The sequence below is a fragment of the Pecten maximus genome, chromosome 11 (genome assembly GCF_902652985.1).
Source record: "Pecten maximus chromosome 11, xPecMax1.1, whole genome shotgun sequence".
In the NCBI taxonomy this organism is placed as follows: domain Eukaryota; kingdom Metazoa; phylum Mollusca; class Bivalvia; order Pectinida; family Pectinidae; genus Pecten; species Pecten maximus.
Genome location: NC_047025.1, coordinates 19,427,502 through 19,499,590, shown reverse-complemented (window position 1 = coordinate 19,499,590; position 72,089 = coordinate 19,427,502). Strand labels below are relative to the sequence as shown.

The 72,089-nt window shown below is 36.0% G+C and overlaps 5 protein-coding genes across 6 annotated transcripts; 4 read left to right on the top strand and 1 right to left on the bottom strand.

Moving 5' to 3' along the window:
- Nucleotides 1-23: 23 nt before the first annotated feature.
- Nucleotides 24-11,054, top strand: LOC117337658. Of its 2 annotated transcripts, none has more exons than XM_033898747.1 (10): nucleotides 24-148; nucleotides 2,912-3,000; nucleotides 3,266-4,430; nucleotides 4,827-5,132; nucleotides 5,294-5,497; nucleotides 5,878-6,252; nucleotides 6,476-6,766; nucleotides 6,919-7,055; nucleotides 7,309-7,581; nucleotides 7,873-8,099. In XM_033898747.1, the coding sequence occupies exons 1-9, from the start codon at nucleotides 97-99 to the stop codon at nucleotides 7,408-7,410; spliced, it is 2,721 nt and encodes a 906-aa protein (XP_033754638.1). In that variant the 5' UTR covers nucleotides 24-96; the 3' UTR covers nucleotides 7,411-7,581; nucleotides 7,873-8,099. The 2 variants fall into 2 exon arrangements, with proteins under 2 accessions (XP_033754638.1, XP_033754639.1); XM_033898748.1 differs by lacking the exons at nucleotides 24-148; nucleotides 2,912-3,000; nucleotides 3,266-4,430; ... (1 more) ...; nucleotides 5,294-5,497; nucleotides 5,878-6,252 and adding exons at nucleotides 8,248-8,418; nucleotides 8,881-9,099; nucleotides 9,320-9,454; ... (1 more) ...; nucleotides 10,222-10,485; nucleotides 10,805-11,054 and having other exon boundaries at nucleotides 6,750-6,766; nucleotides 7,873-8,115.
- A 7,013-nt stretch (nucleotides 11,055-18,067) lies between these two features.
- LOC117337656 (prefoldin subunit 4-like) lies at nucleotides 18,068-21,332 on the top strand. The gene is made up of 4 exons (XM_033898746.1): nucleotides 18,068-18,127; nucleotides 19,119-19,223; nucleotides 19,484-19,554; nucleotides 20,861-21,332. Exons 1-4 carry the CDS (start codon nucleotides 18,104-18,106, stop codon nucleotides 21,063-21,065), a joined length of 405 nt encoding a protein of 134 aa, XP_033754637.1. The 5' UTR covers nucleotides 18,068-18,103; the 3' UTR covers nucleotides 21,066-21,332.
- Nucleotides 21,333-26,796: 5,464 nt separating this feature from the next.
- LOC117337655 lies at nucleotides 26,797-34,958 on the bottom strand. Its single transcript, XM_033898745.1, is given in 4 exon segments — nucleotides 26,797-28,620; nucleotides 28,622-30,033; nucleotides 31,395-31,486; nucleotides 34,874-34,958. Coding segments are annotated over 3 exon segments (2,238 nt in total). The 5' UTR covers nucleotides 31,474-31,486; nucleotides 34,874-34,958; the 3' UTR covers nucleotides 26,797-27,873.
- Nucleotides 34,959-42,319: 7,361 nt separating this feature from the next.
- On the top strand, nucleotides 42,320-49,263 carry LOC117337276 (ubiquitin-conjugating enzyme E2 C-like). Its single transcript, XM_033898170.1, has 5 exons — nucleotides 42,320-42,521; nucleotides 45,177-45,204; nucleotides 45,440-45,526; nucleotides 45,851-46,055; nucleotides 48,307-49,263. The coding sequence occupies exons 1-5, from the start codon at nucleotides 42,415-42,417 to the stop codon at nucleotides 48,423-48,425; spliced, it is 546 nt and encodes a 181-aa protein (XP_033754061.1). The 5' UTR covers nucleotides 42,320-42,414; the 3' UTR covers nucleotides 48,426-49,263.
- Nucleotides 49,264-50,207: 944 nt separating this feature from the next.
- On the top strand, nucleotides 50,208-62,895 carry LOC117337275 (mitochondrial calcium uniporter regulator 1-like). Its single transcript, XM_033898169.1, has 7 exons — nucleotides 50,208-50,397; nucleotides 53,517-53,642; nucleotides 53,929-54,032; nucleotides 54,469-54,570; nucleotides 57,345-57,458; nucleotides 58,261-58,375; nucleotides 59,357-62,895. The coding sequence occupies exons 1-7, from the start codon at nucleotides 50,238-50,240 to the stop codon at nucleotides 59,410-59,412; spliced, it is 777 nt and encodes a 258-aa protein (XP_033754060.1). The 5' UTR covers nucleotides 50,208-50,237; the 3' UTR covers nucleotides 59,413-62,895.
- Nucleotides 62,896-72,089: the final 9,194 nt, after the last annotated feature.

The window sequence follows — 72,089 nt, the reverse complement described above, 5'->3', positions numbered from 1 at the left end:
TAGCAACGCTAATAGTTTAGCAACTGACACTGTGAACATTGCCGGACTTTTTAAGGAGGGAGATTTTAAATTGATTTCTTACTTTAATTTCGAAAAATGCGACAATACAAGCCAACACCATTTCTTTATACAAGAACAGCCAACACGGGTAAGTAAAGAATCACATATATTTTAAGATATTTGTATCTTTTTTTAGTTTGACAAACTCGGACTTAACTGAATCTCTAGTTCTGGGAAGGGGACTTAACTTTTTTGAAAACGAGTTTTGTTCAGAAGGATTAAGTCAAAGTGATATATATAATTTGCGTATATGTGAAAAAGACACAGCATAAGTTTAATAATTCTTTAGTCATAGTTTTAACCTCCTTAATTGATATAAGACATAGTCATTTAGGTCCATGGATTGAGTGGTTTTCGACGACGGATGGTAGATGAAGTTGATTGTATCGATCTGATTTTTACATAGCCTACCTTCTTCTTTATGCCGATATTGGATAATTTAAGTGATGCGTTTTTCTTAAATGTAAATAAAGAATTATCATAAAATCAATTACATCTATGCACTACATGTGGTTTGCGACTATGGCTAATATTGTAACCCCTCAAGTTGAATAAAGTTGAATACATAACAGTTGTGTTTATTCAGGTAAAAGACATACTGTATATTAGAGTACATAATTGTAACAAAATTGAACTTTACATTCAAAGGAATCTAAGTATTTAGAAAAGGTCCAAAGAATTTTTTTGGAAGATTTTTATGTTTAAAAGCCAAAATATATAATATATATAACGATGTGAGATGTGTGTAAACTTTTAATTAAGCAAATCTCGAATGTCTACCAAAATACTTAGACACTGTTTTCCTTTTTAAATGTGTCCATTAGTCTCTTCGACTGCTCTTATCTGATAAATTCTGTATCTTATCATGTACCTAGTCGACATCTAAGGAAGAGTGCAAAATCGTTATTTTCCAATTAGCAGACTAAATGTTCGTAAATGCAGCCTTCTTATGGGAAGCAAACATATTTTAATATCATGGACACTTACAATGTAGATATTATGTGTCATTCTCTTTGTTTATTATTATTGTAATAATCATAAATCTACATGTTGTTATCAATTCTATTATCGGACCTTGGGGTCTGTACAATTGAAAGGAAATTGAAATAAAATCAAATTGAAATCTTTAAATACTAGATCGACAGCGTCGGCGATCAGGCATGCTTAGACAAAGAATACATTGTATTTGTAAGACAATATGGCAATTTACCACGAAACTGATATTTAACAGCACAAGAATGATCGGATTAGACAGAAGACACTAAAAGCACATATAGGAAGACATGCAATAATTGTCACTGAACAAATAATATTCTGTATATGTTTGAAAATATAAGATTCAGTATATATATTATTGTATTTAAGTTATGTCACCCGGTTCCATGCATACTTATTTGAAATTACAACGAACTGGAGATACAGAAACAGAATCTTTATTTAAAAGTCGAGCATGTTTTACATGTAACATAAGCTATGATTGAAGAGCTTGTATTCGACATAGCATAATATCACATAAAAACAACATAAATATTTTTTTTTTAAACATGAAACGCATAAAACCTCAAGGCCATGCAAAGCAGGTATGGCATAACAAAAAATCTCTAGACATGAAGAATATCACAGTTACTTATACATAACAGTCATATAATACGGATAGATACATACAGATAAGCCATAAAGCCAGGAAATCAAGCACTAGGTCTAATAGCTGCACAAGCTGAACAGTTACATATTGGTCCAACAATACCTGAAATCAAACAAGTGATGTAGATATGATGGGGATTTCTTGTACATAATGTTTAAAGCCTCTTAGGTGATAATTTTAATTCTATTAATATGTAAAATCCTCTAGAATAAATCTCAAACCCCTTTCTTGGATTTTTTCGATCTTCTTAGCAAAAATGCCATATAATAGAACAGTAGTTAAAGATAGACGAAATGAAACTTTTTAAAATGATTAGTCTACCCTGTTCAGTTAAGAACCTTCCTATTCTGTTTAAGCCAACTAATTGTCTAGAGGCATTTTTTAAATATTTTGGAGACACGATAATCAAACGTCAGTAAAAAAAAAGTCTATATCTGTTCCTAAAAGAGTAACATTATCCACACACTTAATTTTTGTATTACTGACATTGAAAGTCTGAATTTGATCATTTGCCTCTTTTCCTATTCAAATAGCTTGAAATTTGTCGGGTTTTGCTTTCATAGAATTGTGAAGGACACCTGCTTATCGAGCGAGAACTTTTTCTTATTGATGGGTGTTACTCGAGCCCTCTTCAAACTATGAGGAAAATCAGAAACATCCATATTATAATTCTATCGGATGCGAGAGGGAATCTGCACTTGACTTCAGGAGTCTTGCAGAGATACCGTCATCATCGGTAGTCTTCCTAGTTTGAAGTTTATTGAGTTTAAAATTACTCAGAGTCAACATGTTTAAAGTCAAAAGAACTAGCTGAAATGTTTTCTTTGATATTAATAACACTGCGGTGCCATCCTAAATCAGCTGTATTATCTGAATCTATTTCTTTTGGAACATTTACAAAAAAAATCATTAGAAATTTCACAGACCCTCTGATCAGAGAATTTTTTTGTCTTTTCCACAAAGTAGAATATCGCTATCATTTGTGTTACTTTTCATAGAAAATGTCTGTTAGTTCAATATATTTATTTTGAGACTGTTTATATCCAGATAGGAAATCACAATATTTTGAAAGTTTTTCATTTTCACATGTCTCAGTACTATGTTAGCATGTGTATAAATCAATGTGTCTAAAACAATGTAGGATTAATGGAAGTTGTGATAGCGGTGAATGTGGTGATAGCGATTGATGTGGTTTTTTATTTACAGATAATCACGAAGCGAATTCAAATTATGAAGATAGTAATCTTCTAGACTTAGAGGTCGAAGTGCTCAAACAGCGTATTGACGGCAATATAGTAAGTACAATTGTCAACATTCAGTTAAGATACTGTAAAAGAACGATTCGGGGAACTGCTCACTGGTCCTCGATACATCCATAGTCCTACTGAGAGATTCTTTAAATGTATATAAGGTAAACATCGGTAATAGGTTACATTTCTTAAAGTTTCTAATTATTTATCTAAATAATCCAGTTTCATACCATCCAAAAGTACGATTAACTATTAATTATATGAGCGACTGTTATCAAACGGAATTCACAACTGTTTTGTTTTAACGCAGAAACGTCACATGGACATACGATCTGAAATCAGAATGGAGGTTGACAAACTAAGACAAGAAAACATGGATCTTGCTGCAATGCTCCATCGAACTGACGAGATATTTTATTTACACCAGGATTTCTTTGAGGAAGTCAACAGACTGAGGTCAATGAATGTGAGACTGAAAGCCATGATGTGTCTACAAGATGTGAAATCAATAGAAGCATTCGGCCCTACGAAATCACGTAGAGGATACCAAAGCAATGTCCAACAGCCCACGAACCCCAACTGTCCAGCTTCTTCACACAGCACTGAGCGAGATACCCGCGCAGAAACCTCTGATAAATCTAGCGATTTGTTCGACAGAATCGATAAACTTGAAGCAGAAATGAGGACTTTTCTAGGCGAAACCCCTTCACATAAGAAAATAGAAATATGTCAACGGAAGCATGTTACAGATATTGATATGCAATGTTCAGCGGATAGAATAACAAGAAATATCCGTGATCATTCTTTGGATGACAATCTAATTTTTATTCGAAGAAGAGACACCAAATCTGATCAAACAAACGGCTGTGATGCAAGCACAAGTACAGAAATGCAACTTGAGGCTGAAAATTACGGGCATGTAGATGAGCCCCGAACAAGGTCTACCTTTTGGACAAAAGACCGAGATTTACATTCTCACGAAACGTATACCAGTATGACCATCCTCAGATCAAAAGCAGAAAGTGCCTCATCAGACGACAGAGATGTCAATATGAATTCTTCCCGATCAGATGACAGAAGTATATTACTCAATAACAGTAATGCGATAACTAAAAGCTGTTCCAGATCTCAGGACGAAAACGTCATTTCCGAAGACAGGGATATCAACATGAACTCTCACAGATCAAATGACGAGTGGGTTCTACCTGACCATACCATCATCAACTCGTCAAACAACTCGGAATGTTTGCTACTTATGGTACACCCAAAAAGGTCTCAGTCCGGGACGATAGTCGGGTTTGAAGTCGCTGAAAATTTTGAAGGAACTTCCATCGACAAAGACAAACCAGTGCAACATGAAGTAAAACGTACACATTGTGAACCCACACAGCCAGTGTTTCAGAAAGGAGTAACGTCCGACCTAGTTCCTAGTTATGTGGATATACCCGTCTCTATTGAAGACTTAGAAATTCGCGGTAAGTTTATTAAGTACTTTCTTTTAATGTAAGTAACGATTTCGCCATATAAAATGGTCTTACCGCCTTTCCAATTAGGAGGCATAACTTTCGAATTGATAAATTTTGCATTAAAATCTGACTCCAAAATAAACCATCATTTTCCCCATTGAGACAGAAGACGCTCATCCTCTTTCAGAACAGTTCTCGTATTCTCATTGTAAGTTTTCAGTCTTTATTATGTTCCTTTATTTACACAATCATTTTCTACAATCTACAAGTGTAGTAGAGCCTCGTTACAAAGACCACTTTACTTCCGATACTTTCATACGCTGAATCCTATTTTATAGAAAACGGATGCTTTTATCAATATAATCAACATAAATCCTATAAGCAATGTAACACATATTCTTACAGATATCTTCAAAAATGCTTCAAATGAATCCGACAGCGATCACTCCACAACATCATCTGAAAGGCCACTGAAACTCTCCACACCTTTTACAGTGGTATCGACAAGGCATGTCAGGCCAAGAGATGTACCGCGGTTAAACCTTGGCGATCTGGTGTCCGAATCGGATATCAATATTGTCAGAGTGACGCAGGATACGGTCGATGATCTTCTGTATGATGAGGAGGATCGGTACTCCATTGTTTCCTTTATTGATATCAGTGATGGTAGTGGGCGTCAACGTTTGGGAAAAGAAGACATGTCTGTCACAGGTTGGATAAAATTTCAATTTTGTAGTCATATAATTTAATTGTGTTTTCATCAAGAGCCTTAGTATAAAACACCTCACCCCTTTTTCAGATCGATGTTCATTTATCAATTTAGATTTGTCATAATTTATGAATAAAATCCTCTTCCTTGTGACATTTTGCAGATCTTCAAATAAATCAGTTTGGGAGATATTACAACGAGGAAAGTCATTTCATAAATGATGTAACCAATGTCACTGGAGAGTCATGTTTCATGGACGATCACCATACACGCTCTGACAACCCAAAGAATTTCAGCAACAGAAGATCGAACTTGAGCAATATGATAAAGAAACTTTGTGCTAATAAAGAAATGTCTTACATGCAAGGTAATATACAGCTTTTTTTCCCTTTTCTATAATGAAATAAAAAAAAAATTATCCAATAATAATTACAAGCAAGGTAATGGAGCAAGGTAATGGAGCTGCTTTATCTTTTCAGTAATCAAATACTAATTTCATACTATTTTATGTAATAATTTTCAATTATGGAGTAATTTTTTAATGTTTTTTTTAATCTAAAATTACATGCAAAGTAATATAGCCTTTTTGTCTTTTTGATATTGAAACTTTCACGGTAGTATTTTAAGGATTTTACAAAAGACGCACCATGAAGGTAATAAATAGAATGATCTTAAAACAGTATGATTTCATGCATTATATATACCTTTCGATATTTATTACTATGGCTACAATATTGTATATTGCAGAGTTCTTTTCTGACGTATCGGCAGACAATAAAACAGTATGCCCTGAAGCAGATGTACGGACTAGTGAATCGATTAGAGAGGAAAGTACACAAACAATCATTGGTGAAAACACCACGTGGAATAACACATTCAACGGAAATAGCAAGCTTTCTGCACCAACCTTCCAAACTGAACTGGAGGAAGAGACACCTTGGGTGAACTTAAATGATGTGAATAGATCAAGTGTCGATATTAGTGAGGACTCTGTATCAGTGATACCTACTGACAGCGATGAAGACAGATATGTCCATTACATGGAGTTATGCAACACTACTATGCATCTGACTGGAATAATCCAAGACATGTGTGCCAACAGGACTAGCCTAACCCAACAAGGTAAACATTCTTCTAAGCCTTCATTATGCCTTGTTTTTAAGTCACAGTGCTTCCAGTACTTCATTAAAATAAGACCCCCTAGATACCAATACTTCAGGCCATCAATTTGTATGATGCAGTTCAATTAATTGTTGACTGTCTTGTACTTAGGTTAGTCCCACTTCGTATCGAAAGGTGCTAATGCTTGTGGTCCTTTTGTACGAAGTTTTTTTTAAATTTACAGAATTCTTGCAACATACGAATCCAACTGAAAAACCGTGTCCACCAGAAATTTGGGACGGAAAAGACTATGTGATTGAGAACAACATCATGAGAATTCCTGTCAAGTCTGAATCAACCAACCCGCATGCGAAACCAGATTGCTTAACCAAACATTGTTTGACCGGCCTGTCATCACCATCTTACACAGATATTGTCAAATTAGTAAAGGAAAACTTTCCCTGGACATTTCCTCGAGCTGAAGAGAAAAACAACAATGGAATAAAAGAATCAGAAGACAAAGAATGTGTTAAAGGTAGAGTTTGGATCGTTTGACAAGATAGTCGTTCTCGTATCAAGTACTTGTGCATGAATCTCCTTTTTGTGCAATACACAATATACCGCCATTTCAGCTAATGTTCATAATTACATAACATATCGATAGTTCTGATTGAATGTCTTTTGTAGATTATAACAGCACGTTAAACGTCACAATACCATGTTGTACGATGGACAGTGTCAGATCGGACGTATCGTGTATAGATCTGAGCTGTGAGGAGGAAACACCAAACCTTGGATCTACCAGGAAGGAACCTGATGTAAGGGTAAATATTTATCCATGTGTCTGGCATACCATAAACCATTTACGATTCAGTCCGACAATCGGAATTCCTAACAAAATATATCCAATTGGCGTATTTTTCGCAATCGGTTCATTGCTCAAATAGTACATAAATATATTTTTGAAAGATAAGTAAACTGTAATACATTATGCATTAATCTTCCAAATACAACACATACAATAAATGTAAACAATGTCATTATATTGATGGATTTACTATTGGTATTTCATTACAGCTTGCTTTATCTGCCGCGAATCTCCAACAGATGGTATGGCGGAATGTGTTACAGACAGATCAGACGTTTCGGGTGATACCATATACACTGATCGATACGTAGTTCCTGGCGAGTTAGCGTTGTCTTGCCAAAAACGACAGCTGTTATCTACTTCGTTGTCTAAATCACATGAAGATGTGGTCAGACTCCTTAACTGGACCAATGTTTCACATACCAAAGCTCACTGGGAGGATCCAGAACACGAGGCCATTCTTAAGGAAACTTCTGAGCGAGGTAAGTATTTGTATAATTATTAAGAACTCGCATCTGAAAAATCTTCATTTTTCATTTCCACTTTCAATATCATTAATTGTGATCGTAATAAAATGTTCTCTTATAGTACAATTTGTCTGCTAGATTTATCTATCATTAGATTGGCATTAGATATAAAAATTAAATTGTATTTTTTTCAAAATTACATTGATTAAAATAACATCAACTGAATGTGTTTTCTACAAAGATTTCAGGTAAATGCGTGTAGCAAGGTTTCAAGTATTTACAATAAAATTCATCTTTTCTTTGTAGAAATCCTGAATTCACCTGATAGTTTTGTCGGGGATTTCGCTTATAAACAAAAGTGGAAACCGTGTTTTACGAGCGAAAACATCCCGAAGGCCAATGAAGAAACGAACCCCACTCTAACCTCCGATTACACCAACATGGGCAGTGCCAGATCCGGGTATGACGTGGAAGCTGAAATTTCCTGTATCGATTTGAGCGAAGAAACGACAACCACGAGTTCTGTCCAAAATTGTCACACAGTGAAAGGTACATTATCACATACTGTAAGCGAGATACCATTTCTTCAGAATTATTCAAATACCGCTACAACGCCTCAAATGACATACCTTATTCATGACCAAAAAAAAATCTTATTCTTATATGCAAACCATTTTCCAGAATTTCTGCGTTATGACGGAGATAAGTTGGATACACGGGAAGTGTTCTATAGAGACTTGAGTCCTTGTTGGTCTACCTCGGCAACATCGTATGACGAGACAACTTACTCCGCCGATACTGAGGAAACAGATAATTTATATGTCACTGCCAGTGAAGACGATTCTGAACTCCGTAAGTTATGTCATTAAAAAAGTATGTTCTTTCGTGCTTATACTGCGTTCAATATGCACGTACCTCGCAAAAACAGGAAGACAGATATAAAATGCTTACTGTAGATGTACATTACAAGTGGTTTCTTTTTCACCAACCTAGTTCTCATTTTGAGAATGTGATATTTATAACCTGGATTTAATTTGGATCATCGGTGAAAAAGAAGACGCTTACATATTCGGAACACTTGGGCTTATTATCTACATTTTTAAGGGTGTCCATGTAAATCTATCGTGTGCAGTCGTTATATTTTATAGCCCGGACACTAACATGTGAATCAATTAATATACACTATTACGTTATGTGAGTGTTCTAGCTTTTGTAGTAAACAAATAAAACACGTTGAAAAAAGAATCATCTTGAAGACCATGTCGTTTGAAAAGAAGATACCCGTATCAGTATGTGTTTTTTCATCCGTTGTAGGTGGTTTAGCCTCTCCGGTTAGCTTGGCTGGATATGCCAGAAGGGATCAAATTTGGGAGGAGGATTTCGTTATAAATTACATGACCAGGGCTACAAAGGAGAAGATAGATAAAGAGTATACGAAACTTTTAATTACTCAGGCTAACGAAGACATCGACAAAATACATGAAATTCGGATCCCTGTCCTACTTGAAGAGGAATGTCTGCTTGAATCAAACGGTATAGCTTCTTAATTGAAAAAATATTTTGAAAACTTACAAGTGTATTTAGACGTTCCTCGATAATCTTATACATCGGGGTGTGACACCAAATGTCTTTTATCAGTCTTAACCGAAACAAATTGTCAGATATATCAATGTGTCTTCAGTCCTCCTTATTCCATTGACAAAGTGCCGAAGCCTTGTCCATCAACCAATGATATTATCATTTTCTATCACAGACTCTCTGATCGATGAACCGAAGACTAGGGTGATCACTGAGGCCATGGACAGCGCGAGATCGGATGTGTCCTGTATCGAGTTGAGCAAAGAAGAACCCACCTTACGTGACATTGGTGAAGGGCATGTTGTCAAAGGTAGCCACTACTCTACTCGCCATGTTTTGGTCCTAATGGCCTTTTTCAGTGTTGATTGGCCGTTAGGAATGTACTAATTATACTATCCGCTGCATGATAGGACAATAATTCAATTTGTAAAGTTCATTCAGTTTATTTTCTTGCTTTGCCAGGGATATCAGTTGAAACTTCAATGTCGTTCATTGTGCTATGACTACTTAACGTTGACATGTAAATATAATAGCAATATCTATATTTTTAAAACTTGATGTTTAGCTTAGAACATTTTATATGTTTGAAGCTTGGAGTCAATCGACCAAACCAGCAAACCGCTTGTTTTAGTACTAATAAATGATCTTGTTTATAGAGTTTCTGGTACGCGATGAAGACAACCAGGGAATTTCTAACGTCGTCAGTGATACAGAGGAGTCTGATCAGTGGGCGGTACCAACCAAACACGTGACATTCGAGCTAGCAGAGTCAGGATCATCATCTGCTGATGATCAGGTCATACTTTCGGACATAGAGAACGACGATGATAGGAGCGACATTACTGGAAACGATGTGACATCCGTACAAGGTATTCATTTGTTTAAGACTAGTATGATCACTTTAACACAATAAATTGATAAAAGTGTGAATAAAAAAAAAAGTGGAAATAATTGACCGAAGATTCAATAGATATTGTACTCATAAAAAAAAAACATAAAAAAAAACGGGTAATGTAATGTAGACTATCTGTATACCGATGAGAATAAGTATTCATTGGAGAAGTGTTTACAATTCAGCTTTTTCAGATGGCGATGATTCATGTGTGTTTGACGTGGACGATCAGGATGTATGTTTGAAGAAGCAGGATGAGACTGGACAAAGTGATCCTCGTCCACCGGACGTCCAAGTGGCCTCGAACACCACTCCTGTCCTCCCATTTGATGACACAAATCTAAATCTCGATTTCGTCCCCCGTATGTCTAAGCTCAAGAAACAAGGACCCAGGATGGGCTTCAAGTTTCTACGTCGACTGAATTTGAAACTGGCGAAAGTGAAACAAGGTAAAATAAACTGCTTTAATGTTATTATTATTCCTCTGGTGGTTTGAGGAGGGGGGGGGGGGGGGGGGGGGGGGGGGGGGGGGGGGGTGCAAAAAGACTATTTTTGTTTCCACGTAACTGTCTCATTGTCGTGCCAAACACACACATTACACAATATCATGACATAGTCAAATTGGTATCATATCACAGAGTGTGCCCAGCTAAATCAATGCGTTACACCATATATATATATATATACATGTATATAACTACAACGTATCTCTGTTCTAAACAACTTCCATTAATTACACTACGTGATCATTGACTTACTCCGTTTCAGATTTGATGACGTCAAGCAGGTTATCAAAGTGGCTAATGCCATAGGATGCAAATCAACGCAGTTCATCGTAGTGGTGATGGTGGTGGTGGTGGTGGTGGTGGTGGTGCAGGTGATAATGGTCAAAACATACGAGGCAGCATTAACATCTGTTGGAGGATTGGAGAAATGTCGGTGTCATAAATAATCTCGTGATTTTTGTGATATAGTTGTAATTGTGAATTGTATAATTGTTGATAAAACGAATGGTCCTATTTTTTTTTTTTTTTTTTTTTTTACAAGCGAGTAGTAACTTTATTCCCTTCAAGGCAATACATTGATAGAAATATATAGATAGATATATAACTTAGCAATATATATGTACGTGTATATGAACATCATTTCAACCTAATTATTTCATGAGAGGATATATCGTTCTGCAGAATGCATATTTGTGAGTTATTACTGCTGTATATTACGTAAAATCATGTATATATATTTTTTTTTTTTTAAGGTACAAGAAATTTTAATGCCCCAGAACATTTAAAAATTTGGACTGCTGCCAGGGTTGAGGCCCTGGATTCAGTATCCTGACAAATATATCCTCATACAAGAGGGCTCTCATTCATCACCTTACATTCATTTACACATTTCATTCCTTTATTTTCTTTCATTGTATTACATACATTCATATACTGGATTCATTACTTCCTAAATAATTTCACTCACCATATATACATATTTAATTATTACGTCACTCACTTGATTGCATCTCGCACATTGATTTCGCACATACATACATACATACATACATACATACAAATACATACAAATGGTCCTATATTTGAAATATGAAAGTGAAAGATAGTACCATATTTTGTAATAGCGCCATGTACCACTTAAAATTATTTTTTTTAATGAGTTCTAATTCTAATTTAAAAACAATATAATCATGTATATAAGCAGTACGTCAATTGGAGACAGTTCTTGGTTGATTTTCCTGTTGAAATAAAGTTTTTAAACTGAAAACATGTCTTTGCGTTGTTTATAAACAAGAACTTCACGTTCATCCTGACCAGAATTCAGTATTCGTGCGCTTAAAAGGATTATCGATAATCTATCTAGATACTGTATGTATTGTCGGAAGACGCACAATTTAGATAATTAATGAAAGACTGGTAACTACTATCAATATTAATACTAAATGTTTACCTGATAATGATATGGCAATATATAATATACTGTAGTAATGTCTATAATACAGCTGATAAATACCGCCAAAAAAAATCTAGAAACATGTATATGTATGCTGTTAGCAAACAATAATACATGTATATAGATTTTTAACAACAACAAAATTCCACACAAGGTCTTTGACTCAGGATTTTAAACGATCAACATTATATCAAACAAAAGGTAGCTTCTTTTCATTCGCATTCACAATACATGTATATACGTAAAAAATCAGCTTCATTTAATTGTAGTTGCTTCCGTCCCTCGTTGACTAGCAGCTGCAGGTTGGTATCATGTACCAGGGTTTTAATGCAGATCATTGAGAAACGCTTACACTTCCGAAACACATGGTCTTGTTTTTGTACTTTTTCAATGGTCTTTGCATATATATTGTTCATATATTGTCCTCGTTATTATCAAATTTTAGTTCGAATTACATTGTATACGGATTTTGCTTACATGTCGGGAATTCATTTTCACGGCCCGATATAACAGCATTGGAATACATTCGCCATTGGTGCGTGCCATTTCTAGAAACACGGCTTTCTAACAAGTATGAAGAACTATTCGGTCAAGGAGAGAAAAAAGGATCTCATGAATATTTTGATTTATTTTTTAAAATGTATTTTATTTGTTAAAACACAAATGGGATTAGACACAAGTATAAAACTTATAATCCGTCTTTTCCCGTAAAACATAAATGATGAAAATCGTGAATAAATTTAAGCAATATCTTGACGATTGTTTTTCCAGTTCTAGAAAAAGTATGAAGATTAATTACAAAATTTCTTTACAATTTCTAAATGAATTCCGTCCGAAAATACAATTTACAATGGAAAAAAGAAAGATCAGACTACCATTTTTAGACATACAGCTATTCAATGAAAATGGAGAACTTTGTACAGATATCTATTATAACTGCACTGACACGAACCAGTACTAGTATTTGAATTTCAATTTTTCAAATTCGAGGCACACAAGGGAAATTATACCGCTTTGCCTAGCCCGTCGAATATGCACAATTATAGAAAAGGAAGATCAAAGAAGACTTGAGGAACTAAAACAGTTTTTGATAGTGTGAAGGTATGAGGGTTTTATCGGGTTCCTTCCGTCATCCAAATTGCCAAGACCCAACACATTGTCAGAGTTTCAATACTTTATTTGGTATTGCGGAGTTTCTGGGGTGGAATAAATCCCCCTGCATGTGGTGCTGGGGGACCCAGTATAAAATATATAGTAATTATGTATCATGGACCCTTCAGATGTGGTTTGAGAAGTGCCGGGAGAGAGCAGAAAGGAAAGAAAAAAGGAAAGAGCGCGGGAAAACAAAGTGAGTCCCACGAGCTGTCCGTGGTCAGTCATGATTAGTCAAGTACAGTCAACACATGATGGACAAACACAATACACCACGTCACACACGTATACAAAGGTAAAAACGAAGGTACATCAGGTGATCACAAATACACCGAAACGGATCACGGATTGGTTTACGGATCGGATCGCGGATTCACCGAATACGTATATGCTACACACATCCCTCTGTTGAGAGATATGTTGCCCTCAACAGTGGCGTAGGAAGCGGGGGGGCAGGGGGGGCAATTGCCCCCCCACTTTTTACAGTGGGGGGGCAAACATATCTTTTTGCCCCCCCACTTTTTGACATCCAAAATCTAAAAAAGGAGAAAAACACGAATTTATATATTCATTTCGATAAATATCTGTATATTTTCGAACCGATAATGTTTTCTTGAAGGCAACGATAAAAACTTTATCTTGTACATCCGGAACATTCCGACTTTTATACTAGTATATCAATCCTCAGACCTGTGTGTCGGTCGTCTGCACTAGCCTGGTAAGTCAATATTTATATCTTAATACAAAATTTTGCTTAACTTCATCACATAGATTCAATAAGTTGATGATAATTTGTGAAGTTAATTGAGTTCATAATGAGAACAAGACAGAAACACAACATGAATAAGGATGCGCGGTTTTAACGTGAATCGAGTGATACTAATTACCAATAGGTACGAGGAAATACAAAAAAAAATCGGCTTGCGCCTATGGCGCTCGCTTTATCACTAAATTACTGCCCCCCCCCCCCCCCCCCCCCCTTTCGATTGCAGATCCACAGGGGGGCTTCGCCACCCTGGTACCCGCTTGGCGGCCCCCAGACCTCTCACAAAAAGGGGGGAAAATCGGCTCGCGCCTACGGCGCTCGCATGATCACTTAATTACTGGACCCCCCATTTCGAAAACTCCTGGATCCGCGCCTGATCCCGAATTATTGGAAATGTGCTATATTTCATTTTCCGCGGAGGGCTTAGACCCCCTTGAACCCCCTATCAGGGCGCTGCCCTGGACCCGCTGGGCGGCCCCTCAGACCCCTCGTAAAAAAAAAAAAAAATCGGCTCGCGCCTATGGCGCTCGCATTATTACTAAATTACTGAACCCCCCGCCCTTTCGAAAATCCTGGCCGGGCCTGGTGATTCATGTTTTGCCATAAATAATATATCCTGATTTGCGTGAATAACTTATTTTGTACTACATAAATTATCAAAATTATCATGGGATGTTGAAATGATAATTATTGGCTAATTTTGCGGAGATGGCATACGATTTGTTTAGTGCGTAAAATTTAAGGTTAAAAAAAATTTTGCCCCCCCACTTTTTGACAACTTCCTACGCCACTGCTCAACATGTTAAGCATAACAGGCTAAATGTAAACCTAAAAATGAAGATTGAACCCAAAAAAACTAACTTAACAAACCTATTGGGTACATATAAGAAAATTACTCTACAACTAATTTGATAACGGCAGCCAGGAGCGTTTCCGCACCAGGGACAAACAACCCCTCTGGGGCGAGGGATCTTAGGTAGTCAGCCTTTAGTTTCCAATTTCCCTCCGTTGCCATAACGAAATCCCGGAACCGCTCTGGTTTACGTCGCTCTCGAGTTGACCTTCTAACAGAGGGCTCGTCTGCTGACTGGTCATCTTGAACTGCGGTCCGATGGTCGTCCACCTCCCCTCCACTGGCTTCAGATTCTTCAGCCTCGACTCCAATTTCGTCGGCTTCAGATCCTACAGTGGTTCCGACCGTTGTCGACTCGCGGTCGGTATCCTCAGCATCCCCTTCATCAACACTCTCAGGAGTGTCGGGTGGATCCTGTATCATTGGAGGTACCGTCACCCAGTAACCACCTAGAGAGCCTAGGCCTGGACGACGAGGATAATGATGCGGCCATCACCGCCATATCTAAGGCCTTAGTGTCAACCTTTTCCTCTGTCTCCGGTTCCTTCTGCTGGGAGGCGTACTCAAGTATCCAATCCCTAATAGAGTCTGGATCACTAGGCCTAGCACCTAGGTTCTGAAATGCCCTAAACAAAGCAGTAGCCTCTGCAGTTTCCTCGGGGCTGAGTTCCATAATGTTCAAGGTGAAGTAATAAAAATAAACAAAGAGTACACACAGGTTACTTAGCACCACCATGTATTGTACCGTACCTCTATAATGACACTGTACAATCCTGAAATATGAAAAAAAAACAAAAACAAAAAACAAAAAAAACAAAAACCCTGAAGTATGCTAGGCTGAAGATTATAAATAAGTACAAGTTTTAAGAAACAAGACAACACAATTTGTTATATCATATTCTTATGAACGGAGTAGCGGTAAGTGTAGTCTCAGCAACCCAAAATACGTATATGCTACAATAGAACAAAACTATCACCAATCTCTTATTAATAACAGCATCAGGAAAGCATCTGAAATTCCCGTCAAGGAACTAAGAATGTACTGCCATTTGTCATGACATACAACCCCAGCAATTCTCAAATCAACCGAACAGCATTTGAACATTTCATTTTTCTTTTCTTTCCGATGTTCACGTACATTGTGAATGTCAATAGTGGTGACTGTTTTGTGAGTGTCAATAGTGGTGACTGTTTTGTGAGTGTCAATAGTGGTGACTGTTTTGTGAGTGTCAATAGTGGTGACTGTTTTGTGAGTGTCAACAATGGTAACTGTTTTGTGAGTGTTAATAGTGGTGACTGTTTTGTGAGTGTCAATAGTGGTGACCGTTTTGTGAGTGTCAATAGTGGTGACTGTTTTGTGAGTGTTGATAGTGGTGACTGTTTTGTGAGTGTCAATAGTGGTGACCGTTTTGTGAGTGTTAATAGTGTCAATAGTCTAGTGGTGACTGTTTTGTGAGTGTCAATAGTGGTGACTGTTTTGTGAGTGTCAATAGTGGTGACTGTTTTTTGAGTGTCAATAGTGGTGACTGTTTTGTGAGTGTCAATAGTGGTGACTGTTTTGTGAGTGTCAATAGTGGTGACTTTTTTGTGAGTGTCAATAGTGGTGACTTTTTTGTGAGTGTCAACAGTGGTGACTGTTTTGTTAGTATCAATAGTGGTGACTGTTTTGTGAGTGTCAATAGTGGTGACTGTTTTGTGAGCGTCAATAGTGGTGACTGTTTTGTGAGTGTCAATAGTGGTGAATGTTTTGTGAGCGTCAATAGTGGTGACTGTTTTGTGAGTGTTAATAGTGGTGACTGTTTTGTGAGTGTCAACAGTGTTGGCTGTTTTGTGAGTGTTAATAGTGGTGACTTTTTTGTGAGTGTCAATAGTGGTGACTGTTTTGTGAGTGTCAACAGTGGTGACTGTTTTGTGAGTGTCAACAGTGGTGACTGTTTTGTGAGTGTCAATAGTGGTGACTGTTTTGTAAGTGTCAATAGTCTAGTGGTGACTGTTTTGTGAGTGTCAATAGTGGTGACTGTTTTGTGAGTGTCAATAGTGGTGACTGTTTTGTGAGTGTCAATTGTGGTGACTGTTTTGTGAGTGTTAATAGTGGTGACTGTTTTGTGAGTGTCAATAATGGTGACCGTTTTGTTAGTGTCAACAGTGGTGACTGTTTTGTAAGTGTCAATAGTGGTGACTGTTTTGTGAGTGTTAATAGTGGTGACTGTTTTGTGAGTGTCAATAGTGGTGACTATTTTGTGAGTGTCAATAGTGGTGACCGTTTTGTGAGTGTCAACAGTGGTGACTGTTTTGTGAGTGTCAATAGTGGTGACTGTTTTGTAAGTGTCAATATTGGTGACTGTTTTGTGAGTGTCAATAGTGGTGACTGTTTTGTGAGTGTCAACAGTGGTGACTGTTTTGTTAGTGTCAATAGTGGTGACTGTTTTGTGAGTGTCAACAGTGGTGACTGTTTTGTTAGTGTCAATAGTGGTGACTGTTTTGTGAGTGTTAATAGTGGTGACTGTTTTGTGAGTGTTAATAGTGGTGACTGTTTTGTGAGTGTTAATAGTGGTGACTGTTTTGTGAGTGTTAATAGTGGTGACTGTTTTGTGAGTGTTAATAGTGTCAATAGTCTAGTGGTGACTGTTTTGTTAGTGTCAATAGTGCTGACTGTTTTGTGAGTGTCAACAGTGGGTGTCAATATTGGTGACCGTTTTGTTAGTGTCAATAGTGGTGACTGTTTTGTTAGTGTCAACAGTGGTGACTGTTTTGTTATTGTCAATAGTGGTGACCGTTTTGTTAGTGTCAATAGTGGTGACTGTTTTGTGAGTGTCAATAGTGGTGACTGTTTTGTGAGTGTCAACAGTGGTGACTGTTTTGTGAGTGTTAATAGTGTCAATAGTCTAGTGGTGACTGTTTTGTGAGTGTCAATAGTGGTGACTGATTTTTTATATTATTATTAAGTGCTGCTTTTAAATTAAAGACGGCTAGAAACAATGTTGACTTTTTGATATTTTCGATAATCGATTTGTCGAATATAAGCTTTTGAAAGCTTATATTACATGTAAAACATGCTCGACTTTTAAAGAAGCATTCTGTTTCTGTATCGGTGTCGACTGGAAGATAAACATCGCGGTTGAAGGCCAGATTCCGTACTGTACTGTACGTGTGTTGGTTCTTAAATTAGTGGCATCTTGTAAAATAATATATATATCACAGTAATGTAAACTACATTCTAACTATATTAAATATTTGAAATTTCAGAACGAAAAATAGGTTTCACTAGTAAACATATTTAAATATGTATAAATAATATTAAAATTAATATTCGATGCGGAGATGATACCAATCCAAGATGGCGGCCACCATGAAGAATGCGGTGCGTGTTTGGGCTTTGATTATTTTCGTGGTTACTAAGACACAACTTTTCATTTTTCTTTTACATATACTTATTTGAAGTAACAGGCATGTTTTCTAACTTAATAGGGTATATATTTGTATCAAAAGGGGGTAAGGACTAGTGAAAATCAGCTGCCTTGCTACACCATTGAAAAACATGCCCGTATCTGTCAAATACAAGTTTTGACACTTTCTCTAGAGTGGTGTGTTGATGAGTCCTCTGTTTGCGAATTATGAAAGTATTTGATAATATCTCAACTGCATAGTTCGATAATACTACGTTGCTCAGAAACTATTGATATATATTCGATAATACTTTGTTGCTCAGAAAAACTATTGATATATGTTAGAATTTTTCAGTACAATTCCGCAAAATTTAGTGCAGGATTCATTATAACATTTCTATACACGTAAGGACACCGCCCTAAGGACACGGACTTGTATTATGATATAGCATGCAAGCATCTGGCTATATAGTCTAATTTGCCTGTATAGTCAAATCTGACCACACGTACTATATAGCCTAGGACAAATGCACACAAACAGGTGATGTCCTCCGGGTTTGCACTGGGCATTTCATAAATGGGGTCCTTTTTAGATAAAATGGAGTCCCTGTGAATAATTTGAATTGAGCTTCCAGAAAAAAATGGGGTCCTTTCAATTTTCTATGCTTCGAAAGGCTATTGGGATGGTTTCAATGCCAACTCTGGTCCTGACAGTTATCTTGTGCAGGAAGAAAAGATGGATGAAACATGTAAATCGGTAAAATGAATATTTTTGGTTTACTTGTTAATTTTCAATTGAGGAATTTCATCGTCAAAATTATACAGTATGCATGTTCATTCTATATTTAGTAACAGTGGTGAACCCATAGCGAGTTGATCCAATATGGCATCATTATGTCGGCTGCAGATAGGCCTAATGATGAATCCACCTTTTTTTCACCTTATTGAAACCATTCCATTACACAGGATGCAGACACACAGGTAACATACCAGGACCAGCAGAAAATCAACAAATTTGCTCGTAATAATGCACGCCTACAGGACCTGAGGGATGAACAAGACAATAAAAAGGTTTGTGGGAGCGTAAAGATGATATCTAAAATCTTGTTTCCATATTTTGGTGTGTGTGAGTGCATTATACCTTGTATCATTAAAATCTACTCTTGGTTCTGTCTCTGACTGAAACATTACCAAAGTCATTAAAAATGGTTAAAGTTGCCTATAGCTTAGAGTTCAGGGGTGACCATCCTTATATTACCATAGCTGTTGATAGAACTTTGAATAATACATGCTTAAGGTTACTAAATGTTTTTGTCTTTTAATTTGATCAGAAAGAGTTGCAGAACCTGGAAGATGCTGCTGATGAGATTCTGATGCTGGAGGACGGTGACGATGCCATTCCATATCCTTTATACATACGTACATCACTTGGCTGTACTAGAAATGCTAAATTAAATAGAGAGTGTAATTAGGGATTAATGAGTAGATGGTAGTTGGTAGTACCAGGGCTTTTTCTGGGGCCGTTAAAGGGCCCCATTCCCAATTGAAATTATTTCATATTTAAGCCAAATTCCCAAAATTTGTAGGTTACTCTTGGAAAAATCTTTCCCAATTCACCAATTTTCTTCCCAAAATGAGACAAAAAGGCCCTTTCCCAAACCAGTGAGAAAAAGCCCTGAGTACTTAATTGGAAGGCCATTGATCACTCTAAAACGAGTCTGACATGCAATTATATAATTAACCCATAAGCTTAGAGGGCCCACTTCAACTGTGTTTAACCTACCAACTATCACTGAAGAACAAATAAATACTGTGCAGAATATCAAAATCTGGCATGTCAACAAAATCAATGAAACCACAATTTGCTCAAGCAAAATGTGTAATGACTATGTCAATCATCCAACCTTGGAATTGTTTACATAGATGTAGAACAACCACATGAATGCAGTGGTGTAGCAGTGCCTTCCAGTTTGGATATTTTGTTACTTACATGGGGAAAAGTATTGTCAAATTACTGATTTATGTTTCTCTAGAGCATGTCCTTTTGAAATTATTCCAGAAAATTCCTTCACATATCATTTTAGTGGTTAAGTATATACATTGCTTTTTGCTATAGATTGTTTTTTTAGTTTTGATATTTTCTAGGTTACCATGGAAAGAAATATTCAGATTCTATTGTTTCCTAAACTTATCTCCAAAAATGTTTTTAAAAAAAATACTTCAGTCAACTTTATACACACACCAATTGAGTGGTTACCATCCATGCTTACTTTGTGTTGCCTACATAAGAAAAAGGCAGACGAAATATAGGTATCACTATGGGTATCAGCATTGGTGTCCGCACAGAGCTTTCCGTGCGATAACTCAAGATTCCTTGGGCCGATCAAACTCCCAACTTCATGCAGATCTTCCTTACCAAAAGTGCTGGCTTCAGATTGCTTTTCAAGTCAAAAGGTCAATGTCATGGTTACTAAAAATGGAAAATTCCTTTGCTGGTGATAACTCGAGTTTGTTTGGGCATCATGTATCTATTTCTTCATAATCACACAATTTGCTCTGCAGGCCACACATCCACTTTCGTGGAATTCTTGTCTTAAAGATAATATGTATACAAAGAATAGAACCTCTCCCAAAAAGCTAAAGTAATATTTCTGAATTTGTCTACAAAGACATTGTTTGTGCCTGATTTGTCCTTGACTCATTCTTACCTACCAGATAGGAGAGGTGTTTGTGAGTCTAAATGCTGAGACTACAGCTGAGATGTTAGAGAAGGGCAAGGAACGGGTCCAGGAAGAGATGAAGGACATTGATGCTCAGTCTGAGGTCCACAAACAAATCCTACAGGACTTAAAAGTGGAACTTTATGCCAAGTTTGGCAATAATATCAACCTGGAAGCAGATGACGATTCCTGATCTGTGTGACAAGTTTAGAATTCTCCTCACACCTACATATGGACTATTTAATATTTTGTTGTCATTTCTCTGCTACAATGCAACAGAACAGGAAAAAAGTGGAATATCGTTGAGCGTCAACTGTTTGATTTGAACTGTATGGCAGTTATCAATATGTCTGCTTTTCATTTTCATTATCTGTTCCGTATCCATCATAAACCTGTAATTCACGTTGTTGAATACCGATCGGTTATGACATCTTCTTAAATTAAAACAATTGACATTAAATCAGGAGTTTGTTTTGTGTACACATAGCAGCCAGTCATGTGACAGGACTAAAACATTTGTTTGTTTTCTGGGTTTATCAACCCGTGAACAGCCAGAGTCATTTTCAGGAGGGATTTCCTTGTAGTAGTTGGTGACCACCTCACTGAGCTATCACAGGTCCTCTAGACTATACTGACTATTGTTTGTATCATCTGTTGATATCAACAGACTTTTATACTAGTTTCTCAATTCAGGTATGGACATCATACAAAAACAAATTATAATGATGCATCATGAAAAGGTGCTGTGTAACATAACAGTATTGCAATGTTCGCAAAGTTGGAAGGACATGTACATTGACCTATGACCTTTACCTCAAGTATATAAGACTTCTATGGAGCATGCAAGCTTGAAGTACCATTTACCCTTACTAAAATATTGATTCGTGACTGGAATAATGAACAAGACAAAGCAGTAGTAGCATTCTTTAGTGATTGGTTTGTTTGGTTTGTTTGTTTAACGTCCTATTAACAGCCAGAGTCATTTAAGGACGTGCCAGGTTTTGGAGGTGGAGGAAAGCCGGAGTACCCAGAGAAAAACCACCGGCCTACAGTCAGTACCTGGCAACTGCCCCACATAGGTTTCGAACTCGCAACCCAGAGTTGGAGGGCTAGTGATAAAGTGTCGGGGACACCTTAACCACTCGGCCACCGCGGCCCCTATATTAAGTGAACTCTAGCTATATCTGAGTTAAAGTTAAATCATACTGCACTCAAAAATGCAACAACATTAAATACTATTTTACATCAACAAAGACATGCAATCAACCTGAGGCTGTTAATACCATGCTTATTACATTTCACAAACTTTTCGTCAATGTATGGACGTTCAAGATATACATTTGTATTAAGCAATTATCCTACAATCTATTGTCACACCTGTACATATTCTGCTGATCGGTCTCCTGTACATGTTTTGTGAGACCTGTCTCCTATACATGTTTTGTGAGATCGGTCTCCTGTACATGTTTTGTGAGATCTGTCTCCTGTTCATGTTTTGTGAGATCGGTCTCCTGTACATGTTTTGTGAGATCGGTTTCCTGTACATGTTTTGTGAGATATGTCTCCTGTACATGTTTTGTGAGATCTGTCTCCTGTACATGTTTTGTGAGATCTGTCTCCGGTTCATGTTTTGTGAGATGTCTCTTGTACATGTTTTGTGAGACCCGTCTCCTGTACATGTTTTGTGAGATCGGTCTCTTGTACATGTTTTGTGAGACCCGTCTCCTGTACATGTTTTGTGAGACCTGTCTCCTGTACATGTTTTGTGAGATCTGTCTCCTGTACATGTTTTGTGAGATCGGTCTCCTGTACATGTTTTGTGAGATCTGTCTCCTGTACATGTTTTGTGAGATCTGTCTCCGGTTCATGTTTTGTGAGATGTCTCTTGTACATGTTTTGTGAGACCCGTCTCCTGTACATGTTTTGTGAGACCTGTCTCCTGTACATGTTTTGTGAGATCTGTCCTGTACATGTTTTGTGAGACCTGTCTCCTGTACATGTTTTGTGAGATCTGTCTCCTGTACATGTTTTGTGAGATCTGTCTCCTGTACATGTTTTGTGAGACCTGTCTCCTGTACATGTTTTGTGAGATCTGTCTCCTGTATGTTTTATGAAACCTGTCTCCTGTACATGTTTTGTGACATCTGTGTCCTGTACATGTTTTGTGACATCTCTCCAGTATGTTTTGTGAGATCTATCTGATAACATCACTGTGACGTTGACCCAATGTCAAATTTATGTTAATTTTTAGTATCATCTTGTCATGAGTAGTAAAAATTTGAACTCTTAAAAATACATTTATGAAATAAATCTTCATCATTGATATTGGGTCACTGTCACCTTCATGAGGTCAAATAATATAATATTTTCAGATATAACACAAAAATCACCTTTGAATGTGTTGTAGATTTTAATGGAAAACATCCTATAAATATATTAGTATAAAACATCTGTTACAATGTAGTGGAATGCTACTCTAAATTTGAAATATGAGAATACAGACTTAGAACACAACATGAGATGTTTAATACTGAGGAGAGACTGTTTTACCCGGTATGTACTGATGTTCCCTGTGTAGACGAGAATGACATGATGGATTCACCTATATACCAATTTAGGCGAGTCTTACATGGCACATGTATATCATATAATTATGGATTGACCTCCAATAAACATACTGATTCAGGTGAGTCTTACACGGCACATGTATATGATGTGATATATATAATTATGGAAATTTAACACAGCATTTACGAGACAATTTTAACCTGAAAAGGCTACTGACCTCAGGATGTACGGTAATACTTGTAGCCCGAGTTTCCTCTGGCCTTGACAGCATGTCTGGTGAGGAAGCTCGGGGCTAGAATACTTGGTACTCATAAAGTAAAATTGGACATATGGTACCTAAAAACTTCTTATGCAATAGATGTACTGGTATGTTCTACATAAATATCAATGTTGCATTTTCGTCTGACAAAATAAATATGCAAAATAAAGATTTCAGAAAAATTTCAGACCCAAAGTCTAATAACATAGACAATAAGTATCTACATGTGTATACAGTATATGGACCATAGGTTTTGAGTTGTGCTACCTTATAAGCATTTGGTTTGTATAAAATGACGCACTTGATTTATAGACTCCAAAGTATTAATCTGAGCTACATGTACATTAAGATTTCAAATTTCTCTCATTCATACATTACACAGGCCTATGGCAATTAAGATTTTGTTTTGTTTTAGATTTATAATCTTTCATGCATCACACAGGCCTATGGCACGTAAGATTTTGTTTTGTTTTAGATTTATAATCTATCATTTTGAAAAAAATTATACTTGTACATCATGTACTTCAGTCCTAGGAGAATTGGTACAAGGGTAAATGTTTGGCAGTTTTACATACCAGAAGGCCAGACAGAATTTTCGAGCACCATAAAAATATAGATATCACTGTCAAAATGGCAAGAAAACGACATTTTTGAATAAAGCTAATCAGGCAAGCCCACCACACACAAACAAAAGTACTGCAGTTGATGTGTCCAAAGCTTTGTCAGTTTTGTCACTACATACAGGAAACATCAAATACCAGGTATACATACATGAATGTATATTGCATTTTATATTGAAACCACTTTAAGCTGGGGTTTGGAGTAACAGCAATTAGTCGAGGAAAAAATAGCACTTTAAATGCTTGGACAACGAAAATTCCCTGCAACAATGTTAACACAATAGATTTAATAAGATGAGGTCATTTGTGATATGTACTTTCAAAAAATACCTTTTTCAGAAGAAGATGAACAGTTTTTTTAAATGCTGTCGTCTGTTAATGACAACCACATGTTTTAGGCTTCATATATAAAGCAGTTATGCAATAGTTTGCTCAATATTCAATATTTGTTAAACCCAATTCGGAATGAGTGACGGCCAAAATAATGATATCTTTAGTTTGTTGACTTATAAGTAAAGTTGAGTCAATCACAAAAAAAAACTGTATTCATCCTAATAGGTGCACTCTAGATCTGCACTCACAAAGGGATATGTGCTTGATATAAGTAACTATTCCCAGGAAAATATTTCCTTGTAAAAGTTGGAAAGAAATCACTTTTTTTAATAGATTGTAATTATGGTATGTTGCTTTTCTGAAAAGAATTATCAGATTAAACTGACTTATTTATGAAGTACATGTAAACAACATTTTAATGAAATTGGTATAGACATGAATTAAGTACACTCATCGTTTTTCCAAGAAAACTTGTGGTTAACTTAATTGGTTGAATACCACATATTATAGGTATGTTGCAAATAAATCATTTGAAAATACATTAAAACAAGGTATGTTAATTTTGAATTTTTTGCCGATTCAAATTTTGAAGAAAAGAAAAAAAAAACAGGAAAACAAACATTCACAAAGATAAGGGTTTTAGTCTATACAAAATATATGGCTTATTTGGGGCTGTTGTATGGCAGTACTAAAGTATAATCAATAGCTTGAATTTATTATCTACATCCAGTATACACAGCACATTGCAATTGGTATACATGCCGATACATATATCAAATTAGTAATTTGATTTGAAGCTCTATATCACGAGAGACTGAGAAACTGAATTACAGTAATACTAATTGCTTCACTTACTTTTAGAAAAGGACGGAAATATGATCGAGGTGAAACATGTAGGCATTTGTATTAACATACAATATCATACACATAAACTAGAGATGAGGTATATATCTTCTTGTAGCCTGCTTACAGATTACATTAATTGTATGCAGAATTTAGAGAATTCCCAGAGATACATTGTAGGCAGAATTTAGAGAGTTCCGAAGAGTATGGAGTATGCATCTTTGAATTATCATTTTCTTAAGCAAAATTATCACACATTGTATATACATGTAAATAGTATTTCACAATATGTACAAATCTTACCGATACATGTAGTACTTATTGAATTAAATTAAATATGTGTCATATGCATTGAATTCAAGAGTCTTAAATCAAGTACAATTCAATACGTGTATTAAACCTGACATAAAGAGAAGAAAATACCTTGGTATAAATGAAACAGTGACATTTTGATATGAAACCCATACCATAGACATACTTACATAAAAAATTCAAAAGATCATTTTATTTATTCATCAAATGTTGAGAGGCCTGACAAGATTTGTTCCTGATGTAAGTAACATTTAAAAAAAAATAAGACTGTAATACCTTTTGGCACCATATTTAAATTTGCGAAATCTGGAACATCAATCTTTATCAGTAATATCAGAGTGCTGGTCTTTACATTCCTAGCTGAAAATTTGTTTTAATATCTTTTGATATTGTTGACATTAACGATAAATGAGTATCAGTCACAATTTGAATTATAAATGAACAAAGGGATTGGATTGCAATTGGTGATTCTTAACGAGTATGAGAATGTAGTCCCTTATATAAGTAGGTAAACATGTGATTGACTAATTGCTTTGATTGGCTTTCATATAACATATAAACTTACAAAATAATGCATACATGCAGTTACATATCATCTATACCTATTGTGAAATCAGCATTTTATCATATATGAAATACAAAAAGAGTAAAATTGCTATATTCTCATAACATTTCTCTTTGTCAGTGTTTAGTGACCATGTCATTTAAGCAATGAACATTGGTTTTAATGTTGTTATTGTCGATATGGCAGCAAGATGTATGGTGGGCAAATGGCCATTATGGGATGGGAATCCGTTAGGGTTTCCATGCTACATTTGCCCACCATACATCTTGCTGCCATATCGACTATAACAACATTAAAACCACTGTTCAATACTTATATTTACATTGTCTTACCATTTCCGTCAACTTTGAAAAAAACTGAACCAACAAAAAAAATCCCGCCTTTTTTAATGTCACATGACCCACTGGGTGTTATAGCCTGAGGCACTGGGTGTTATAGGCGTATGGTGGCAACTGCCTCTTAGCATTGTGTCTATGGGGAAATACGGAGCAAATGTAAATATAATACATTATATGCAGTTGTTATAGGAAGGACTAGAGTACAGTATTTAAATTTGGCAGAGCTAATATTTTGCGATTGTAACAGGTGGAACGTAAGTCATGGGTATTATTAATTTCACGCAACACCACCTTGTACACAGTACATTCTGCAGTAACAATTCTACACACTTCTGTGAGTATGTATTAAATATCTTTAATTCAGGGTATTGATATTTGACAGGTATTTATTTTTGCACTATATTTCATTATCACAAACATAGCGAAAATAAAATCCTGGCGAACATTTTTCCAATCTCTCAGTAATGAAATATGCTCTGCCCATGCTGCAGCTCGGACTCGTGACCTCTGGTTCTCAAGGCAGACATCCTACTATTGGGTTAAAGATAAATTCCCACTAGCTTGAGCTAGTAAGGTGACCTATACTCTCCACTTTTACACAGTAATGATCTTGTAACTGAACAATTGCAACCTACAACCAAGTTATGAACAATGGCAACCTATACTTCAACCAATCAACTGCAAAGTCGGTTGAGTTTTATAAACACAATTCATGTAATGAGTTAAACATTTAACAGGATAGATATGTGATATCAAAGTGAATGCAAAAAAGGCAAACACATTATCAGACTGGATGTCTACAACATTGGGTCTGGGATGACAATGCCATATGTTCAACTGATGTTTTTACATCTGGGTTACACAGCATTATGTAATATCAATCCACAATTAATTTGATATTTATTTAAGTTGATTTAGTTTCTGAAATATCCCTTCAACTTTTGAGACAATTTAATGATGATTTAGTTTCTGAAATATCAATTCAACTTTTGAGACAATTTAATATTAGACACTTAATTAAGTAGAAACAATATACAGATGCAGTTTCTAAATCAATCCCAAGCTTCTAAATTGGATTTGAAATTGAAATAATGATTAGGGTATCAAACAGTATTGATCTTAAAAATGACTCGAAGAAAATATTAGAGTTTATAGCTAACTAGTTATTGCACAGTTTCAATAATAGATTCAGTCTCCTGCTGTAGTACAATGTGACTACAGTCATTGGCCTGGTGGGGTATGAGGATGGTGTCCACTGATTGTCCATCTGTTCCGGCCAGTAACGTCTGGTAAGCCACATTCATTGCAATGTCTGCCACTTCATAATTGATTGTGTTACCATCACTATCTGTAGCAATTACCAGCTGGTTTGTGTGTAAAGCATTTTGGAGATTCAGATGATCAGAACTAATGTCAGGGTCCACAATAAGATTGACAGTGTCAGTGATTTCTTCAACCATGTCCGATTTTTTTTCTTCAACTGCATTTTTCTTTGACCATGTTTTTGGAATTGCTATGCCATGCATTTTTTCCTCGTGTCTTTGAAGATGATGTTTATGTCTGAAGACGTAGCCACAGACAGTACATTTAAATTTACCTTTTGTAGTGTGGTTCCTTACATGTGCTCGACACATCACCTCATTCCTGAAACGCCAGGTGCATCCAGGGTATGTACAGGGAAATGGACGACTCATGTCATGAACTGACTTGTGTTTGGCTAGGGTGGATTTGTCAAAGTAGGCCGTACCACATATATCACAAAGAACACATCCCTTGTTGTGGATCTGTCTGTGTTCATGGATCACAGTGTTGATGGATGAAGTGAAATCACACTGGTTACAACTATATGCTTCTTTTTTGTGGATTTTTCTGTGCTGATTTAAGTAAGCTCTCGTTTTGAATGCTTTTCCCACACTCATCACACAGAAACTTTTGATCAGTGCGGTGTACAATTTGATGCTTCCTCAAATATCGCAGTCTATTGAACACTTTGTCACACTTGGGGCAAGTAAAGTTTCCTGGAAGATCCTGCTTCTCCACTCCACGAGAACGTGGATGAGCAGATTTATTTTTCCACATTACCTGCATGGCTGTATATTCTGACATTTTCATGACAGTTCTATTGCTGTCTGTGTGTGCTGTTTTAATCTGAATGGCCTGGTGGAGAGACAGAGTCTCTGGATGTTCTTCTCGCATGTGACGACACAATCCACTTTTCCAACTATTCTGGTAATTGCAGTGTAGACACCTAAATGCCTGCTTACCATAGGTGATGGAGTTCCCCTCCACTAAATCTGTCAATAATATGAAGTGGAAGTCATCTGCTGTTGATTTGTCCAGTATAGGATTGCCAGATATCAGTTCTGTGTGATCCAGCTGTTCTGAGATCAGGTTTCCATTGCTGTCCCCGCTACACAAATTCATCAACTCACCATTGCTGACCAAGGTGTGATTAGACAATGAGTCACTTTTCTCAACAATAACATGAACAGAAGACTCGTTCTCTATCGATCCCAGTGGACATAGATCTCCAGGGTGTTGCATGCCATAGGGTAGTTGAACATTTCCTGAAGCAATGTTAAAATCCTCATAGCCTTGAGACAATCCGGAATTTTTATCTTGGATATCAGAAGTAGTCATAAGTGAACAGATTCCGTTGGTCATCATGCTGTCATGGTTGCTTCTTTCCATTACAACATGCACAGAATTTTGATCTGTAAACAAGAACTCTTCATGATCATGAGGATTATTTGCTCCTTGTACTAAGCGTGCTTCCTCTATGTCTGTACCAGAACTAGGCATGTCACAAGATAGTGCTGATGAATTGAAGTTTGCATCTGTACTGGATTCTAAGAGATGTGAGATTGGGTGTGAGTTCAATGCCTTACTAGGGAGGATACTGCAATTATTACTTGTTATCATGATAACAGCAGCAGATTCCAGTCCTTGGGTAGTGTGTACCGTTTCAAGAGCAGAACTCTTTTGGGTGATATGCTGAATGTTGGTGATTTGCCCTGAAGTATTATCCATGCTATTAACAATTTCATCAAATTCTGACTTCTTCTCCATAACAACAAATCCATTGTCAATCTGTTGTGTATCTTGACCATCATTTTCTGTCACTGACTGGAGTTCTGCTTCACTTACACTGTCTGTCTTTTTTCTACGTTTGTACTGGCGACTTCTGGCCATAGACCTATTCTGACTGTTGTCATCAGAGAATAATATCTTGTGTTTAATGCGATAGTGCTCCTTCAGAGTGATATATCTAGCATAAGATATGTGACAGAACTCGCAATGTATTCCTGCACCAGGGGCTGCATCTGTATAACACAAAACATAACTCTAATAGTATTTGTATCTTGTAACTTTGTCTGTATCGTATGAATACTGATACTTTTGCATGCTTAAATGTCAACATTATTCACAGTCTCTTAAATTACCTATGTAGAGAGATACAGTAAGTCTGCTCTTGTTTCTGAAAATGTCTCATAATACACCAGAAAAATCATCCCTGTTGGGGACAAGCAATATGTCTTTGTAGCATAATACACATTTAATGATACACTGTATAGTATTCATATATATTGACCTCAAAAGATTATGTCTTCAACATTATATTTGAAACTATAACAAAGTTTACCTGTGCGTAAATGTTCATACATTAAATTTGACAACTTGTCACATTATGTTATATTGTTTTCTTATTACTCAAAGTGTTGATTGCTTACACATCAGGCCTATTATATATTATCCACATCAAATATGCGTCAACAAATAGAATCCCACCAAAGGCTATAGCTAGGTATAACTACTTCCACTCAATTTATATACCTTCAAAACTACCGTATTTGACCTAATAAGGGCACAGGGCGCGGGTAATTGGCAGTGGGGGCGCCCTTATTAAGATTAGTTATTTTGAAGTTTTATGAAGCAGACTATACCTTATAGCAGAATACCCAAGGTTGTGGAAACGGTAAAATATTCAGTCATAAAAATATTCCAGATGAAGATATCTATTCATTATCATATATTAAGCTTAAACATCACTTGAATATTCCTGTAAACTTGTAAACCATGCCAGCTGATGTTTAGACCAGAGAACGTGTGATCCACCATTTATGTTCAAATGGAACTCTTTTGTGTTCTATTTTTAGACACAGGTGATTTCCCAGATCATATCAGACATCGTTTTCTTAGACCTAATAATTGATTTACAATGTCTTTTACTAGCTTTCTGTTCTGAACAAAAGCTATTTATCAACAAGAATGAAGTCTTTTATAATTACTTTATCTTCAAATAAAGATGGTAAGTTATTATCTGTATGTGTGTTTAGTTTCAGGTGCTCCTTGCACGGACATGTCATCTGTAGGAATAGACAAAAAGTGACGAAAACTTGTGTTCCAGTTACTTATAACGTATACACATAAAGTAGCAAAACATTTCACATGAATTATTACTTTTGAACACCATTTTGACACTCAGTCAAAGACTTATTTCCTTGAAAAAAGGTAGGGGTGCACTTATTAGGTCAAATATGGTATGTCAATTGTTGTCATCAGATTTAGGTGACAAATATTTGATCCTCATATTTTAAAGAGCAGAATATAACTAACCATCAAGGTGACCAAGTAAAATTTGGAGCCAGCAATAATGATCAGTTTAAGTAGTAGTTGCACTCACGCTGTGCTTTGTGATTGAGAAAATCCAGTATTGTGTAGCTTACACCTCCACACACACTGCAGGTAAACATATCCGCCATAGCTGTGTCCCTTCTACAAAAGAAAAGAAGAAAAAAACACAAAATAATTAAAACCAAGAAATACAACACAAATAGACAATAGGTTTTTTCTTTATAGTATGAATAATACAACAAAGGAGTCACATCTTGTCACAACCATCCTGTGAAAACCATAAAAGAACGGAGTCTGTGCATGTCTTTCCAAGAGACTTTGTTGATTATGGTATATCCTGATCGGAAGATTTCACTGCTAAAGAATTGATGCTTTAATACCTAGATTCATTAATTTCTAGAATTCATTTCTACCAATCTAAGAAAGAGGAAAAATTGCAAAATGTGACTTATTGTATTATTACTTAAGGGTGATAATAAAAACATCTATATGGATGGTGTAACACTGTCATGAATGTATCTTAACCAGAAGAAAAATGGGTGAATGAATGTGCTACATCCCTATATGCCAAACAGAAAATGCATCCTCAGTGGAACACAGTGGAATGGGATGCCACAAGGGCTGGTAGCAAATTGCCGATCTTATCATAATAAGAATGCAGCTTTTTGCCCCCTACACCTATAACCATAACATGTGTATAAGCTATTTCCAATCAATCCTATAGCCCTTGAACCTTGAAATCATGTCCTGGGGGAAAAGTCTCACACCACCAGTAGATCAGCTTGAAATCTTGTTTCCTATGAGGTGAAATCTAAGTAAAGTCTAAAGTGCACAGCGAAACCAAAAATCCGAAGAGAAAATGGACATTGTAAATTTTGTCCTTGAGTGGATAAACTTCCTTTTTTACACGTCAGATTAAAACTTCTAGATGTTTATAATATATATCTCAAATAAAATAAGTGATTTTGCTTCTTGTTACTTCAACCACAAATCTATGTCCTACACAGCCCATACGGCCATGCTTCAACCAAAACACAACAGACCAATGCATATCACAAAAGATGCTTTATGTATCTAATTAAAATCTTGTACTGTCTGTACTATTTGTGACAGAGAATACTGATGTCATTATGCAGTGCATGTGTCATTATGCAGAACATGTGTCATTGCAGATATGTACAACCTAGAATGAATATTCATACCCTGCCTACTCTGCTCTCCGGCAGGGTATGAAGTCCCTCCTATTGCCGATAGTGTAGCAAGCCCCGATGTGATTCACATCGGGCAATAATTAGCTATGATTATAATTTTCTCGGATAAAAAACACATGTAAATTCATGATACTGGTATCTATTATCAATATTCAATCCGGGATCCACAAACCTACACATTATTTCATTTCTTTGACAATAAATGGTAAAATCTAAAAACGAGCACGACACACGGAGACATCAGTTCAAATATACCGCCATCTTTGATATACAAGTGTAAAGGATTTTCTTATAAGGAAATCAAAACAAATTGATGCTAATGAGATTTCCCGTGAGATTTCAACTAAAAAACAGTTTCGGAGTTATATATACCTCGGTGAGCAAGGTCAAACATACTGAAATTGAATAATTACACCAAGTAAGATGCATTTTCTTCACAACCCTTACAAAAAACTGGTTAAATGTCTCTGATAATGTTTTTTTTAATCATAGTAGCTGAATCCATATATGGTAACGCATACCATATTCGGATTAGCCTACTCACAAGAGTTCTTCGAGAAGTATCATGGCGGATTACGGAGACAGCTCGGAGAAGTATAATATTGGAATGTGCGAATTAAAGATTTCCAGATGTGACGGTAGGCTAATACATTGCTAAAATTGCATTAGAAATGGTTAATTATACCAAATATTACTCCAAAGTTACATGACATCCGCTATTTGTAGCATTTTCGAGGTTCATTGTTTTGCAACACTATGGTCAATGGAAGGGAATCGTATCTCTGACAATGACCATCTGTCAGAAATTGTCTGTCCATCGTCCAGAGCTACGTTACGCTAGCCCGATCGAGTTTCCTCTGGCCCTGACACCATGTCTGGTGTAGGGCCAGGACCGCACTACTATATGAAAATGTGGAATTTTCCGTCACTGTTTGGTGTCGCTAAGAATCTGATGACCTGCCATTTTTGTAAGTGACAGTTCAACTAACCACCCGAATTGGAACGAAATGGACCGAAAGACCACATATCATTTATTGTGTTGTTCTTCTTACATTGTTTAAATCATGAAAACTAAGATTATTATCTCCCAAAACCTGTTATATTTAATTCAAAAATTCATTATTTATATATTATAAGCGGTAAAATATAATAGAAATAAATGTTGTATTTTTTTCTTTTCGCTCCTGCACACACTGATTAGGGTAATTAGGCGGCCCGCGACCTACATAGTTAGCAATATGGCGTCGGGTGAAATATGAAATTTTGACTAGTGTAAAGCGAGGGTCTATATGGACGGAATAAAACACGTTTTCATATAGTAGTACTCTCTGGCCCTACACCAGACATGGCATGTCAGGGCCAGAGGAAACTCAGGCTACGTTATCGCCTGCGTGTAATATCTGACAATGCAAACTCGAGATAAATTTTTAATATAAGAAACATCATGTCAAGTAATTTCAGCTCGCCAATATATGTATAATACATTAAGCTGTTTATATGATTATTTTGTTGCCAAATAATCATAAGCTAAGAATACCTAAGCTTAATCAGTTATAAATACTAATAAATTGGAACATCCTCGGAAAGTCGAGACTGCCTCAATTTTGCGATGTGTTCGCAAGTACAGGGGCATGATAATTTGTTCTACCGTGAATATATATTTGGACCTATTATTGGCCTTGTGTGTAGCATATTTTCATACGCATTATATCATTTCTATCGAATGTAACCAAATAAACATACTCTCTAACCACAGGTGTCTGACTCGTTTTATAAAATAATAACATATAGAGTACATATACTCTATATGTTATTATTTTATAAAACGAGTCAGGCACCTGTGCTCTAACCAATTATCCGGTCCATGTGACGTGTGCCCGGCAGTGTTTTGCTACGTTCTTCTGAATCTTTGTCTTCATTCATATTAGGTAAACACAACAATCCGTGTTTACTTATCATGTAAGGGTCGTAATTCACTACTGGTCCTAGTCCGAATTTTCTGACGATCTTGCTATAGGTCTATCTATATGCAGACTTTAAAGGCGACATCAACATCAGAGCCTTTCGGCCCTGTGCCTGTGGCTGATCACAGGTGCCTGACTCGTTTTATAAAATAATAACATCTCATTTATATGTACTCTATATGTTATTATTTTATAAAACGAGTCAGGCACCTGTGGGCTGATGCACGGCAGTTCCCAGTCAACTCGCAAGATTGATTGCGACATTTGATGACACTCGATAATTCCTGTTATTAGGCATGAATGTGTAAAAGTTAAGTACAATATTTTAGCTGTAATTAATCCTACAAACTTACTCTCATACCGTGTGGGAACCTTTATATCCAGGTTTCAATCGGCATGACCACCAACATCTTCCAAGATTTTACCGGAAGTACAGTTAACTGTAAAGCAAATGAAAGCCACTATTTGATTGGACAATATAAGCTTTCTATTTATAGATGCTTGTTTTGACTAAGCACGTGGCTGCAAAATTTCTGTCAGTCGAGTGGAAGTTGTAATGAATATTGTGTACATATTGATTAATTTGGCATTTTTAGTTCATTTTGAAGAAAGAAAAAGAAAAAAAAAATCGGAAGGATTTCAGTTCTAAGTGGAAGATCATAAAACACATTTTAAAATTTCCAACAAAACACTAATTCCACCGACGATGACTAATAGTGAAAACAAATTAAGCAGAGAATTAAAGTTGAGTGTAAGCTAACCTTTACACCCTAATGCACTCCTAGTTCACTACGTTTAAACTAGTAGTGCACTACATTTAAGCTACAGGTAAACTATAGTAGTGCACTACGTCCAGTCAGGTGTGACCACAAATCCCCCTATACAGGTATATAACGGACAGTGCCAGGTACTGGGCACCTAGCTGTGTTAGATACATGTAGTTGTTCCATATAAAGACCTGTGTAAATTGACTGCCTTATATCTTTAAATGTTGATAAAATTTTATCTGATATTAACTCAAAATAAAATTGGCTGCGGTTCTTATATGAAATATTGCACAAGAGGAATTAAAACTCTATCAATTGGATTTGTAGTGGGGTTTTTTATCATTATTTTTTTGTTAAAAGATTTCATTAAAGTGTAAAATTAAGGTTTATCTTCTTGATTTCAAAATGTTAATGCTTTTCATTTATTATCTTTAGATGTAATTAATATACATTTTATATTAATGATTAATTCTACCTTAGGCCTTGATGACTGTTTGAAGATTTTTTTCTCAAGTACACTCAGGCAGAGACATATATATGTCTCTGACTCAGGTACACTGTACATGTACATATATTTTGATATTTATTATTTTGTCAGACAAAAATATTTTTAAATTCAATGTATTGTTACTTCACTCATATCTGTTAATTCAACCATGAAATCATTTCAAAGTAAATAATCAAGAATCAGAAGTTTCGTATATTCTCATTTATGTTCTGTAAGAGACATATAATATCTACACAACAAGTTATGTACATGTACCTGTATGTATAATTGGTACTCTTAGGACATGCCTGTTGTCATGGCCACCTGGGCCCAAACCCCACCTTACCACCACCTTATGGACCCCATAACACCTTACCTATATATATGTATCAGATGAGTGTATCAGATGAGGATCGGTCTTAGGTGTGCCTGGTTTACCATCTGGCTATTTTTGTCAGGTCCCCAATTACCCTCCAGGGGTCCATTTATAGCATGCTGTGCCAGGCTCCTCTGCCTTACCTACCTGTAATTAGCATCTAACACTACCGATATATAATATCTACCTGTGGATGTTTTTCCAAAATTTATAGGTGGTTTTTTTTGCGAATCATCAAAAAATAATTAATTTTTATATACATTTTTCTTCACAATAAAGATATATACTGATTTTCTTTAATAACAAGAAGATGTAAAATCCCCATCAGTTATACATTTTAAGGTAAAGAACAATTAATCATTTTCTAAATGCAATAGGGAAACACTTAAATGCTGATCAAAATGTATCCCAAAATTTGTTTTTAATGGGGAGATAGTTAACTTGTACCCATTCAAAGTCGTACCCACAAACCCGTACCCACAAACCCGTACCCAAATTTTGACGAAGTCGTACCCGCAAAAACAGGCGAACTCATACCCAAGTGTGGCGAACCCGTACCCTTCTATTTCAATTAAAATAATAAAGAATATTAAAGATGTTCTATAGTCAAAATGTACATTCTATGTAGAAACATGCACTACACCTATGTACATTAAGCCAGTCAGCTTGTATATTTTCAAAACTATGATTTCAATCTGGCAAAATGAACAATGACCAATTCTTGTTTTCGTTGTTGTCCTTTTTGGATACCGGCAAAAAATAAATGATGTGTGTGTAATGAACACACGTGTCGTACATCTGAAGCCGCGTGGCCGCCGATGATGCTAGTGCAGTGTAAACTGAAATAGGGCACTAGGAAGCCATTTTAAGTAAATGAACACAGGTAACACACATGAAATAATAATACCGATGATTGCGTGTTTATATTTTTTATTGTGAGTATAATATATACACAACTGTCGCGCGCACATTAAAAAAAAATAACCATACAAACATTTTGATGATTATTCACTCGAGCAACAAAAGGTCATTTTTGTACACGTGTTGTTGCAGCAGTACAAGATGGAGAATATTACATTTGGTATTGAACATCCTTTTTTTTATGTTTCTGGTAGCAACAGAATATTCTTTTTATATTAGAATAGAAATACAGCACGACACCTAATTTGTTAGTTACGTGACTCCGCCTATTGATAAATTTCGTCACCTGTCATCATCTTCCATTGAACACAAGTAGGCGGAGACGCGGGTTAGTTGACAGGTAGACAGGCGCCAAAGTTATATAAACTAATCCAATTAGACTACACCGCAGGTGGGCGGAGTCACGGATAGATGATCTGTTATATTCAATATTAATGCATTTATTGATCACTTCGAAATTATATGTATGTATTCATGGTCATGATGAAATAATAGGTTTTTATAAGTATCTTATTTCAGGTTTCAGATTTGAAATTCCGTAATTAACATATTAAATACGTGTTCATAGGAAACACAGAGAATGTATTTATTCTTCTCTATCAAAAATGGTATAGATCCAAATTTTCTTTGTGTTATATCATGCCAGGAAGTGTAGGGGAAATCCGTAATATTTTAAATTCCCATCATCTGAGACAACCTAACTTTCGGTTAGAAAATATGCGTAATTCCAGAGACGTATATATACAAGTCTCTGGTAATTCCTTCTTTCCGTCGTCCACCAAACTGTGGAATGGTCCAGATATTACTACAAAGAATTCGTCTATTTAAAAGTTCATCAAAAGAAATATACCTAGGTAGTGTCCAATAATAACTGCATCTTGGTGTGTGGGTCCCGCATGTTAAAATTACTCCATAGCCGTTTGAAGAACCGTGCTAGCTCTCCTAACTATCACCTTTTCAGACCCTTATACATGTTAGGCCCTTATTTGTTTTCTATTTACAATTAACATTGTTATAACCTTTCCGCAAAAATCAAACCCATGACTTTCTCCTATTTGGCGAACCAGAATAAAGCAATGCAGATATTACAATTTATGTATGTACATGTATTTCAATTGTGAAATAAGTCCGTAGCCGATTTCACTTGATTTTTAACAGATTTAGCAACTGAGTTATTACGTAAGAATCAATTCTGTGATAATGCTTCATATTCTATTTGATTTGCAGGAGATTAATAATTATAGAAGAAAATTATGAAATTACACATACAAGTGTTGTATAATTCAAGTGTTGTATAATTCGAGTGTTGTATAATTCAAGTGTTGTATAATTCAAGTGTTGTATGACAAGTACAGCTCCAGATACATGAACATGTATGTGTGTTATATAAGGCACTTCCCCTCCCCAAGTTTGCCAGTATATGTATTTCAGAAGAAAAATGACATTAATTGTTCCCTCAGGCCATTATCTCATTCTGTGTTACCTGTAACTGATACATGTACCTGGAATCAGATCCAATATGTTAGATCTTCAAGGTATTAGATACCTGCACACGGATATACATGTACAGAAATTTCAACTATTTCAGTGAAGGAAGATGGAAGGTGTATTACAAGTAACATATACCTTTTATAAACTTAAAATTTTGAAATGTAGAACTGTTATGATCACTTAATTACCAGTACATTCAAAGAATCTCTTTCTTTACATGTTAAATCAATGTTTGATTAATTTCTTTATGTGTTCAGGTTTCTGACTTAAAGCATTGGATGTATACACATAGAATGTACAACATATAGTATGGACTGAATTAGGTTTTAATAAGCATAATATCACATCAAAAATGAAATTATGAATATGCTGCTTAATTTAATCTGAAATTAAACTACGATATAAATTAAATGTATCAAATTGAAAATGTTCAAGTAACAATAATTGTTTTCAAATGTTTTATTATATACTTTCATGTGATGAAAACAAATTTACTGGAATTAGACATGTGAAATATATAACTGATTAATCAATACAAAATATAAAGTACCAAAAGATAAATGAAGCTTGGCTTGAACAATGTAACTTAGTTAAAGGATTTATAAAATAAATCTGTCTTAACTTAGTTACAGTGTATAATTAACAAGAATAGAAAGGTTAAAATATAACATCAAACTAAACTTCCAAAACCTTCTTAATAACTCTTTGAATATAACTGCTAGATAGCCTTATATATACAGTACAGGTAAAAATCACAGGTAGCCTGGGGTACTGCCCATTACCTTATGGGGGTTTTGCTGTTCATCACCTCTTAGGGTGTAGTGCACTACTAGTTTACCTGTAGTTTAAATGTAGTGCACTACTAGTTAAATGCAGTGCACTACTAGTTTACCTGTAGTTTAAATGTAGTGCACTACTAGTTAAATGCAGTGCACTACTAGTTTACATGTAGTTTAAATGAAGTGCACTACTAGTTTACCTGTTGTTTAAATGTAGTGCACTACTAGTTTACCTGTAGTTTAAATGTAGTGCACTACTAGTTAAATGCAGTGCACTACTAGTTTACATGTAGTTTAAATGAAGTGCACTACTAGTTTACATGTTGTTTAAATGTAGTGCACTACTAGTTTACCTGTAGTTTAAATGTAGTGCACTACTAGTTAAACGTAGTGCACTAGGTGTAAAGGTTAGCTTACACTCAACTGTATCAATTTACCGTGCAGAATTTCCTGAAATAGACGAATAAACATATGCACCGTAATGAAAATGTGACGTTGTAGCGATCGGGTTTTTTTGACAATAATAAATAAGGGTCATCCGCTCAAAAAAAAAGTTAAGCATGAAAAAGGAATGCTTACCATGAAACTAATCTTCCAAATGGCCCTGAAACAGACAGGATAAAAATACCAGATATTGTAAAAAAAAAAAAAAATAAGCGTGGAATATCTGTTGAAATCGGCTACGGAGAGTTATATAAATAATATTATCAGGGAAAGGAGAAAATAATCTCTAAAATTAATATCAAAAATCAGTATGTGTCCTATCATCTTTTACACGTCTCTGCACTCCTGTCCTGCAGGTAGGGCGTAAGAATTGTACCTGCTGCCCCCATTGCATGATCGTAAGAGGCGACTAAATTTGGGATCTTATCTTTCTCTTCTTTCTGAACAATTTTCTTCTTCCTACTGTCTCCCTTGACAATGCCTCACTTTTGGTCTTCAGTTGAGCGTTCGCCCCTGTGAGGAAGGCTTTGGGTTCTGTCCCCTGGCCGAGACATACCAGAGTCTTTTAAAATGGTAGTTGCTACTCCTGCTTAACGCTCAGCATATTAGGAGTGGGACGACTGGTTCGCCCGTTGTCAGTATAATGTGACCGGGTGGTGTGTCCTGATGGTTGTCTTCGGCAGTATGCTTCAGTGAGGTAGCACTATAAATCGGCAAAAGTTCCGGCCTATCACAAGGAGACTTAACACGAACATACCACAGCCTCCCAAAACACATACGCACTCACCACACGCATGCATGTTGCATGCACGGGAGGCCGTCCTTAAATGACCTTAGCTGTTAATAGGACGTTAAACAAAATAAACCAAACCAAAGTCTCTGCACTCAACAAACGTCTACATATACAGATTTATCTCTTATTTTAATTTTACATGTCATGGTCTCAGGGATTACGGACGATTAAATGCTTGAGAAAGATATGATTTATATACGATCGTTGTCAGTGAAATTATATAAAAGTGATTCGCAACAATTATAATATAATTGATACTTTCTGTACAGGTATAAAGCATAGGTACTTATTAAAACCATCATTTTAGCTCCGTTTTTTATGATAAAAAAACATACAATTTAGTTCATCGTGACTAATCATAATTAATACTAAAACTTATAAGCTCGCAATGATTTTCTTGTATGTTTTTTTCAAATTTTATTTTTTTTTAATTATTTTTCTTAATTGTGTCATTATCGTGAAGTGATCGAGATCCTTGTGGTTTTGCTTTCCATTCGTGTGTCGCAAGTCATATCTTCGCTTAAAAAGGGACTTTTAAAAGATGTATAAACATGTTCGGAGAATTACGAATTCTCAAGTTTGAGTGGGTTAGTATACCGCTAAACCAGGTGTGAAATTACGGTCCACAAGCTCGTCACACCTGTCACTGCACCACAGGTGTCTGTGATTTCTGGTGTTCTAATCGGCACACGCCGATAATTGCTTGTGAGTTCACGCGTTTGGTTTCTATGCACTTCAAAAAAGTTCCGAAGATATGCTTTTACAGGTTGTACGTAAATTGAGCTTGAATTTTATTAAGAATTGCGTTTATACTATAGGGAATACATTTTCAAGTTGTTGAAATCAAACACATTATTTTTGGAATTCAGTGAGTTTCGTTTTCCTTACAAAATTCGTGTCTCAAAGGTTTGTCTATAGAATAATTAACTTAAGTTAGCCTACCTCATTCATATACCCATGATGTTGAAAATTTACTCTATGAATCTTTTCTGGGAGTCACTAATCTTTCATGGACACGTTTTATCAACAAAATTGGTTGTTTGCCTTTACACTGGTTACAATTTTTTTTTATCATTTTTACAAGAAAAATGTTTGCCGACATACAAGATCCTGCATGAGAGCATAAATACATGTGGTACTATAGTATACGTCAACTGCTTTGCATATTTTTCGACGTAAATACGATTCTGTACTGATAAGAAACACGAACGCCAAATTTCAAGCCATATTCGAATGACTGTGATTTACGTAATACGTTATTTTCATCCAAAAGAAAACTGGATTAATGCACCGCTTTGGGGGAAAAAAAAATAATTAAAAAAAAATCACGATAATAAATGGGTCGCCAATCAGTATCCTCTGTAGATATACTTTAGGCCTACACATTCTATTTGGAAAGCGTCACAGGCTTCTGTATCAAACAAAAATTATTTTTTTAAATTTTGTGAACAACGTAACAGGTCTCTGATTTCGTCGCTTGACGAATATGTTGGGTTCAATCCTGGTTATCTCCCTTCAAATCACCAACCAGAGACATGACTGTGATGCATTAATATACGTCGACGTAGACTTATTTGTAAAATGTACATTTCCTTTTTGTTTGTTAGCTACGGCGGAATTAAAAAAAACAAAACTTTCTTTAGTTAGGTAATAGGGTCGTTTTTGTTACGTATACGTGTTAGATCGGCAAAGCTCTAACAAGACTAGCATGTGTGTAAAATCTCTACCGATTGGTCGATACTACCGGAAGTCAAATTTCATTGGATTGTTCATTCCTAGATACGAATTTCAAACAAGAAAACACACAAGTACAGCAGGCTAACAAAAAGAGAAATTATGGCAACTCAAAATACTGACCCGATGGCCGCAACCACTTCCAACAGAAATAAGGACAACACAGAAAAAATGGGTTCAGCAAAAGACAATCATTCCGTCAGCAAAAGGTATTATTGAAGTAACCATGCACAGGCGTCTGAAGTTCTGACAGTAAACCGAGATATAATACCATATAAAAAATTAGAGTATCTACTTCTTTTTTTATAGTAGATACTCTTATTTTTTATATGGTATTATATCTAGGTTTACTGTCAGAACTTCAGACGCCTGTGAACCATGTCACGTCATCCGTAGGCCTGCGTCCACTGTACACTACAGGGATTTACAGTTTTGAGGCTAGGTCGTCCTAGTTACAGAAAATGTTTATCCATGTGAAACACAAAGGATAATCATTTACAGTAAAGGGTAACACAGTTGATAAAGTCGTATAGACGTCTTTTACTTTTTAGTATATAGGTCTCTGACGACAGTAACAAATAAATATATATCAATACTGTAATCCATTTTACTCTCAGTGATTTTTATATATTTTTATTGATATAACGTCCTACTCGTGTGCTTATATTGATAAAATTAGCCAAAAAATGGGGATTGTCAAACTGCTGTATCTGTATACATATGTAAGCTTATATATATTGGTAAAATATGAACACTGGAACTAGTTTGACATGCTATCAATAAGAATATATTTGAAGCAGGACCATGTTGGGTCCAAGGCTCTACCTCCTGAGCCAGAGACATGCTCCGTTAGCTGAGTGACAGAGACTATTTTAAACACTTTGTACAAGCCACATCAACCCGTTCCTTTTACACCTCTCCCCTGTTTTTCTGGAGATTTATCTAAATTTTAGCTGGATGCCAAGGTGAAAGAACATCTAAAAACACATTCTTGCTGAGTGGCTGACAGGAATTGAACCCAGGTCTACGGTGCGATAAGACATGGCTCTACCTCCTGAGCAAAAGAAGCATGCTCCGTAAGCAGAGTGACAGAGAGTCTGACCATATGTTTAACACCATGCAAGAATGACAGCCACACTGCCAATAAAAAAATATATGTCAAACTGCAGCCAACTCGTCCTGGTCACAGTACCAATTATAACAGGAAAGCAAGTTGTGTACACGTGCTTCCAGTGGGGATCGAACCTGTGACCCTTGGTTTACTATCTGACTGTATCTCACTCTAAAAGGAAATTTCCCAAAGCACCATATCATTATATGCTTATAAAAGGCCGTTAACTGCTATTGATATAATGTACATTACTTACTATTAAAATCTGCTGCACTACGTATACTACCCCTTCCCTTCAAATATGTCTACCCCTGAAGTGAACACACCCCAACCCAGGTTCTCCAAAAAAGCCTCTCAATCTAGATCTCCTATTGCTTAAGTAGTTAATGGCAACAATGTAACAGGATAAGAAAAATGCACTACCAATTATAAAGTGAAACCAGTCCGGGACTCTTAACCTGGGCTCTCCAAACTACCTAGACGATTCATATTATTTTAAAGATGATATGCATGGAGCTAGTGTTATTGGCTGGTTATTGCTGATGATTGGGGAAATTGCATCCCTAGTGTTTACTGATCCCATATATAGCCAATGATTTATCATAAAGTGGGTTGGTTACAACTTTGTAAGATAATGTCTAAATTTATAAGTTAACCAATCCAATTACTGGTAATCAAATTGCGGAAACAAATATATTTTATGTAATTTCTGTTTACATCATCCACCTAAAATAATTCTTCAGATATGTTTATATGATTAGGATTTATTGAAGCAGATTTCTCCTTATTATGAATATATAGACTTTTGGTATGTATCTTAACCTGTGTATGAGTTTTACTGTTTAGCGCCTTCATCAGACAAATGTAAGCAGCATTGAGCAATGTGCACACTTTAGTGAATGTTATGTGAATGGGATTGAAATAAAATCAACAGACCTAGGCCTGTTTGTGAATTTGTCTGATGAAGGTGGCACTAAGTCACCGATACATCATACTCAAATGCTACACTGGTATATATACATATTCCAAAGTCTTTATTCACATTTATACTAACCTGAAGAACATGCTTCAAGATTTCTCCTACCTGGTAAATGGATTTCTTAAAGGGCAACCAAAATGTGGATAAGAATTATGGTCAATTGAAAAATGCTCATAACTCTCACTTTTTTTCAGGACACAAAGTGGCGCAAATTTTAGTGGCCATGATGCCTTAAATTCACCATTGGCGACTAGTTATTGTCCTATAAGGTGCCTGCATGGCGACTAGGAAATTTGTGTAAATTTGCAATTTGGTTAAGCTTTCAAAGGTTTCAGTCAATGCTATTATAAGGTAACGTTCACAATAGAAAAAGTTGCTGAGAGATGTTATGCAAATCTAAAGAATTTAAAGATTCTTTATTTAAAATTTAAGACAACTGGGCCAGGCGACTAACTTTTCCAATTGGTGCCTATATTTTGTGACTTGGTATATGAACCAAATAGACCACCTGGTAAAAATATCCACTTTGAGCCCTGCTTTAAACCAATTGTAATGCCTAGTCTGTCTACCACCTCAAATAGCCAATAAGCGAACAAAAATGAAGTGTTTGCAATGAGGAATATATGGCTTAAATCATTCATAATGCATGTATCTGGTAAATTGCAAGTGATAATTAATATATAATGACTCTTTGATCGCATTGACCCACTTTTCACTCATACACTGTATATATGTGCAAAAGAAAATAACATTGTTTTGATTTGTTTCTTACAGATTACAGCAGGAGCTGATGACACTTTTGGTAAGTACCCGTACTAAAATAAACGGTTGTTTAGGATGTGCAGTGAATTATTGAATCAGTGTATTAAATTAGCTTTGGTTACAAAGTCTTCTACCTATTTCCCAGTGGTAACGATTTGCAAATAGCTTACCTGGGTTTTAAAACAGTATGTGTATTACAACATTAATATGATTACAATCAAATTGTATTTGGTCTGATCAGCTAAATTTGATTGATATATCTTTTCTTCTTACAGACATCCAATAACACAGGGATATCAGCATTTCCCGATGGTGATAATTTGTTCAAATGGATAGCTACTTTGGACGGAGCCACAGGAACGGTACATGCCACAGTTAAACTGAAAAATCTAAAATTTATCATTCTGATGCTAAAATGAATATGATAATGAAGCAAAGTTATGACTAACACTTAAATTGTTTTAACAATTTTAATGAAACATAGAAATGACCAAGCTCCAATCTTGCACAAATATGTACATGTATGGTAAAACTTTATGGAAAATATTATACATTTTTGTTTTTTGCTTTTCTTTGTTTTTTTAATTTTTTTTTTTTTTTTTTTTCAATTTGCACATAATTATATTCTGATAGTATTCTGTTTGCATTCATTTGTATCTATATACCTTTGCCATTTTGTTAATTAGGTATATGAGGGTCTTCGTTACAAACTTATCCTGGAGTTCCCTAGCAGCTACCCCTACCAAGCTCCAACTGTCAAATTTGACTCGCCTTGTTACCATCCAAATGTGGATCACCATGGGAACATCTGTCTGGACATCCTCAAGGAGAAGTGGTCAGCTTTGTATGATGTTCGAACCATTCTTCTTTCACTCCAAAGTCTTTTAGGAGGTAAATATTCTACTAATTATTTGGACATCCAGCTGACCCTCGATTTTCAGCAATTTAAGAAGTCAAATCAGAAATGTGAAAGATCAAGTCATGTCAAATTGATTTGTCCCTCAAATCTCAAGAATAAAATCTGATGTTGGGGAGTCAAAAACATACTCTGAAGGTTCTACTGGATGCCCTGATTATAATATTAACTTGATTCTCAGGGATTAATCATGAACGTCATTAAATTGTTTTCACTGTGTGGCAAAGTACAGCTTTATAAAAAGAAATTGTGGCCACACAGGTTGTGAGCAAAATAATTTTTTGAGTTAGTAATTTACCACATATGAAAAATAATTTTGACTTATGTTCCTAGAACTTAGTTTCTGTGGTCAGTAGCCACAGTTTGTCAGATTTTCTGATATGACATTTTTGGTCATTTTTGTAGCTTCCTGGGACAAAGTCTAAGAGAGCTATTTCTATACCATCAGTTTAGGCTTCATCTGTAGTGTTGTGTCAATTACTAATGGGAATTTAGCTTTAGTATTGTACATGTGTGTTCCCTGTGACAAGACCTTTCCATCGGTACTACCTTTAGGGGCCTGCTGTCCTTGATCATAACCTTTGATCTACTTTTAAATAACCTTAAGCTTGGCCACAGTATTGTACTGTACAAGAATTATAGATAGGGCTTGCATATTTCATGCATGTTCGGAACTTCCTTGTGGCAACACCTTTGTATTGGTACTACATTTGCAGACTTGCTGACCTTGACTGTAACCGTTGACCTAATTTAGAAAAAAATTGCATGTCAACTCACTCGGTGATCTATGGTAGTGTTCTAACTCTTATTTTTAACGGTTATCTTGACAAAAAATATACAGGTATCAAACTGGAGATGCATTGTGCATTTGATAAAGGGATTACTTGGAAGATACTTGAGATACAGATGCCCTATAGATATGGATCACTCTGTTTTGTCCTGCTGTCTGTCTATATATCTCTGTCCACAAATTCTGTTGACATGTGATCATGAAAAACATTTATCTATTGATCGATTTACGAGATCATGAAGATGTTTCATTCACAGAAAATACATACTGGAGTCAAAGGTCATGGTCATTAGGTATTTGTATCTTTTCACTGATGAACATTTTGTTGTGACATTATGAAAGCAATATTGATTGTAATTAAACAAGGAATCAACTGACCAAAGTTCAAGGTTACTAGGTCAAATATTGACAACTGAGCAAAGATCAAGTCATTTGAGTCCGAAGGTGGAGTACAAAGTGGATTTCTGTATATCAACCTTGTTCTTATATAATTAGTTGGGGAGATATTTTCATTTCCGTTACATGGAGGTAGATGGAAACATGACATCCCAGTACATGTATAATGTATATAATTATATTTTTGCTGCCTTGAACTTATTTTTAAGTCCAAATGTCAACATCAGGGATATGGGCAGATGGCTTCTTGATGATTATGGGGGATAATATATTGGCACAAAACGAATGAAGCCCTTGCTGCCCTATCGGTGATCTAGTTTGTTTGATTATGGTCTCAACGATAGAATTCAAGGTCATAATTAAAGTTGTATGAAAACTGCTTTAATACCCATTACTGATTTGAGGAAAAAATCTTCACATTAAGAGTAGTAGATGTGTGGAAGAGTCTTCCTGAAACTTTTGTAATTGTAGTCTCTTAGAGCTATTGGAGAATTGGAAATATTGTTAAACGAACACTTCTTAGATATGAAAACTTGTTGTAAATGATTTATGATATGGACATGAGGATATTAGGTGTTTAGTCTGTCCTAATTATATTTGCATTAAATTCCATCGGAATATGAGTGACCAATTTTCATTATGATCTTGTGTACGTCATAATTTCCAAACAGTGCAGATATCTTGATGTCTCGATTACATGAAGATCCATGTTTATAAAATATACAAACTGAAGTTAAACTTGATTGATAATACATAAGATCTCATATTTTTGTGTAACCAAATGAAATTATGCAGCAATATTGAAGGCAGTCCGAATTGCTTCCAATTCAAAAGTAAATTCTTCAATAGATACAAATAAAAAAATGAATTTACAAATGTTGTGAGAGTGTAAAATTACAGATATGTGTCCCGATATGATATGCGACCTACAGAAAAAGAGGCAAAGGTGAAAGTATTGAAAGTAAACCCAGGCTACACAGGTCTTTTTTTAATTTTTGGACATGTCCTTTAGCTCAAGCTAACTTTTTTTTCCATTCCAGAGCCAAACATTGACAGTCCCCTCAACATCCATGCTGCAGATCTGTGGAAAAACCAGACAGCCTACAAAAAATATCTCCACGAAAAGTATGAAAAAGATGTTCGCAGCAAATCGACGTAGCAGACATACAGCTACCTACAGAAATCTACACAGGACTGGTTATTGTGCAATAATTTATTGACTTGTTAGATGGTGTAGATATGGAGATACCATGGTTGATGGACACATACTCGATGTCAAGGAATATGATTCAGAATCTGGTGTGAGGCGTGGTTCTTACATTATGTACAGGAATGAATAACTGCCAACGTTGTCAGCCAGATTGTTGGCTAATTTATTATCATACATACATTTTGTATCTATTGAGGAAGCAGTTTTTGAGTGTTGGACTTGAGATACATTTATTATTCAACTGGAGTTTTCTGTCAAATGTCAGATATAAAATTTGTTATATTTGAATACTATAAATTAAAATTTAAACTAAGTTCGCTGAATTAATCATGAATAAGGTTCAGTACTGCTTCAATATACCAGGTAACTGATATGTACTACATTGTGTGTCTAAATCTCATATCTCATCAGGATCATGTTTATTAGGAATAACTGAAAAGTTGAAATTCACTCCTGTTAACTGAAAAAAAAAACAAAAAAAACTGAAATAAAAAAAACTCAATAACATTAAAAATATAGATTTTATGGAAGGTTTGCTTTGACAATTATAATCATAATGAAAAATCAATGTTTAATGTCCTTAAGTGTATCTTAAAATGCTTCCTTCTTCATGGAAATGTTCTAATGCATTGAACTACTGCATTGCTGACTTTAATTGCTTTAAATCTTTTCTGACTTAACATGCAAAACTATTGTGTATCATTGGAAGGCAGAGCATTACTGTGCATTGACTCTGAATCTGCCTCCAGAATTCTACTGTATACATATTTCTTTATGCCAGGAAAAGCGTTATAATGTCTCTGTACTTTCTTGCTTGTTCTATCCTACTTAAAACAAATACAGTGTCCATATTGTCTAATAAGTAGTAATATAAAAGCATTCATCTGTCTGCCCACTTGTTTCATCAATTATCACCCAACATTACACAAATCTAAAGTAATAGGTCATGTGACAAATTAAAAACTGCTCCACCCAAGTTAGTATTCTTTTTTTTAGTGCAAGATATTCAGGTTGTAAAGAATACAATCGTGGTGAAAGACCTATTCAGGAAATCTTATATCTGAATTACCAAAATAAAGAATCACAGATTATAGTGAAAATACATTAAAAGACATGAAGCTATTAGAAAAACACATGCAGGTTATCATATATACTCATAAATTTAAGGTGATTGTATGTTATTTTAACACATGTATATTACTACAGAATATGTTAATTTTGACTTTTTTTTTACTTCAGTGTGTTCTCTTTTACCTCTTTATCTCTCTCATTTCTTTTGTATATTTTGTATTGTGTATTTATATATCATTTCTTCAGACAAAAGCTTTGCAAATAAAAAAAATGATTCATTTATGAAATTCTTCATGTGTGTCTTGCAAAATATAAATGGTAAAGTTAATTTGTGATCAACATATGATTTCCATATATTTTACTGGAATCATGTTGTTTCACCAATCTCTAAAAAGTGCAGATTTTGTCCAAATTGCTTGAAATACACCTAACCTTCAATGGTAATAGATAATGATCTCTCCCCCATTGATTCTATTTGTAGTGTAACAAATACAGGTGTACATGGCTTAGCTGCCGACCATTGATTAAGAATATGTATCTTAGGCCTACTTTTGTATAAAAAAAGCAGGAAATGTTTCCGAAAAAAATAACCACAGACGTAAAAATAGATTAGTTGCATTTATTCGAAAATAATGATACCCTCCCTGAATGTTTCGTACCTTTCAACGTAAAAGAGTTCCAAAAAGAAAGATGTTGCAATCACGGCGTCTGTTTTCGAGACCAGTGTTCAGGTTGTTTAGCACCTTATCGAAAGATCTACCTTCCACTTCAAGTTGTAAAAGTTGTGCACAAAGACAAATGTCAGCACTACATCGAACAGTTCTATGTAAACTACCCAGGAAGATGACAGGTATGCATTGCGTCAGATCACATCACGCCGGCACATGTGTTTTTCATACCGAGCATTCTCGGACCCCATCTGCTGTGAAGCTTATGTACAAACCACCGGGATACGGATATTCTTATATTATTAAATTAGCTAGATACGCTCGGGCCGTTTTCGTTAATCGATTGGACCACAGTTATCCGTTTATGAAATAAGAATCGACCAGTTGATTTTGTGTCTTCAGACAAGCCTTGCCAAAGACCTTCAATGCTTTTATTAATATCTGCAGGTTTTTCAAGATACATATGCCTTAATTTTTAAATACAACATTTAAAAACAGATAAACATGCTTGCCCACATAAACAGCCGGACATTTCTGGTTATTTTACCCCTCCAATCCGTTGACTATACGAAGGGAAGTAACTCTCTTTGATCAATGACAGTTCTAACTGGTAAGCCCATAGGGATTTGTCTCTATGATACATATGATAGTCTATATGGACCGTGAGTTGGGGATTCGTGTCCGTGAGTAAGTCCTCTAGCTTATTCTGTTGTGTCTGCTTTTATTTGCACTGTGACTCCAGGCCCTAGTTTCATTAATATTCCGTAACTTCAACTTTCTCATTTGAAAACACTACTGCAAGTGCAAAATTCTTTAAATGACTCTGCCACAGTTATAACCACGGGGTAAAGCTGATATAAAAAAAAATAGGTATTTGTTTACTATCTCTCTGCATGCATCATGTGTTCCTGCTTATAAAATGACTACCTCATTCCCAAAATTGCCACATGTTACTGTCTGCACTAAATTTGAGAAGGATTCAACTAAATCAAGTGGTTAAGCTGGACACTGAAAATCGATGTAAATATTGGAATAGCATTGAAACGTAACTTGAAGTGTATAAAACATGTGAAGTCAATAAAAAGAAATAATGTTTTTACTGGGATGTCCCTTTTAGAAAAAAATCAAAGTTAAGGAATTTCCTTAATTTCTGTAATGCTTTCTGAGGAATTTATGTTCCAGAACTTCCTCAAGGTATTAAGGAATAATTGATGAAACTGGTGCCAGTTTGCAGAGAGGTTTACATTGTATACACATATTTACATCAGCTAAAACTTACACATTGATGAAAATTTAGTTGGAATGATTATCCCAACTTGATATATCAAAATATATAAGTGTACATTACAAAGACGCATGTTCTGTCGGTCCCAAAATAGTGGAGTCTCCAATCACTATTATTACAGGCCCCTTGAATAGGTGCACAGTGACCATGTCATTGTATGAAAAATAGCAAATTTAACCAGGAATGTCACAAATTCTTTAGATACTTTTTTGAAAGAATTATATATATACATGGAAAGCATCATTTGGAGCAAAAGACAAATCAATTCATTAAAAGAAATCTTTAAAGAGGCTTGCCCGCAGAGAGATCAGAAAAATTGGCTAATAGAAAAAGATTTTTTACACATGACAGATTGTTGGAACTGTCAAGTTTTTCATTTTATTTTCCTTATAAAACGCTGAAAAATGATATTAAAACCTCATTTTTTAAATATTATTTATTTAATCGCAACCCGCAATAAGTCCCCGCTATAAAGTGGAGTCTAATTTGATTGACACATCAAAGAAACAAGCACATGCACAGTGCCGCACAGTGATAACTTCAAAGGCAGCGGCGATTTACAAAGAAGATTTGCCGTTATATTCCATACATTTCCCTCTCAGGTTGAGTTTTAAAACGTCTTAAATACATATTCTGTAATTGTTTTCAAGAAATAAAGTCGGAAAGCCTCTAATTTTGTCACATAGAAACGTGTACTGAAGTTTATTTAGTGATCGGAGATGTGCCGTTTACCGGTCCGTCTGCGGGTAAGCCTCTTTAATGTTTACAATTATACCAAGCCTCGAACTGTACAAAAAACAGCTAGCATCTTCAAAGTCACTAAATTTCTAAAAATAACCAGAGCATCATCTGTAACCATCAAGGAATGCAAAATTACTTTTCAAAAATTAGAATCGTCTTCCTATATACATGTATCTAATGAAGTGTGATGATATCTTATCTGTAAAATACCCCGGGTAGTAGTTTCAGTAATAGCAGTTGAGGTGACCGTGCTTTGTGTGATGTACCTGTAATACATGCACTCTGCCCTTCAGTTCCTGTATACATGACATGTCTTACACATGTAAGGGAAGACAAGCTGATAAGGTTTTCGAAGTCACGACAAAGATGTCATGTATTTTGTCTTGATAACAGTGTTAGACCAAATGGCTTGATGGATTTTGATCAAACTTGCTGTGGGTGAAGGAAATCCACTGTTGTAAAAGAAGGGACTGATAAGGAACTGAAGGGGTGGGGCACCATGTGGAAAAGGAGTTTCTTTGAAGTCTTCCTTCTGTTTAGATAAAGTGCTTTTGATCAAATTTGGCCTGCTGCAGCATCCATGGGCAACATGATCTGAATATAAATGTTTGCTTAAACAGGTGATATGTACCTGGAGTAAGATATTTCCTTTATACGCTTATAAGTTCACCTGAAACAAAGTCTCGGTTGACCTATTGTGATCGCCTTTTGTCCGGCGGCGTCCGTCTTGCGTCTTAAACAATTTATTTTTTCAACTTCTTCTCAATTAGTAACAGGCCCAGAGACCTGATATTGGGTGTGTAGCATGCTGGGATGAAGGGCTACCAAGTTGGTCAAATGGATGACCTTGACCTTCATTCATGGTCACAGATGCCAAATATCCTAAAATATATCAAAACTCGGGTGACCGTTTAAACCCATGGGCCTCTTGTATGAATATATACCAGTAAATCAAAATAAGCAAATAGATTACAATTTTGGAGAGCGAAGATACCCTGTTTCAAGCCCAAGGTTTTGTAGGATGCTTTTCTTTACTCCTTGCTATCACAGATATGGTGCCATGATCAGGAGGTAAAAGTTCCCAACAGCAGCAGTGAATAGAAAGAATATCAAATTAGAAATAACCATCTTAGACCAGTTGAAATTTCCTTTTAGCCCATATTAGTCAGTTGTACATCCGAGTAAGTCCTTCCAATAACTCTACAAAACGTTATGTTAAGTGCAAGGACTACTCAGACATGTGATACCTGTTTATTTCAAAATTACCTGTTACAGTGTGTACAAGTAAGAGGGGGTATTGCGTCAACCCTGAAGCCAGATCCATTAACCCAACATTAGATGCACAGTCCAAAGTTTTCTATTTTGATACCCTGGCATTGGTGAACAAACTCAAGTCCCAAGGTAAGTATGTAGCTGATAAATGTTACCTGTTTTTAATTGTCAAAATTATATCGGTAACAAATCTAAAGAAACAGAATTGCGCAATATATAATCTGAGTTGTCAGCCTAGCTGGTGCTAAATTTTCATTGGTTTTTCGTACAAGCAGCAAAAACTGGATAGTATTCCTTATAATTTCAACATTGGTTATTTTCATGTTGATTGTTGCCTATTTTAATAGTACTTTTTTGTAGGGATTAAAAATCGAAATAATTCAATTTCTAATGACAAAATTGATCTGAATGACAGGCTTTACACAGGAGCAGGCTACAGCTATTACAGAGTCTTTCATAGATGTCCTCAACACAAGTATCGAACATCAAACGAAGAACATGGTCACCAAAGCTCAACAGGTAATACTGTATGGACAGGTGATCATATATAGATTAAGTAAAAACGGGAATGAAAAGAGATGGACAATCTTTTTTTGAAAATACTTTGGTCAGTGACTGGTCATGAACTACAGGTTCACATGTGTAACATTAACCCCTACCAGAGATAATTTGGTTACCTGGTAATAGAATTCCAACACATGATCATTTAGTGCCTTATGAGAGAAATTGGAACTATGTTTTACTATATACTAGTTAAGTGCTGTACCAATGGAGCTATCAAAACATAAAATATTCATGGAACCTTGTATTCACTGTCCCATAAACTACAACATGTCTGATGTTTGTGATTTAGACTTTTGTATATTCCATAACATGCATGTTGAAATTTGTCCTCCGGCCTGAGTTAACCTTCTCTAGAAACTACAGCTTACAGTCATATATGATGTGTTGACAGGAAATCACTGTCCAGCAGTTAATGTCGCACATTGCTTCAGTAAAGAAGGACATGGTAATCCTGGAGAAGAGTGAGTTCTCCATGCTTCGGAGTGAAACAGAGGTAGGTTATCATACCACAGACTTCAAAGTGAAACATATACCACAGATTTCTTCAAAACAAAACATGAACAATAAACATGGATTTTTAATCAAGGATAGAATCAGTAGAGGATTTAATAAATATTTGTGATATGTTTTGATTCTGAATTTTTAAAAATCCTTTTATCACAAAATAAACCAACTTCAAGTGTGCAGTTAGTCATATCCACAAACACTGTTAGAATCCAGTCATCTCCACAAACACTGTTAGATGCCACTAAATATTATTCCAAAGCTGATACTAAAATCGTTCACACATCAATGCTGGCATCCTTGGTACTAAATGAGAGACAACACAAAAAGAGTAATATTTGTGATAGCTAAAATATCCATGTGAGCAATGCAGGTCCTCTTGGCCTCTTCTTATTCTCTCATTACAATGAGGTAGCAGTAGCTAAACTCGAGTGTTGATTTTCTGTTGTATTTTAACTCCATTTGTTTTTGGAACATAGTTATTTTTGAGATAGCAAGATATTTACTAAGTCATTGAATTTCTTCTTTTTAAAGCCACATACTCCCGAACAACCTAAAATTCTAGTTGCACACATGTATTAATGGCAATCCAAGATGCTCATTCACGCTCTCCCAACATTAAAATGACCACTGGCCTGGACGCTTGACCGGGGGAGTCCTTGAAACATTAGTGTATAAAAATAACTCGCCGCATTTATATTTATAGCGAGATTTGTCACGGAGCCGAGAATGAGGCTATAACAACGTGCACTGAACATAAACTACACACATGGCCGTTGTTTAAATATCGAGCATACGTGAACTTTGCCTAATAATGCTTTCATTTAAACATTAACAGAACATTTGCGTAATATCCAGGTAACTGAACAAAATAAACAAACATAGTTTACATTTAAAAACTTAATTTTAAAATGTAGCAATATGCATACAACAAAACATCTATAAAATCATATTTACATTTGGATGGCAAAGCCATGATATTAACAAACTAAACAAATTTGCAGTCTATGAGAGTATAACTGACACCCAAATCGTGACACCATTCTATGCATAACTGACACCCAAATCGTGCATTCAGGTGTTATTCATACACGATCGGATGTACGGACGGGATCCCCCGGAACTACTTGCAACCAATGTAGACAAATGGCATCTTATCATTGCTCATCATGCTATCGGATAGAGTACGAGACCAGAAAACAAATCTTAAAATGTAAAACGAAAATAAAGGTAAGAATGGTTAACAATCACGAAAATGGAAATAAAACAAGATTTAATAAACACATATGTTGACAGATATTTGTTCCGGGGCCAGAGTGGAAAATCATTACACACCACATTGTTTGCGCGCCACCGCCATCCAGTGTTTGAATGACAAAAATTTTGAAACCCCGACACATCATGTTTATGTCAAATCATAAGAACGAGGCTTCTCTCCGGTCGTACAATAGAACAGTTTCTTCTTCACAAAAGAAAGCATCAAGTGGTGCATTATCGTGTCTAACGCATCCTAAACTTGAAACAGCCATGGTACCCGTCACAAGCAACGTTGTCGCTGAAGCTCGTCTAACTCCCTCGGCCACTGTCACTTCTCTCATTGGTCGTATCCATGACACCGGTGCTGTTGTAGCTACTATAAACTGTAATCAGGTTTCCATGCAATCAAAGAACGTGTTTACATCTGTTTTTTTGGCGAATTCCACTTTCTCCCACTGCACATTCAACTTTCATAGCTAAACCCTGTCAATGCTGTCAGCCGTTGCGTGCGCGTGGTGACGGGTGAAATTTCCATCCGCATAATTGTTCCGGATGGTAAATTAAAAAAAAAAAATCCGAAATCGTTAACAAACTGAATAATTCATCCGTATATTCTGAAATACTGACTACCAATATTAATGATATTGTTATTAAAATATCTGATGATGTTTTCAGTATTTTTTAAATTATTTCCATGCACTATTTTTTTTTTTTTTTTTTGCCAATCAGCACGTGAATCACAATAGGCTGTTCAATTTGTTGACCTCTGACAATGGAAACGTCGGTAAAAGTAAGATTTTCAATTATAATGAAAATTAAAGTTGAAATCGAAAAGAAACTTATATAGAAAACGTAAATATAAGCATTAAACTGTCTTTTTATGTATTATATGGTCTATATAGATGCCAGAGCTTTGCAGACAATCTTCATAATGCGCGCTCTTTTTATGGATTATATGGTCTATATAGATCATATAATCCATAAAAAGACAGTTTAATGCTTAATTAGATCAGTGAAGTTGACAATGTTCCAAAGCTAACCAGCAATCCAATAGATGTCTGGAAAAATCGGAATTTGAGTCTATTCCTTTTTCTTCTCTCGTTAAGTTCCAACGAATCATTTCCTTTCCTAAGGAATAACTCGGATTTTGCTGATTCCACACACTTTTGTGTCTTTTCGTTGACAGAATCTGTCTGCATTTTCACAGTTCCACGCTTGCGGCGTTCCGCCATTTTGTACGGACTGTAAAACCCACCGTTGAATTGTGGGACTAATTTTCAGAGAAACTTGGTCCGGCAGCCACAGTTATTATTTTTGGGAATTCTCCGTATACTTTCATAAATACACATTTTCTTTCAGTTTCTGATTCACGATAATCTGTTAGGTATGTATTAAGTCCGAAAACTGTAAAAAGCTCATAATATAAACATTGATATAATTATGTTTCTTCGTGAGTATATATGTGGCTTTAAACACTGAGCTGTAATGATTGATTTTTACTTACAGAAACAAACCATGCAGATCAAACAGTTCCAGCAGACTTTACAAGACGAGATGGGGAAACTGAAAAATAATGTTGTTCTTGACATAAATCTGGAGAAGAGTCGAAGCACTGAAGCTGTAAGTTCTTTGTGACTGATGGTTTTACATTCTAGCATATGTCTATACAATGTGTGGGTCACAAGTTCGAAACCCTAGTGGGGCATTTTCCAGATACTGACCGTAGGTCTTGGTTTTTCTCCGGGTACTCTGGCTCTCCTCCACCTCCAAAACCTGGCACATCCTTAAATGACCCTGGCTATTAATAGGATTTTAAACAAAATAAACTAATCAACACAGTACACAGGTAATAAGGGGTGTGTATTCAGTGTGATGTAGGTGTGTGTGATACAAATGAGGATCTGGTTATACACTGGTTTCTGGATTATGCAGGCTTTGGGTAAAAGAGTTTATGTTCTCACATACTTCACAGGGTGATGTCATGGCTGCTAGTGATGGGATAAATTGACCCCACACAGGGTAGGGATAGACAGCTGACATGCTATGACGCCACCCACAATAGCATAACATCATCATTTTATGTTGTGTACCCACATCGCAAATTGATAACTCCATCAATTTTGACACATTTCATGGGACCTTTTCATCAATGTTTTGTCAAAATTCATGACATTATCATTTTACAATGTGGTCGTGCTATATAAAATGATGACGTTTGGCTATTGTGAATAGTGTCATAGCGCATGTCAGCTGTCTATATTCCTAGCAACCACAGGATCATCCTGTGAAGAATGTATTAAGAAGATATGGCCTAGATGCCTTGTTATGCAGAGAATACTACCTTGTATATGAAAGGGAAAAATGTTGTAATAACTATTACTGAAAATTAATCATCCTTAAGTTCAGACATGTTTAATTTCAGCACGCAGAAAACCGCAAGGAGCTACAAGTTCTCAATAACAAGATAGTCATGGACACTGCTGCTCTGCACACCAAGATAGAAACATATCGTAATGATGTTTTCAAATACGCAGCAGGTAGGTACATTCTTCGTCTTTGTTTAACAATTTCCATAATATTCCTGTTATTCTAATAACTTACACACATATGACTTGACTTTCAAAAAGATTGTTCGGACAAAGTCTGGGGGACCTATTACTATAATATCTGCGTCAGCGTTGTCCTGTCATGCAGCTAGGTTAAAGTTTTTGTGTCAATACTAATGAGAATACAGTTTGGGCATTTATGACATTATTACCGTAAATATTCGGGTATAGTGCGCACTCGCGTATAGTGCACAGGTACGTTTTTGAGGTTCATTTTCAAAAAAAAAAAATTAACAATTTTTTTTTTCAATATTCAACTGAGCGGTAGAAATCTAGATGAATTCTAAAGCATAAGATGATAGGAATTTGTAACTTATGAAAGCTTATTTACCACATTTAATTGGAATCACCGGTCAGATTTGACACATTGGATTGACAGGTTGTTTACATTATATATATATATACCACGACAGGCCTAGTCAGCTTGCAAATTGTAGCGGTCCCATCTACGCTGTTGTACAAACAAAATAATTAATCCTACCCTCAATTACCTTGTGATTTTCATGCAGGTATGATCTCTTGTGTTGTCTGTCCACGAATATACAAAGCTAATTAAGCTCAATTATAACAAGATTGACTAGTAAGCTGACTGCTACGTAATGTAACACAGGCCGTTTCCCCCACGTTAAAGTGAGACAACTGACACCTACCAGGAGACAAACTTTCCAATAATCTGTAATTCATATCTACTTGATTTTGTTATTACAGGTATCTGTTACTATTTTGTGTGATTACCAACCCAAGAAATCACATGTTTCCAATAGGTACTATGCATACAACTTTTTTTTTTATGAGGAAATCTAACCTATTATTTCTGAATAAACATGTCCATGTGCAGGGTGTTGATATAGACAATTTACAATTTCATTAATATGTAACTTGTTGACTAATACTACAACATTTTGTTGATAGGAGCCGTAGCTGGCACAGCCACCCTGTGTTTGGGATTTCTGCGACTGTGGATGTGAGGAAGAAATATTAAAAAGCTGATAGTAGAGTTACAGTGGATCAGGTGATTGTGGATGTGAGGAACTTAACTGGAACAGCAACACTGGTTACTGTGGTTGTGGATGTAAAGGCATTAACTAGAACAGCTTCACTCCCCAATAGGTTACATTGCATGTGATGTGAGGGAGTTCACTGGAACAGCCACACTCCCCCATAGGTTACAGTGCATTCAATGTGAGGGAGTTCACTGGAGCAGCCACACTCCCCCATAGGTTAGAGTGCATTTGATGCAAGGGAGTTCACTGGAACAGCCACATTCCCCCATAGGTTACAGTGCATTTGATGCAAGGGAGTTCACTGGAACAGCCATACTCCCCCATAGGTTACAGTGCATTTGATGCAAGGGATTTCACTGGAACAGCCACACTCCCCCATAGGTTACAGTGCATTCAGTGTGAGGGAGTTAACTGGAACAGCCACACTGCCCTAGGTTACAGTGCATTCAGTGTGAGGGAGTAAACTGGAACAGCCACACTCCCCCATAGGTTACAGTGCATTCAGTGTGAGGGAGTTAACTGGAACAGCCACACTCCCCTTTGTTACAGTGCATTTGATGTGAAGGCATTAACTAGAACAGCTTCACTCCCCCAAAGGTTACATTGCATGGTGTGAGGGAGTTAAAATAATTATCAATGTGATTGTGTGTATGAGTGAGTTATCAAGATCTGCCATATTTTGAATAGAGTTACTGTGATTTTGAATGTGAGGGAGTTTAACAAAGACATGTAAACAGGATAAGTGATTGTTGGTGTGATTACTGTGAAATACTATGTGATTTATAAGTATTTCATATGTTAACTGTGTGTTATATAGATAATTGAGAGTGATATGTTTTCTGTGATATATACAATATGATAAAATAGATTAACAGATTTTACTATTTATTGTAACAATTTAATTATAAGGATATGTAGAAAACAAATGAAAATTCATGCTGAATTAAGCATAATAAAAGATGAAAAATTATGCCTGAAAATTTGGAATTTTTTAGTTTTGAGGATGATTATGAAACTAGAGGTCTTGGATGTCTTAGTTATGTTGGGGAAAACCTGTAAAAACAATATCTCCTAATTCTGAATTACAAACTAATTTTTGTTACAAAATTAAATTGTGTTCAGTTTTACGTTGAGTTTTATACGTCGGCCAAACTAGTTATTAATGGTGCATGATCACAGCACTGTGATAAATAATGTGAACGGGCCTACTGAAGTATGAAGAAAGTCTGGGTACATGTTTTAACCTATATGACTGCTTATTGCTCGGTTTTTTCCTGCCGACTATCATCCACGTTCTGTTGAGGTAGAAATAAAAGGTATAACCACGCGGAGACTCAACATTAACATTTCTAATACAAGCAAGTTTATCTATTTTGTTACAAATGAAACGTGTGCTGTTTTGGGGACTATAGCTACAAAATGGCCGACCAGCTTTGCGATTGATAGGAACAGTAACGTAGAAGCGATCATAATTATCATGAAATGAAGAAAGTTTAATGATCAATCAACATTAAAGTAGATGAAATACTATTATTTTACTAATTACTCAAATTACCATAGCCATGTCTCAGACAAATGATCGACCATGACAACGGTTACACATCACGGACGACATGGTTTACTACCAGGAACTTGCATCTTGGATATTAGTGTATTTAGTTTATTTGGTGGAAATATTCGCGTGTCAATATTTTCGCGTGTTATTATCGCGTGTGGAGATTTAATAATTGCGAAATAAGCGAAAATTTTCACGCCGCGATCATTTCCACTTTTACAGTAATTTGTTATTGATTCTATTCTGGTTTTGTGTTCAAATACATTGTTATTTTGTAACATTACTTATTACCCATCATCATTCAGAATGTAATGTTTTTATACTAAATATGACTTTGATCACCTGGACATCTGTCAATCTCGTCAATATTCTTCCAGAACGGCAACAGATCACCTTCATCTGTTTCAGAAAACCATGACAGTGCCAAACAAACTGAGAAACTGTCGTCTAAACATATAGAAAGCACGTTATAACTCGTTCTGTCCACCTCTCACCACACTTGGCAAATGAAGTCGAGATTGGTAACAAGCTCTGCCCACTCACGGAACGTGTCGCTTGGCAACCAATTTAATTTCCCGTATCAAGCTCCACCCATCTTTCACCTGATTGGCTCAAACATCCAACTGCTGGTGTGTTTTAGTTAGTAGACTAACACACAGGACTAAAACACAGCTAAGCTAACTCGAGGGATGTAAAAGGTTTAGCCAGTTACCATAGAGTTAATAATTTAGAAGTGTATTAAACCGGTATATATCCCAGACTAAGTATGTATTTACACTTGATTATATAAAAATGTTCAGACTAATGTACATGAAGATATAATAACTACAGGATAGACAGCTGTCATGTTCTATAGCACCATAATGTTGCATCGTCTATGTAATGTCATAGTATTGTTTTCCTGGCATAAAATTGTTATGAACAGCAAGCCTTGTACTGACCAGTAAAAACTCTTACACTAAGGTTGAGATATCCCTGTCCAGGGAACAGACCCATGTAAAATTCTATTATTCTCTTGTGATACCTGTTATATTTTTTATTTCCTTAACAATAAATTAATGTTTTGTTTGTTAAAGTAGAGAGTTTAAGGTTGCCTTTCTAGCTCAGACTAGGGGGAATTTCCCTTTAGCCTAGTGGAAGGATGTTTTCCTTGAGAGCGATAGGTTGCTAGATCAAAGCCCATCACAGGTAGGGTATTTTTCATTACTCCTTCCTATTACATGTTGTGAATATTTCAAATTGTTAAGTGCTATAGCGTTGTGTTCATGTGTTTGATTTGATATACATATGTTGAAAAAGTGATAATTTTGTCATTTAAAATGCGAACAAATATTTCATTTGATAATTTTTGAAATGTGTGTTGTCATTAATCACCTAGCACAAGCTTGTTGATTAGAGACACACCAGAGCTGGTTAGCTACGATCTGTGGTTATGTTATTGTTGTACACATAGATTCATTTCCTTCTGGATGAATGAGGTTGTTGTAGTAATGGTTTTATAATTTCAATAACATTTCAGTCTTGTGAGGACACCACAGACATAAAATAAACTTGTAAACAAGCATGTAATTTTACAGTGTTGCTATATGATAATGTATATAAATTACATGTAGTAATAATTACAGTACTGAGGAGTAAATTGTCAGATTTTTGAGGCAGCCCCCTCCTCTTTATCAAGACACAAATAAATTACAAATGACCACAATCTATGATTTTACTAGTTGCCCACTTTTTAGGCTGAGATATAAGGTTAGTGGATGTAAACATTATTTATTTTACAACAATTGCAAAACAAGTTATATTAACTTATATTAATCACGCTTGTTGGCCCGGATTTGAAGCGTGCATGGGGTCTAACCGTGGGAGAAAACCGGAGTACCGGGGTGGGGGGGGGGGGGGGGGGGGGGGGGATGTGGTCGGGCAGGTGACCCCATACTTTTTCACATCCGATCGGGGAATGGAATCCTGGCCGCCTAGATGAAAGGCAAGTCAACAAGTGTGTTACCACTGTGCCTTCCGACCATCGTAGGTTAGTGGATATCCAGATATGGAGCAAAGATATCACAATTTTTATACCCCCACCCTGCAACGAAGTTAGCGGGTATACTGGAATCAAGTTGTCCGTCCGTCCGTCTGTCTGTCTGTAGACACATTTTGTCCAGACATCTCCTAAACTGATGAGCCGATTCCTATGAAACTTCACACAAATATTAATGATCATGTGTAGATGTCCATGCCACTTTCTTTTTCCCAAAATTATGGTTGCTATGACAACTGGTCACTATAAACATGTTTTCCAATAAGAACCATACCTTTAAGTTTGTCTGGACAACTCCTCCTGAACCGAAGGACCGATTCCAATGGATCTTCACACAAATATAGAGGACCATGTGTAGATGTGCATGCCACTTTCTTTTTCTCAAAATTATGGTTGCTATGGCAACTGGTCACTGAACAAAACACAAAACATAGATTCTTTTCATAAATCACAGGAAACAATAGCAAGGTCCTGGATTTATTGGATTCAACAACAATACATGCACATGTATTTACAATAAACCTTGCCTTGAAGATAGAGTTGTTTGTAAAATAATGTAGCCAAGTGGTAGTCCCAGTATTTATCTACAGTATATATATACTAGGTGTATATATACCAGATACACAGAGGAATGCATTTTGAAAAATCAGACATGTAAATGAAAAATAACCCTTCCCAAACATAAGGTTTGTGATATATTGGCAACAAGTAAAATACAGGACCAAAACTGGAGAAACTGTGATGATTTTATTTTCATTTGTAACTCCCTGTTACCTTTAGATGACAACTGTTAGATTACCTGCATGTCAGTATGCACAAATTATTTAGAGCTTACAGATATTATTTTATTTGTATATGTGTAAACAATACTGTTGATAATAAATATTTAGATATTGTTTCAACTTCCACACTGTATCAGGGCCCATTGGGCCTTTTGGTTATTTGAGTAGCGAGCTGGTATTCTGGCAATGTGTAATGTTCAGTCTTTTTGGATATCTTTCCTTTGTGATTAAAATTTAATATGAACAAATTACAACAGAGTTGTTGTCAAAGGACATTATGCAAGAAACCAGTATCCAAAATGCCAAGTGTGTATCCATGGGCTTGGGTTCTTTAGTTTAATGTTTACTAAATGTATATTACACAAGACCACACCCAAAGTAACTTGTAGTTCTTCAACTTCTTTGGGAATACACTCGCCTAAATCCAAAATTTATAATAAAATGATTCATTAATACAAAACTACCAAAAAAATGGTAGAATATCTACAAGCTGGGAAAAGTATTTTGCAATGATAATAATATATATAAAAAAAAGATATCCTCTTCTCTAATCTGACACATTTTTGGGTTTGTTATGGGTATATTAAGACAAATATCAACTGTTTTTCATGTAAAAGTCTGCTCTGTTAATTGTTTGAATAACAGAACATGGTATTGTGTACCTAATGAAATGAATAAATAAAGCTTGTCGCTTGTAGACTCGGTTATTCTGACCCAATTAATACATAGATCAATAGTATTTTTGTACCTCCGCACAAAGCTGAGAATACCAACCTTCAAACGAACTCGTAATAAGATGGGGAAATCAGAATATGAAAAACATATAAATATGTATTTAGTACATAGGGGTGGGACCAGGTGTTATAAGGAGAGAGCATGGGACCAGGCGTTCTAAGGAGAGAGAGAGTGGGACCAGGTGTTCTAAAGAGAGAGCGTGGGACCAGGCGTTCTAAGGAGAGAGCGTGGGACCAGGTGTTCTAAGGAGAGAGCGTGGGACCAGGTGTTCTAAGGAGAGAGCGTTGGACCAGGTGTTCTAAGGAGAGGGTGGGACCAGGTGTTCTAAGGAGAGAGCGTGGGACCAGGCGTTCTAAGGAGAGCGTGGGACCAGGTGTTATAAGGAGAGAGCATGGGACCAGGTGTTCTAAGGAGAGAGGGTGGGACCAGGTGTTCTAAGGAGAGAGCGTGGGACCAGGCGTTCTAAGGAGAGAGCGTGGGACCAGGTGTTCTAAGGAGAGAGGGTGGGACCAGGTGTTTTAAGGAGAGAGCATGGGACCAGGTGTTCTAAGGAGAGTGGGTGGGACCAGGCATTCTAAGGAGAGGGTGGGACCAGGTGTTCTAAGGAGAGAGCGTGGGACCAGGTGTTCTAAGGAGAGAGGGTGGGACCAGGTGTTCTAAGGAGAGAGCGTTGGACCAGGTGTTTTAAGGAGAGAGCGTCTTTTGGTTTACTTCCGCCATGTAAAATTGTCAAATCCAGGTTATATGCCATCATGAAAATGAGAACCATTGTGTTACAATATAGAATATATCCCTATGAGGTCATGATGTCGACCACGAAACGTTCCATTTGTCTTCATCAACAACAACACGCTTAGAACACTACCAGATACCGTGTATACTTTGAGGACTGTTTTATCAGTTCTGTAACTAGTGCAACTCAAAAACGACTGCTTTCAGCCAACTTCTTTACAGAACCAGTTGAAAAACTGCCAGGACCAATGGTAACATACAAAAAATATTTACTTACGGAAATATACTTTCGAAAAATTATCATAACATATTTTAACTGTTAAAAAAGTATACACCGCGGGGCATTACAAAATGGTTAGTTTATAACAATTCATGATAATTCACGATTTCAATTTCAATAAGGTCTACGATATTCACGTGAAAAAATATATCCGGTTTTCAGATAACCTCTCGAGGTGATATACCCCACGTTTTGTTTTAACCACAGGCGTCTGCTTCTGGTTATTACTTTTCAGTATTCTCTTACTAAATTAACTAATAGGGGCTATTTCTATAAATACTAACCAAAAGCAGACGCCGGTCTTAACCGTCATATTTCACCCGCCAACTCGTTATTAGCGGATCGATAATAATAAGCTATCGATTTTCAACAGTCAAGGCAAAAGAAACTTCCCTATGTTTTTTTCATTACCCATAATTAAGTTTTGTGAGGATATATCTTCGGTCCTACACATTCCATTTTTATCGGTAATACCGTGCGATGTTTTTTTGAATGTTGTAACTGGTTTTACGTTATATATCTACTAATGAAAGGTTTGCTATATACTCTATTTACATGTATTAGGGTTTTGAAGATAATTTAGTTCTCTCTGAGAAATAACGATACCAAACTTAGATGATCAGATAACAGGAATTTATAGTTACAAATACAACTAGATTTGATCAAGATCAAAACACGGGATTTCCAACAAGAAAAAGATCGCTGACATGTTCTCGTTCTGACGAACGCTTTTGTACGTTTTACCTACGATTCTCTTCGTTTTCTATTCGTTTTCTCTTCGTTTCCCTTCTTTAACCGATCAGTTGACCTTCTAACGTTGCAAACATCTTTAAAATAACGTTTTCTTTCACATACGATGAAACTATTTTGAAAATTTGAAATTTTCGATTTTTGATCATTTGACCTTTGTGACCTTGAGCGAAGGTCAACATCAATGAAAAGCAATTAAGTTTGTAGCCCTTTGTCCAAGCTATCACTGTACCTAAAATCAAATCTGTATGTGTAAAGATATAGGAGTAAATGGAAATTAAGTGCATTTTTGGGACAAATTTGAATTTTGGCGGGAAAACCAACATTTTTCAAAGTGCCATTTCTACGTCATTTTTTATCGCACGACCATAAAACTTGCACCGTTTGTCATGATTAATCATGCGCTTTCCGATTCATATAAAAATAATTAGTAATTTTGAATTTTAAATTTTTGACCTTGATTTGACCTCATGCTTAGACCTTGACCTTGAGATATTTTTTGATAACATGTATAAGAAAAAAGTTAGTGCCGACCATGATCTACAAGATGCACTGATTGTTTTAAGGAATACAACGAACAGAAAAAGAGCCTGAGTCAAAAGATTTTTTTTAAATTTTAGTTTTTTTGATAATTTGACCTTGAATGAAGGTCAAGGTCAATGAAAAATAGTATTTTTTGTAGCTACTCTTACATGCTATTGTTGTGCCAAATATCAAATCTGTATGTGTATAAATGAAGGAGCTGAAAAATGTTTAGTCATTTTTTGCCGATTTTTGAATTTTGGCGGGAAAAACTTCGAAATTTTCAAAGTGCCATATCTCCGTCATTTTTCATCCGACGATCAAAAAAAGTTCATATTTCGTCTCAGTGCATCATACTCTTTCGTTTGGGATGAAAATAGTTTTCAAATTGAGAATTTTTTTTTCGATATTTTCTTTACCCCTTGGCGAGGTCATGACCTTGACATATTCTCTGATAAGATGGCATGGAGAAAAGTTAGATCTGTCCCTGATCTACATAACACACTGAACGGGAACGAAATAGAACGATCTGTTACGAAGTTATGACCGTTCAAAAAACGTCCAAAATTTTTCTATTTATAGATCTGTGACCTTGACCGTTGAACGTATGAACATCAAATTGCACATAGATCGACAACTTGATATTGTCTATCATGTACTAAGATATGAACGTTCTATCTGCATTCGTTTTTGAGAGATTTTGGTCACAAAAAAAGTGTTAAGAATAATAATAATAACGAGAATGACATAGAACGATCGTGTATGAAGTTATGGTCGTTCAAAGAAAAATCCGTGTTTTGACCTGTGACCTTGACTTTGAACTTATGATCTCCAAAATCTCACACTAAACACCAGCTCGGTTGTTGGGTTTTGTCACGTGGATGAATAATTATTGTCTTATTGTATTTTATGGGTGAAGAATTATTACAAGTATTAGATAATTTACAGATAGATTTGGCAATCCGTCACCATTTCCTAGGAGGAACAGTCTTATCAGCAAGTGCATTCTGAAGTTTATTTGAATATTGTTCCTTTGCATTTCTTATCATTAAAATAGTTTCATTACGAATCATTCGAAATTTAGTCCAATCTTGGTCTCTGGGTTTTTTTGGCTTTCTTGTGAATTCTATTTTTTTCTGAGTTGTAACCTAATTTCATTAGTCATCCAAGGTTTATCATCAGGGCGAATTATCACAGTTTTTTGAGGAATGTGAGAATTAGTGAAAGAGTGTTATTATCAGTGTTAGAAAGTAATTCATCCCAATTAGTATAGAGTAAATCAGTTTTCAGACCATTCCAATCAGCTTCCTGAAATTTGTAGATAGTTTTCTTGTAGGACTGTTTCTTAAGAACTTTAAAGGAAATGCTTGCTAATATCGGACTATGGTCACTACATAGAGGAGATAAGACTTCAGTATAATTGAATATATTGACATTGTTAGTGAAAAATATGTCAAGCATAGTAGCTGTAGAATTAGTGATACGGGGAGGCGCATGGATTATAATGAATAAATGTCTTTCACATGTTTATCTTCAAAATGAACAATATATCACTGCATCAGTGTAATAAGAAAAGCTGCAAATGTTATTTGTTTAATTGAGTGAAAATTACAAAATTATTTTCTTACTTTTTTTGCAGGGAACATCTAATTGAAAATATTTTTTTTTTTTTTTTTTTTTTTTACATTAAGAACATTATAAACATTTAAAACAGACTTACGTAATTGATTATTATAGCAACCAAATAATACGTTCAGTGTAACCTATGCATGCACGTAGAAAATGTAAATTGAAACAAAATCACTGAAATCAAAACATGTTTGGATCCATGCAACCTGATCCAGGAATTAATTGTTTTTCTTTAATTAAACTGATTTGCATATCAATTCCTGAAATTTGAAATTGGAAGATTGACAGGTATGAAATTAAACAGTAAAAAATAATTAAAACTGAACTTGCATTGATACAGGGAATATTTTGAGTGGCTTTATCCGTCGGTTGATAATTAAGAAGAAAAACAATATTTGATTTCAGAATTAAATTTTTAACTTTAGAACTTACATCCAGCGTACAAGGTGAGTGAAACTGGGCCACTTTTCTTTTCAAATCGTTGGATTGTCTAGATACATCAATGCAAACCCACACCATTTTAGTTTTGAATACATAACAGTTATAGGGAAATCCTTGTCTCTTAAAAGTTGTTGTATTAATGGTTGAATGACAGATAAATATGACCTTTCATTGTCTTTATTTGCAGGGCTTTTTGAAAGTTCAATTTGATGTTATTTCTACATAATGAGGATTTGATCAGAACAAAGTCATCGATCAAAAGATTACATGTGATCAATTGAATGGTTTTGTTACTAGCAGTTCAAGTCAGTACTAAAACTTTTGCTAAGAATGGAAATTGAAAGATATGCATATTAAATTTATTTCACATGTCTTCACCCATGTATTAATATGTTTTGACTTTCGTTATGATAAAAATATTGTACATTTTGTAATTTATGTAGTTGTGAAAAACACATTTATATATATGAATGAAATCAGTACTCTGTACATGACAGAAGTTATTCATGTTTGTTAGCTCACCTGGACCGAAGGTCCGGTGAGCTTATGTCATGGCGCGGCGTCCGTCGTCTGTCGTCCGTCGTCCGTCAACATTTGCTTCAAATCGCTACTAGTCAAAAAGTTCTTATTGGATTTTGACCAAATTTAGTCAGAAACATCCTTGGCAGAAGGGGATCAGATTTTGCATAAATGGTGACTCTGACCCCCAAGGGGCCTGAGGGGCGGGGCCCAATAGGGGAAATTGAGGCAATTCCTTTAAATCGCTACTCGTCATAAAGTTATGAATGGATTTGAACCCAATTTGGTCAGAAACATTCTTGGGGGAAGGGGAACAGATTTTGCATAAATGGTGACTCTGACCCCCAAGGGGCCAAAGGGGCGGGCCTAATGGGGAAATAGAGGTAATTCCTTTAAATCGCTACAAGTCATAAAGTTATGAATGGATTTTAATCCAATTTGGTCAGAAACATCCTTTGGGAAAGGGGAACAGATTTTGCATAAATGGTGACTCTGATCCCCAAGGGGCCAAAGGGGCGGGGTCTAATGGGGAAATAGAGGTAATTCCTTCAAATCGCTACTAGTCATAAAGTTATGAATGGATTTCAACCCAATTTAATCAGAAACATTCTTGGGGGAAGGGGAACAGATTTTGCATAAATGGTGACTCTGACCCCCAAGGGGCCTGAGGGGCGGGGCCGAATAGGGGAAATTGAGGCAATTCCTTAAAATCGCTACTTGTCATAAAGTTATGAATGGATTTGAACCCAATTTGGTCAGAAACATCCTTTGGGGAAGGGGAACAGATTTTGCATAAATGGTTACTCTGACCCCCAAGGGGTCAAAGGGGCGGGGCCTAATAGGGGAAATAGAGGTAATTCCTTCAAATCGCTACTAGTCATCAAGTTATGAATGGATTTCAACCCAATTTGGTCAGAAACATTCTTGGGGGAAGGGAAACAGATTTTGCATAAATGGTGACTCTGACCCCCAAGGGGCTTGAGGGGCGGGGCCGAATAGGGGAAATTGAGGCAATTCCTTTAAATCGCTACTTGTCATAAAGTTAAGAATGGATTTAAACCCAAATTGGTCAGAAACATTCTTATGTGAAGGGGAACAGATTTTGCATAAATGGTGACTCTGACCCCCGAGGAGCCAAAGGGGCGGGTCCCAATAGGGGAAATAGAAGTAATTCCTTTAAATCGCTACTAGTCATAAAGTTATGAATGGATTTGAACCCAATTTGGTCAGAAACATTCTTGGGGGATGGGGAACAGATTTTGCATAAATGGTGACTCTGACCCCCAAGGGGCCTGAGGGGCGGGGCCTAATGCATGGGGAAATAGAGGTAATTCCTTCAAATCGCTACTAGTCATCAAGTTATGAATGGATTTCAACCCAATTTAATCAGAAACATTCTTGGGGGAAGGGGAACAGATTTTGCATAAATGGTGCCTCTGACCCCCAAGGGGCCTGAGGGGCGGGGCCGAATAGGGGAAATTGAGGCAATTCCTTAAAATCGCTACTTGTCATAAAGTTATGAATGGATTTGAACCCAATTTGGTCAGAAACATCCTTTGGGGAAGGGGAACAGATTTTGCATAAATGGTTACTCTGACCCCCAAGGGGCCAAAGGGGCGGGGCCTAATGGGGAAATAGAGGTAATTCCTTCAAATCGCTACTAGTCATAAAGTTATTATTGGATTTCAACCCAATTTGGTCAGAAACATTCTTGGGGGAAGGGAAACAGATTTTGCATAAATGGTGACTCTGAACCCCAAGGGGCTTGAGGGGCGGGGCCGAATAGGGGAAATTGAGGCAATTCCTTTAAATCGCTACTTGTCATAAAGTTAAGAATGGATTTAAACCCAAATTGGTCAGAAACATTCTTATGTGAAGGGGAACAGATTTTGCATAAATGGTGACTCTGACCCCCAAGGGGCCAAAGGGGCGGGCCTAATGGGGAAATAGAGGTAATTCCTTTAAAATCGCTACTAGTCATAAAGTTATGAATGGATTTGAACCCAAGTTGGTCAGAAACATTCTTGGGGGATGGGGAACAGATTTTGCATAAATGGTGACTCTGACCCCCAAGGGGCCTGAGGGGCGGGGCCCAATAGGGGAAATTGAGGCAATTCCTTAAAATCGCTACTTGTCATAAAGTTATGAATGGATTTGAACCCAATTTAGTCAGAAAGATCCTCCAGGGAAGGGGAACAGATTTTGCATAAATGGTTACTCTGACCCCCAAGGGGCCAAAGGGGCGGGGCCTAATGGGGAAATAGAGGTAATTCCTTCAAATCGCTACTAGTCATCAAGTTATGAATGGATTTCAACCCAATTTGGTCTGAAACATTCTTGGGGGAAGGGGAACAGATTTTGCATAAATGATGACTCTGACTCCCAAAGGACCAAAGGGGCGGGGCCTAATGGGGAAACAGAGGTAATTCCTTTAAATTACGACTAGTCATACAGTTATGAATGGTTTTTAACACAATTTATTAAGAAATATTCTTTGGGAAAGGGGAACAGATTTTGCATAAATGGTGACTCTGATCCCCAAGGGGCCAAAGGGGCGGGGCCTAATGGGGAAATAAGAGGTAATTCCTTCAAATCGCTACTAGTAATAAAGTTATGAATGGATTTAAACCCAAATTAGTCAGAAACATTCTTATGTGA

Bases quoted from the DNA above. Each gene is read 5' to 3' on its own strand.
- LOC117337658 (XM_033898747.1), top strand. From the start codon at position 97: ATGCGACAATACAAGCCAACACCATTTCTTTATACAAGAACAGCCAAC. The intron at 5,498-5,877 runs GTAATATACAGC...TGTATATTGCAG, and splicing joins AGAAATGTCTTACATGCAAG to AGTTCTTTTCTGACGTATCG. The intron at 6,767-6,918 runs GTAGAGTTTGGA...TGTCTTTTGTAG, and splicing joins AGACAAAGAATGTGTTAAAG to ATTATAACAGCACGTTAAAC.
- LOC117337656 (XM_033898746.1), top strand. From the start codon at position 18,104: ATGGCGGCCACCATGAAGAATGCG. The intron at 18,128-19,118 runs GTGCGTGTTTGG...TCCATTACACAG, and splicing joins CGGCCACCATGAAGAATGCG to GATGCAGACACACAGGTAAC. The intron at 19,224-19,483 runs GTTTGTGGGAGC...TAATTTGATCAG, and splicing joins ATGAACAAGACAATAAAAAG to AAAGAGTTGCAGAACCTGGA.
- LOC117337276 (XM_033898170.1), top strand. From the start codon at position 42,415: ATGGCAACTCAAAATACTGACCCGATGGCCGCAACCACTTCCAACAGA. The intron at 42,522-45,176 runs GTATTATTGAAG...TGTTTCTTACAG, and splicing joins AATCATTCCGTCAGCAAAAG to ATTACAGCAGGAGCTGATGA. The intron at 46,056-48,306 runs GTAAATATTCTA...TTTCCATTCCAG, and splicing joins ACTCCAAAGTCTTTTAGGAG to AGCCAAACATTGACAGTCCC.
- LOC117337275 (XM_033898169.1), top strand. From the start codon at position 50,238: ATGTTGCAATCACGGCGTCTGTTTTCGAGACCAGTGTTCAGGTTGTTT. The intron at 50,398-53,516 runs GTATGCATTGCG...TACCTGTTACAG, and splicing joins ACTACCCAGGAAGATGACAG to TGTGTACAAGTAAGAGGGGG. The intron at 58,376-59,356 runs GTAGGTACATTC...TTTTGTTGATAG, and splicing joins TGTTTTCAAATACGCAGCAG to GAGCCGTAGCTGGCACAGCC.